Source organism: Megascapheus bottae, chromosome 10, assembly GCF_031878675.1.
Source record: "Megascapheus bottae isolate mThoBot1 chromosome 10, mThoBot2.hap1, whole genome shotgun sequence".
Lineage (NCBI taxonomy): Eukaryota > Metazoa > Chordata > Mammalia > Rodentia > Geomyidae > Megascapheus > Megascapheus bottae.
This window is the reverse complement of record NC_143518.1, coordinates 8,209,746-8,280,718: the sequence shown is the minus strand read 5'-3', so window position 1 is coordinate 8,280,718 and position 70,973 is coordinate 8,209,746. Positions and strand designations below refer to the sequence as shown.

The following is a 70,973-nucleotide window of genomic DNA, read 5'->3' as shown; positions in this document are numbered from 1 at the left end:
TGGTCCCCGGCCGGGGCGAGCCTCCGGCTTCATGGCCACCCCTGCAACTGGCAGGGCCTCACCTCGATCTTCAGCCCTGGCTGCTCTGCTGCTCCTGCTCTTTCTAGATACTTCCAGCGGGGCTGTGGCCACGGTCCCTGGACACCTTAAGAGCCTCAAGCATTCCTTGAGCAGAAACGTGGGTAGGCCCAGCCCCGGAGTGCGGGCAGCGGGCCCCTCTCCCTGGAAGGAGCCAGGGTCTCCCTGGAGACTCTGAGTCCCTTCCCTCCCGGCCCTGGGCCCTTCCACACTTACTCTTCTGCCCTGGTCCCTGGGGCTGCGTGCAGGGCTGGGACTGCTACCCCATGCCCGGTCCCTCTCCTTCAGCCTGTGGCCATCAGGATGTGCAGGGCAAGATCTTAGGCGGAAGGGATGCCACCAGGAAGTGGCCATGGCAGGTCAGCGTGCATTATGCCGGCCTACACATCTGCGGGGGCTCCATCCTCAATGAGTACTGGGTGCTGTCAGCTGCACACTGCTTTGACAGGTGAGAGGGTGGTGGTGGGGGATGAGAGGCCTAAGGAGGGGGGAAAAGTCGGCACAGCATGTACACAGCGGCTTGCACTGTTGTGTCCTCTTTGGTAGTCCTGTTCCCATGCACCCAGCCCTGTGCATTGTTGTTGGCTTGTGAAATTCTCCTGTCTGACTACTCCAGGCTGGCACTCAGGGGCCAGCCTAGCTTCATTCAGTTGGAGCGGGGTGCACAATCCAGTATCCACATTCAGGACCCGTCACCATAAGCGTGACCCTGTCTACAAAAGAGGCTTTCTTCTCGTCTGAGAGCTGATCTCTACTTGCAAGGCCCTGCCCCACACGTGAAGCTCCATCTGCCTTGGCTGATCCTCCAACAGCATGGTCCTCAGGCTAGAGTGGCCTTCCACCCACACAAGCCCCTTCACTCAATGGGGTGAGTCTTGGCCATCTGCCCTCAGTAGGAGGTGCAGCTGGGCCTTCTGCATGGATAGCTGGCTCCCACAGCTGAGGGACAGAGGCTTCTGGTGATTCCTGGAGTCTCTGTGGGCCCATGCCAAGACTTCATTGAGAACAGTTCAGTCAGACAGCCAGACAGGGCCCCACTGAACTGCAGGTAGAGACTGGTCTTTTCAGTCCTGATCCTCACCCCTCTTCAGACTCATCTGTAGGCACAGGGTGCAAGGGGATACAGGTAGTGGGCTTTTGTTCTGACCCACAGGGACAAGAACATCCAAAGCTATGACATGTATGTGGGCATGATGAACCTCATGGTGGCCAACAAGTATACAATGTGGTACGAGGTGAACCAGCTGATCGTGCACCCCTCCTATGCAAAGCAGCACCCTGTTGGAGGAGATGTGGCACTGGTGCAATTGAAGACCCCCATTGAGTTCTCTGACTCCGTGTACCCCATCTGCCTGGCGCCTACCAATATGAACCTTAGTGCTGTTTCTTGCTGGGCCACTGGATGGGGATTGGTCTCAGAAGAAGGTAAGAACAAAACACAAGATCTCATAGTAGACTGGAATAGTGGTCACTAGACTGACGAGTAAGTAGGAGACTATGCTAAGCAGAAAGATGCAAACTGTAAGCAAAGAACCCACTGGAAAGACTAGATATAAATGCCTAGTACAAGGCACAAAAATTTCGTTCGTGGGTTAGAAGACTGAGCTTAGCTGGAAAGCATCTGAATTTAAAGACTGGGCAGTAGAAATTATCCATAGTGTAACAGAGAAAATGAATGTGTGAGTAGCTCAGTACTTCTCAGAGAAGTGTGTAGTGCTTTGGCTGTGCTCTTGTATGTGGGAAGGGCTCCTGCTGGGTGTGGGAGGGGCTCGTTGTGTTTGGGTGGAGCTTTTCCTGCAAATGGGCAGATTTTTCTCTTGTGTTGGCCAAAAGCTCAACTATATTTCTACCTTGTGGCTTCAGGAACTAGGACCTCACCTGCTGCTGGCAGGAAGAATTCCTCATCTGAGCAGCTCATTCCTCTCCTCACAGGCAAAACTTTAAATGAGCTGCAGGAGATCAAGTTGCCTCTGATCTCCCAGACTCTGTGCAAGCTGCTCTATGGAACATCAAACATCATGCCAGACATGATCTGTGCTGGAGACATCGTCAAAGCTAAGACTGTGTGTGAGGTATAGATCCCCACTCTAGCTGCGGGAGGCTGGTCTAGGAAAGGGATGCCAGACCCTGGCTAGATGCAGATTAACAGTGAATGATTGCAACATACCTGCAGTGATTCTTACCTCTGCAGCTTTGGGCCCTGCTGCGGCTGAAGGCAGAGACTGGGAGAGAGGGAGAGCTGTGAGCAACCATCTCTGTTTTTTAAGGACACAAGCTGACTCCCAGATTGCAGATAATTCTCTTCCTTTGCAGGGTGACTCTGGAGGCCCTCTGGTATGTGAATTCAACGATATCTGGATTCAGATTGGAATTGTGAGCTGGGGCCGTGGGTGTGCCCTACCCATGTTCCCCGGAGTATATGCTCGGGTCTCCTATTTCTCAGATTGGATACGTCACAACGTAGAAACCATACCCATTCCAAATCATCCAGTCCCTGATCTCTGTTCATCTCTGGGGGCTACCTTTAGTGTCTTTGTGACCATGCTGATTGCATGGCTGTCAGTGTTGTGAGGGCAGAGACCCTCATCCCGAGCTTCCTTGTGGCTTCTTCGAGCCCTGTTTCTGTCAAGGAAATGACCATGCTACAGGGCCTCATATACATCCTGCCAGTCTCTCTAGAGCTAAGAGAGACCCAGACATTAGGTTAGTGAGGGTATGACAGAAGAAGAAAAGAGGAGAGAGGAGGAAAGGAGCAGGAACCACCTAGGAAAGCAGAAGGGATGTGGAGGGAAAGACATATGTTTAGACTGAATACAGTTGAGATTTTATGAGTATTAAATATTTATGAAGCAAGCATATCAAAGTTTCTGAACTAGTCCTTGTACCCCAGAGTCACTACAGGTTCATGTGAAGGTAAGTGCCCACAGACAGAAGGAGGACCTTATATCTGCCAAAAAACAGGTGCCTACAGATCAGATCTAGAAACTGGCAATTACACATCACCTGTGGGAATCTGTGAATAAGCCTAAGTGAGGCAAGAGGAAAAAGGCTTCTATCATTTAAATATTTAGCCTACCACTGTAACAGTTTCAAAGACACCTGAACAGCCAGTTTGAAAAGGCACAACATACTGGTACTTGTGGCTCACATCTGTAATCCTAACTATTCAGAAGGCTGAGTTTATGTCAAATTACAACCAACAAGAAAGCCCAAGAAGAGATAAATATGAAGGGCAATGAGGTAGTGGTGGGAACCAATCCAGCAGATAGGAAATATGCCATACAAGCCAGACACCAGTGATCCTATAATCATCACACCTATAATCCTAGCTCCTCAGAAGGCTGAGATCTGAGGATCAGGGTTTGAAGCCAGCCTGCACAGGAAAGACTGTAAGAGTATTATCTCCAGTTAACCATGAGGGAAAAGCCAGAAATGGAGTTGTGGCTCATGTGGTAAAACACTTTTCTTGAACAGAAAAGTTATGGGACAGAGCCTAGGCTGTGTGTTCAAGTTCTAGGGCCAGTACAGGGAAAGGAAGGAAAAAAAGAAGAAAAGAAGGAAGGAAGAAAGGAAGAAAGATGTTCTATTTAGACTCTGCAATCATAGCATACCACAAAGACTTGACAATTCATAAAATTTAATAAATAATGAATAAAGTCCACATCAGAATCAGCCCCAGTACTTGTGGAAAATCATTGTTTGAAGTAATTTATATCTTCAAAAGTACCCAAGTTTTCAGAAATTCACTGTAGCATGGCCAAACTGAGTTGATCCTAGAAAATATATACTACTGAGCAAATAGTCTTTATTCTAACCATTTAAGAATTCTTTCAGTATTTCAAAAAATTTAACAAATTCCATAAAATATCCACATTTACTACTTACAAAGTGGCTATAATTCTGAGTGGAGGAGAGAACACAGGATGGCTAGCTTGTTCTCTTTGGTCTTATATTCTGGAATAAAATTGCAGTGAAATTCTACTTTGTCATCTTTGGGCTGTGTTTGCATCATTACAATTTGAAAAACATCTAACACATGTGAGCATTTTAATTTCATTTTCTGGCCTATCTTCTAATATCTTTATCAATGTTTGGGACCCTAAAATCTTTGTGAATCTTTTTTTTTGCCAATCCTGGGGCTTAAACTCAGAGCCTGGGCATTGTCCTTGAGCTTTTTCAAGGCTAGTGCTCTACCACTTGAGCTACAGCACTACTTCCAGCTTTTTCTGTGTATGTGGCACCAAGGAATGAAACCCAGGGTTTCATGTATGCTAGGTAAGCACTCTACCACTAGGCCATCCTCCTGGACTTTGTGAATCTTAATATGGGAAGTCTGTCTTCCTAAATGGCATCTGAGGCCACTGTGGGTCAGCCATGCTGTGCTGGCCAACACCTGAGGACCCCTACTCCATGCCACAGGGAGGAAGAGACACAGACTAATACAAGCCATGGCTTAGTTCTCATAGGTCAAAATAAAAGCCACCTGCCACCAGGAACATGGCTGTAATGCATCTTGTGAAGTGGTAAGCACCCTACCTTTCTATCTCTGTTTAGATATCATTATACAAATTAGAATTTCCCTCAATCCTTGTATGTACCAGGCAGGAATCTCCAAGGGTTGCAAAGGCTTTGGAAGATATAAGTAAGCATTCTTTGACATTCTTTGACAACATCTCTGTGTTGTCTTGATTACATCATTGGTTCATGAACCCACACACTTGCACCCAACTGCCTGGAATGGTAAGTGTTCTGGAAACAAAGCTCCCCATACCACATACATAGGTCCAATAAGTCTGTGACCTCATACAGAACAATAGAATGGCCATAGAACATGCATTGTGTAGAGCTATATGTTCAGAAATCCTTTGATAGCTCATTAAAATACCTTTTATTTGTTGTTTTTAAAGATTTTTTGTGCTTATTTTAAATGTATTTATTTATTGTGTTGGTTCTGGGGCTGGAACTCAGGACCTCATGCACTTGCCTGGCCTTTTCATTGAAGGCTGGCACTCTGCCACTTGATCCACACCACCACTTCTAGTTTTTCACTGCTTAATTGAAGATTAATAGTCTTATACTTTTCTGCCTGGACTGGCTTTGAACTGTGATCCTCAGATCTTAGTTACCTGGGTAACTAGGATTACAGGCATGAACCACCAATATAGGACCCTTATTTTTAATTAGTTTTTTCTGGTTGTGGGGCTTGAACTCTAGGCCTGGGCGCTGTCTCTGAGCTCTTCAGCTCAAGGATAGCACTCTACCAATTGAGCCACAGTGCCACTTCTACTTTTCTAGTGGTTAATTGGAGATAGTCTCACAGACTTTGGTGCCTGGGCTGGCTTTGAACCTCAGACCTCAACCTCCTTAGTAGCTATGATTACAGGCTGAGCCACCAGCTCCCAGCTTTAAATTTTTTTTTGTTTTTGATTTGGCCAGTCCTGGGGCTTGAACTCAAGGCCTAGACACAGTCAATGAGTTTTTTCAAGGTTGGCACTCTACTTCTTGAACCGCAGCCCCATTTCTGTGTATGTGGTACCAAGGAATCGAACCCAGGGCTTCATGCATTCTAGGCAAGCACTCTACCACCTGGCCCACTTTTTAAAAATTTTAATGAACAAAAACTTTACACAGATACACAGGTATACATTGTGTAATATTTTGAGCAGGTTGAGCATTTATCTCTTCCCTGTCATCACCAGCAGCAACCACACCTCTCCCTCCTCCTTCCTTGGCTTGTTGTGTTTGTGTGTGAAGACTTTAGGAAACCCTAAGTCTATTCCCTGCATTTGTGGCTTTTCTCATTTTATAGCTCCAAAACCAAGTCTTCTGGTGACACAAAGAAGCTGTTTGGTGGTAGCCTGACTTTTCCTGCCACTAGGGGGCATTCCTCTGGCATTCAGGAAACAACTTCCCTAAAGACCCCAGTGCATTTGAGCGAGCTTCTCTGTGGATTCCTATGCCATCCAGAGAAAGGCTGTGTGAGCAGGGACCTGCCTGTGTGAGGCAAAGTTGTGATGCCTCGCTTAAGGTGTTAAGACTTGAGGTGCAAAGGTAAATTAAAACCAAAGGTTGTCCACTTGGCACAACAGACAGTGGGTTGGTTTCATAAGCTGAAGACTAAAGATTCTCTAGCATTTCATTGGCTTTGAGCACTACAGAGTCCCAGGTACAGAAGCCTCCAGCTAGAACAGATGTCAGAAGACCTGGCCCATAATGGTCCTCTTCTTTGCTGTTCAGGCTGGGAATGCTATATGCTGCCTGCAGAGGGACCTGAGCCTGTCCTTCTGGAACCTGTGTCTGCTCTTGAGCAGAGGTCAGAGGTGTTACATCCCACACCAGGCTACGCAGCATTTATTTGGCTTCTAGTCAGCTTCTGTTGGACATGTGTTCAGGATATTGCTTAGATTATGATGCCTGATAAGATCAGAAGCCAGAAGGACCCATCCCTCCCCAATAGACAGCAGCCACCTCTATTTCCAGGGAATCCTGCAAGAGCTGAATCTATGAGTGGACTACATTTTCGCCCATCTTGGAGGAGGGCATGCTCTCCTGAGGCTCCAGCAGGCAGGTATTCATGCCAGTGTCCCTTACTGTACAGAATCAGTGGATTCTGTATTGCCTCCCAAGAAAGACCCCAGTGGGCCAGGTTCTATTCCCCTTGCCTCTACTTCCTAAGTGCCAGATTTACAAGTGTATGCTACCACTCATCAACATGTATATGTATGTACCAACTCATGCACATATGCACATATAGAAACACACATACACTTACACACAGATGCATACATACTGGCTATCTAATACATATATCCTCCTAGAATGGGTTCCTCTCAAGTCTACTGGGGACATTAACCCTGAGTTCCCAGTGCTAACTCCTCAATGCCAGTCCTCTACCCTTCTCTATGTTCCCCTCCCCTCTTGCCATCCATCTGGTATTCCAGGGCCCACCGTCCCAGAGTTCTACCTCCTCCCTCACATTATCTTATGGCATTACTAAACTATAAGTGTATACCACTGCTTGCAGCCACCGAGCCTCCCTGTGGCTGGGACGACTGCTTGCTAGGAGACTCTACCACTAGGGAAAACTGGCCAGACACATGGTTTTATATTGTTTGACCTAGTGGTAGAGCGCTTGCCTAGCATGCACAAAGACCCACATACATAGAAAAAAAGCCAGGAATGGTGCTGTGGCTCAAGCGGTAGAGTTCTAGCCTTGAGAAAGTCCAAGGACAGTGCTCAGGCCCAGAGCCCAAGCCAGGGGACTGGCAAAGAAAAAAAAAGATTTCTAAAGCATCTACACACACACACACACACACACACACACACACACACACACACACACACACATGCCCCTCTTGAGCAACTTCAAAAGCCACAGGCTAGCCAGGCACAGTGGCTCTCTCCTGTAATCCTAGCTATTCAGGAGGCTGAGATCTGAGGATCAAGGTTTAAAGCCAGCCCCGGCACAAAAGGACCTGAGACTCTTATCTCCAATTAACCTCTAGAAAATGGGAAGTGGGGCTCAGCTCAAGGGTAGAGTGGTAGCCTTGAGCTGAAGAGCTCAGAGACAATGCCCAGGCCCAGGTATTCAGGAGGCAGAATTAGGAAGATCTCAGTCCAAGGGTGGTCTAGGCAGATAACCCTATCCAAAAAAACAAAAAGCAAAGGATCAAAGAGGCATGGTTTGAGTGGGTAGAATGCTTGCCTTGTAGGTACAAGGTCCTGAGTTCAATCTCTGGTACTGCAAAAGAAAAAAAAGTTATGAAGTACAAAATCCGCATACGAAAGTCAGCTACATTTGTATGCACTCATGTAATAGACATGAATAATGAAGGAAATGAGAAACACAGGACAAATACTATGGCAGGGCAATGACAAGTGCTCAGAGTCCAGGACCACATTTCTGGCCCATTATTTGCTAGAGTGTGTGTATATATATATATATATATATATATATATATATATATATATATATATATATATTCCTGTGGGCATGGACAGAAGGCAAACACAAAATTCACCCTTGTACTCTGATGGACTACAGCATGCCTGTGTCCTTTCTTGAATAATGAGGTGGCCAGGTGAATCAGTGGGGAGTCAAGGTTGCCAGGAATTTAGCAGTCCTGAGGCTATGTCTACAGAATTCCTTTCAGAACTATATAGATACCGGAGTAGAAAACAGTCTAATTTCCCCGCTATTGTCTGAGAATCCAGGCTCAGCTAACAAGCCTAAGCCTAGCTAAGGCACAAACTGCTGAAGATCCTGTCATGACGACACTGCATACTTTGGTGCTCAGTGAGCTCTAGGGTTGAAAAACGGTCCCTTGTCACTTTGGGGGGCCCAGAGCAAAGCATGTGCTAGAGGTAAATGAATAAAGAAAAGAAGTCCTCTCATCACTCACTGTGGCCTTGATATCCCTTCTAACTGGTCCAGCCTATAAGGAAAGAGCTCCTTGCCGGGCAGGGTCAGTTCCTAGCCCACAGTAGGGAGGTCTTGCTGGTCAGTTAGCCCTCAGGAGCTCGTCCGTAAAGAAGGGTGACAGCTGAGGAACTGGAGACAAGAAGAGAAATGCTTGAGGCAGGTGAAGAGCATAAGGAGGGCTCTTCTCCCCAGGACTGCATGGGAAGCCCAGGACCCAAAAAGCCTAGTCCTCATCCTGGCTCTTCCCAATGTGACAAGAGCTGCCTCAGCTTCCCACCTTTCTCCACTGGTCCAGGTCTCAGCGTTGGCACCCTGTAGAGCTCTTGTAGACCCCTGTAGACTCCTCAGCTTCAGGAGCTCAGGCTAGGACAAACCAGCACCCCATCCACGAGATATCAGGCGAGCATCTCAACTCCTAGCTCCCTTCGGTAGCTTAATGGGAAAAACAGAGCTGCCTGGTGAAAAGTGATGCTTTAATACTGTAGCTAGGGCCTGATCCAAGAGCCACCACATAGTGTTCCTTCCCATGCACATCCGTAATGGATCCTTGAGAGGTCAGGGTGGCCATACCACAGCTAAAACACAGGAGGCATGGCCACTCTCCAATACAAGAAGGCCAGAGGACACAGGGTGGAACCTGTCAATCCTGAACATGCACTGACACCCACTCCCCGCCCCTGTGGTGGTCAGTCCAGGCAATTACTGCCAAGGACACATGGGGCCCAGGAGCCAAAGGGTGGAAGTAGGAAGGTAGAGTTACCATCACCTGTGTGTGCGTGTGTGTGTGTGTGTGTGTGTGTGTGTGTGTGTATCTGTCCTGGGACTTGAACTCAGGACTTAGGTACTGGCCCTGAGATATTTATGTTTGCTTATTTTTCTCTCAAGATCTACTCTCTATCCCTGTGCCACAGCTGTCTGTCCAGCTTTTTGGTGGTTAATTGGATAGTCTCAGAGAATTTCTCGCCTGGACTGGCTTTAGAGCTCTGCCTCCTGAGTAGCTAGAATGTCAGACATCAGCCACCTGGCTCATTTTCACAGGAGGGACAGCAGGACGTGCCCCAACCACTGAGGAGATCACGGTGATGCAGATCTGAGGGTGTCAGAGGCCAAAGGAAGAGCTCCTATGACAGGAAAAGGGGGTCAGGCAGCATTGGGGTATCCTAAAACAGAAGTTCCAAGCAAAGGCTTCAGTCCAGGACTCGAACCCACAAGCTCAGCCACAGTCTGATGAATCCTGAGACCCCCAGGACTCTGCTCCTGCTTCTGCCTTTCACAGGGTTCCAGTGCCCCCAAGACTCCTCCCACCTCAGGCCTCTCCTCCCCAGCCCTCTTCCGTGACTAAGACCTCCACTTTTTAGATTGTCCCTCTCCATGTCTTTCATCCCAGATATACCCTCCCCAAGCCTTTCTCCTTGTCAGTCATCTCCCCACCCAGCAACTGCTCCCCTATCAGATCTCCCTTTCTTAGGCCTCCCCTCCCCAGGCCTCCCCACTCAGGCCTCTACCCCAGGACTGAGCCTGCCCCTCCTCCTTGGGCTGTCGAGCCAGCCAAGCTTCTCAGCTTCTAAGTGGGGCTCTTGGTCCTTTATGAGTCTCCCACCCCATAAAAGAGATCACCGCTGAGCTGTCCAGAGCCTCTGGAAGCAGCTGGCCCAGCCAAGCTATGCAGGCCCTGCAGGGGAAGGGGGTGGAAAAGGGCTGCCTGAGATGGTGGAAATGATTTTGGTCACTCGAGGGCAACAGCAGCCCTGACTCTGAGGAATGTTCTTGGCCCCATGGCTTGTCCCCGCTGGCCTCAGAGCTTGGAGTTTTCCTCTGTGGGAGTCAGGTGGGGAGGCAGGGGATGAGGCAGCTGGACAGGTCCCAAAGGGGACCAGGACTCTTCCAGGACATCCAGAGGGACTGGGAAGGAGTTGGTTTACAACAAATACCTCCTGATTAATAAAAAGTTTGATGGAAATTTCATATGTTGACTGGGGTCCTAAACATTTTCCAGGAACATCTGGCAGAGGCCAGAACTGCCTGTTTATGTTCACAATGAGAACATTTTTTCCAACAAGGTCCACAGCGATTGTCTCCTTCAGAAGCAAATGTGAGGGACAGACACACTTGGGGTGAGGGCTGTGAGTTGCTGCCCACCCACTTGGGCCAGCCCCTCAGTTGGTAGTGATGAAATCCTTCCACAGAAGGTATAGCAAGCCAGAAGCCTAAACCTCACCACAGGGGTGCAGGGTGGGGGTAGGGGAGCCTCAGTCCAGATTTGTCACCCAACCGCCTTTGCAAGGGTCCCAGTTCCTTATATTCACTGAGGGACTCCCTGGATTCTGTCAGACCCACAAATGTACAGCCTTAAGCTGGGCTTTATGGAGGGGAAGAAGGCACCAGAGTCCCAAATCTTGTCCCCATGGGGACATTGCTGTTGAGGGGTTCTGGGAGGGGAAGAGAACGCCATGGTGCTAAGCCCAGGAAAGACAGAGCAGTGTACAGCCAAGGTCTGTCTGGGGTGGCGATGGGGTGGAAGGATGTGTGTGCAGCCAGAGCACGGTCGTTTTCTGGGTCAACACTACAGTTAACCAGGGATGTTAAGTAGGGGCTGTGGCAAAATTAAACCCCACCTGGAACCACAATAAGAGACAAGGCTTTTCTTGCCTCTCCCCAAACCACTCCGTGATCTCAGGTCCCAACTTCTCGAGTAGCCAGTGGACAGTGATGTAATAAAGAACCGAGTGCTGGGATGCATCTGGCTCCAGTTCCAGCCCTAAGCCGCTGCTATCATGGGGGTCTGGGTTTGGAGGTGGCAGTGACGCTGCAGCAGTGCCAGCTGGGGCTCAGCCTGCCCTGCGGCCGCCGCACCAGTCCACCGTGTGTGGTCCTTGTGGGAGACTCTCATATATTTTTCTTTCTTTTTCCTTCTTCCTTTTTAATAAAATGTGTCAGAGTGGAAGGCAGACACCATCTCCATCCCCTGTCTTTATTAAAAATGTGTGTGTCCATGCAGGTATACATGTGTGCACATACGTATAAACATGTGTGCACGTGTGTGTGCATGCCAGGTTGTGTGTGTGCATGCTTGTGCACACATGTTGCGTGGCAGGGGGGATCTTCCTCCACCTCTTATCCCCTGTCCTGAGCAAGGTGGAGGGGGCAGCTCAGACTGACAGCTCTCTTCCAAAAGGGGCCTTGGATACTCAGGTGGAGCTTCAAGCTTAGGACCCCTAACCAAGCAAGCTGCCTGGGCTTCAGCCTCTGCCTCCTGTGCCTGGGAATCTGCAGGCACAAAGAGGGTGCCTGAATCCAGAAGGCCTCAATGATGAGTACTGTCTTTCCTTCCCCGAGAACCCCGTACTGTGGTACTGTGGAAGAAGCCCTTGTTCGTGGATGCCCAGGATTGAGGAGCAAACACTCAGCATGTTTGATTACAGCTCATGTGCTTTAGTTAGTTTTCTCCCAGAGCTTACCTCTGCTGCCCACCACACATGTAGCTGCAAGCAGCTCCTTCCTAGACCTTCCCAGAAGGGCCCAGGAGACCTGTCTCACACATACTCCAATTCCAGGTGGTATCTGGACTACACAGATGCCCTCACCATTGTCTCAGGCTCCAGCTATCCATGGCCTACATAGCCCATAACCCAGAAACCTTGAGCCCATATATAGATATACTGGAGGAGGGGGCTTATCAGCGGGAGAGTCTAAGGCTTGCTATCTCTCCCACCATAGTTAGGAGAAGCCTGAATTATCAGGTGCCACTCTGCAGCTTGCTGCTACTTCCTTTAAGAGCTTCCTATCAGTGCCACCAGTGGTCTTCATCTCACTTGGACACAGATAGTGCTATCAGCTAGCCTTGTGTGACCCTTACCTGTGAGGCCAGCACCCAAGAGCCTGATAGTGCTGCTCCTGGGCACGCATCCATGCAAAAGCCCCATGGCCTGAGACCCCTCCTGCCTCTACTTCTCCACTTCTGCCTTATTTTCTCTTTCCAAGACAGCCCTGATGTGTTTGCTGCACTCTGGAGAGGCAGAGCCACTGACCCTCAGCCTGTTTGTGGCCCAGCCCATCTAACGGCCAAGATTGGCTCTGTACACATGAGAAAATGGAGGCCTGGAGAGCCAGAGAGGAGAGCCCTGGCTCAATCAGGGCCCTACGCCTCAAAGGTGGACTAAAAGTGTTCCTGGAGCACTGGGTTGTGCTATCCATCTGATCATCCTGGGAGAAAGACCACAGCCTCTCAGGAGGACCAGAGTTCAGGGTCAGGAGGACAGACAGGACAGGAAAAGTCCTGGCCCACTGAGTACACTGCAAGGCAAATATAAGGCTCCAGAGTCCACCACAGTGTGCCTGATGCACCCCAATCCCAACAAGCATGGGTGCATGTACATGTGCATGTACACACACAAACATATTCGTGTATATACATGAACACATACCTGCACACACATATCTGATCACACAAACCCACTTACACATGAACATATACGTGCCCACACATAAGCACATAACTGCACGCACAGGCTTGTTTATGTATACAAATAAACATACTACACACATATACGCTTATGCACATACATTAGTGTATGCATGCCCGTGCAAGCATATGCCTATACACACAAACACATACCTATACATGAAAGGCTGTTTATGCATACACACACACATATGAGCACATAGTGCAAACACAAGCCCATTTATACACACATGCACATACACAGGCGCATGCTGATACACAGGAATCCAGTAATGCACACATATGCATGCCCCTGCTCACACAGGGCATGCATGAGCACACATAGGCAGGCACACCTCCAGGAACTTTTGGCTTCTAAGACCGAAATGAGCTTTGCCTAGCATCTCTGGCCTAGGCCTTCCCAGGCCTTGCTCCCTTTCCCTAGCTCTCAGGGAAGCTTTGTGGGAGGCAAGGGCAGCTGGACCCCAGACTGGCCTGAAGTTTGGCCCCAGGAGAGCGGCCACTGGGGCCTGTGCACACATGTGAGAGGCGGGGTGACCCCCTGCGTGGCTCACGGGTGGACTCCATGCTTGATTTATGATGGGGCTTCCCTACATGTGTCAAAGACACCGTGTTAAGCACCGGCATAAAAATAATATATAGGTTACCGCAACGTTTTTATGACCTTCCGCCAGCCCTGCCCTGGAATGCTGAATCCAGCAGGTGAAATAACACACGTTTCAGCAGTTGCATTCGCAGACAAGAGCAGGCAGGGAGCCCAGCAGCCAGGAAGGTTTCATCTGGGCTGGAGCCCTTGTGTGAGTTGAGTGGATTGGATGCTGGAACACTCGGGGTCAGGTGGGGAAGCAGATTCCTGGATGGTGCTGGCAGAGCTCCCACAACTTGGGGAGATGACAGAGGGTGTTCACGGGCAAGGCCGCCCTATGCAGCCCTTTCTACTTACAGTACAGCAAAAATCCCACAGACTGGCTAACAGGAGATAGTGCCCTGGGGGTTCAGTCTGGACCTCTCCAGAATCCTGATACAGGGGAACATAGGCCTTGAATGGCTGCAGTGGGGGGGAACAGGAGTAGGGCGGGCCCGGAGAAGTTGTAGATGTTCCCCCTCATAGATGATGACAGTGAGGATGTATCATCCAGTGTTTCTGCGGGACAAACAACCCCCTCACAGCCCGCTCCTCCAGTTCCATGTTCTCTACCTTCTATCTTCTATCTACCTTCCATCTTCCTCTAGTTTCTATCTTCATGTTGGAGACATTTTAGGATTTCTCCTTTTCACAGATGGGCAAACAGGCTGAGGAAGATAGGTGAAATCTTCTGCAACATGGAGTCCCCTGGTGGGCAGGTGTCTTGTGGACCCCTATATCTCAATAAGAAGCCCCAGCCTGAGGGGTTCTAGGAGACAGGTGTGTGGGCTGTATCAGGGAGCACGTGAGGAGGTCACCTCAAGCTGTCACACCTGTGTGGACAAAAACCAAGGTCTGCTGCAGCTGGGGAGTTGGTGTGCAGGTATAGGAAGGGGTAGCTACAGCCTCCACCACTGGGTCCCAGTGGGACCTGCCAGCTCCCGGCTATGCCTCCCAGTCATAGGCCTCTCTGGGATCCCTCCCCAGTAAGCTTACTATGGAGGTGCAGCGGAGGAGTACTGGTCAACAGCTTATGCCAAAGCAGTGCCTCGCAGTCCTTCCACAGGGCCTTCTGTGTTCTTGCCCGGTCCCTCCGTAAGGACCTCACTGTGAATTTACCCACCCCTAGACACATGGTCAGGCTGGTGCCCACAAGAGTTGGTGGCCACTTTGTGTCCCATGTTGAGAGCCTCAGTGGGAACAGCCTGGCTGGCCCAGTAGTGGCAAAGAGTAAGAAGGGGCCCTGGGGCTGTGAGCAGCAAGGAGTGTGGAGGCACCCCCAGAATGATAAGGTAGGGTGGGGGGTGCATACGGAAGGGACAGGGAGGAGGCTGAAATGGGTCCCTCTCACAGCTGGCCCCATGGCATCTATGGCAGGATCTCACAACAGCCCTGACCAGGACTCCCAACTTCTCCAAGCTCCACTCTTTTCTGCTCCACCTGGCTAATGCTGTATGCACACACTTAATTTCACTGTCTTTCTCCCTTATCTACCTGTCTCTGATTGTTTCTCTTCGTGAATGTATTTTTCTCCTTTGGGTGGGTGTGTGTGTGTGTGTGTGTGTGTGTGTGTGTGTGTGTGTGTGTGTGTGTCACAGTATCTGTTTCCCTACTACGGCTCTCTTTGTCTCCCTTTATCTCTGTCTCCCATCTCTTTGTCCTGTCTATCTCTCTTACTCTCTTTCTGCTTGTTTCTCCTGCCTTTCTTTCTGTGTCTGTGGTTCTCCCTATCTCTCTGTGTGTTTGTGGCTTTCCATCTCCCCTCTTGTCTCTCTTCATGTCTCTCTGTCTCCCAGCTCTGGGACTCCATTGCAAAATATATATATATATATATATATATATATGCGTGTGTGTGTATGTTGTATGTATGTGTGTGTGTGCGTGCGTCCATGTGTGTGTGTGTGGACTAAATGCCTAGAATGCATGGCCTCTAGACATGAGTGTGTGTGTGTGTGTGTGTGTGTGTGTACTAAATGCCTAGAATGCATGGCCTCTAGACATGAGTGGGTTCCCAGCTGGTGTCCTCAGGTATTGCTCTCTACTATCTTTCTGTGGAGACCTCTGAGGGTAGATATGAACTGGGGATCCTGGAGCCACTTTGAAGTTTTAAAAGCCTTGGGCAGCGATCAGCTATGTGAGGCACTGAGAATCCTGGCCTGCCAAGATCTAGTCTGGAGGCTCTGACCTGACAGGAGAGCAAGGAAAGTACAGCCACCCAGATCTCACCCGCCTGGGCCCAGCAAGGGGATTGGGAAGGAATTCAGAGAATTCGTGGGAGGGAGAAGGAAAGTGGGGCAGGAGGGGTGTGTGTAGAGGGGGGCCAGGGGGCGCAGATGCTGCCTAAGGGGGCCCAAGTGCTTATTTTCTCTATTTTTCAGGCTCTCTGAAGTCTACAAGAGAACCATTACATTTAGGATCAGCAAAAATGAACTTCTAATCGGTAATGGTGAATGGTTGGTGAAGCTGCACCCTACAACCTGCAATGTTGTGGATGCCCCCTCTCTCAGCCTCTTTGGATGGCCCCAGGCTGTGTCCACTGCCCTCTGTTCATCATAGCCCTGGCCAGCACTCAGGGAAGCACCCCTGACAGTCCACAGAGAAACAGGGGGAGGCATTCCAAAGAAGAGTGAGGTTCAGGTATCACATGGTCCTTGGGACCCAGGAAGGCTCAGGAGATGACCAAAGATAAATCTTTTTTTTTGTTTTTTTTCTGGTCATGGGATTTGAACTCTGGGCCTGGGTGCTGTCCTTGAGCGCTTCAGCTCAAGGCTACTGTCTTACCACTTTCGGTTTTCTAGTGGTTAATTGGAGAGTCTCATGGACTTTGGGGCTCAGGTTGGCTTTGAACCTTGATCCTCAGCTCTCAGCATCCTGAGTAGCTAGGATTACAGGAGTGAGCCACCAAGTCCAGCTCCAAGGATAAATCTTTGGGACCAGGGAGGGTGGTAGTGAGTTGGGCTAGGTCTAGGCAAGGTCTGAGGAACCAGAAGGAGCTTGCCAGACAACACCCTGCGGCTGCATTTGGGGCCTAGGAAAGACAGAGGTATGCAACAGGCTCAGCCACAATGTCTGAGGTAGCAGCACTTGCAGCAATCATGGGTCATCTAGGGTTCCAGGAGCAAGAGGGTGGGGCTTAGGAGGGACAGGGCAGGGCAGGCTGAGGGTGAAGTATCTTTGGGGGTTGCAGGGCCTGCACTCCACCTGCACTCACCTTCCCTGAGGAGCCCCAGCCAGCTCTAACCTTGGACTTGACCTCACAGGATGGAGGAACCAAGTGTGAGGCCTTCCCTGGGAGGACAAAGAAAGCTGCACCCACAGGTTTCACCTGCTTCACTCCCACCAACTTTAGATACAGCCCTTCTCGGTCCTGAACCAAGACAGCTAGAAGGGAAGCAGATGGCTTCCACTCTACCACCCCACAGATCCCTGTGGGGAGCTTAGGCTTAGGGTGAAGCCTGCCTACGTAAGCTAATTCTATCCGTGCTAGAGCATGTAATCCTCTGCTACACAGAAAAAACTTCTAGAAGAAGCAAGGTACCGGGGCTGTGCAGTCAGAGAAGTCAGAGAGAACACTCAGAAAAGATGAGCAAAACTTCCTTGGAGTCGGTGCAAGAAAGTGAGAACCAGAGGCTCTGTCAAGCATGCGGGCCCCGCTGTGGCCTCCCCTCCTGCTCCGACAGCCACAAACCCACCCAGATCTCCAATTTGCTTTTCCCACCTCTCCTCATGGCTCTCCTGTGCAGCTCATCTCCAAACTAATGAAGCGTCCCCAAAGAAACACCACTTAAGGGCTGGTGGCACGCAAGAACTCCCCGGGTGTTTTCCCCTCCTGTCAAAGTACCCACGTTCTCCAGAATGGGGCTGCTGGCCTTTCTTCCCTTATTCCTCCTAGCCAACCTGTTCTCAACTCTGAGTTCAACATGGAGACAGGACAAAGCTGGAGGAACAGGAAGAAGAGATGGCCTTATCTTCTGCAGGGTCTCAGACATTCTTTGCCAGAATCTTCAGACATTAAACATGCACCATGGAGACGTTGCCTAGGAAATTTCTCAGACGGTATCAGACTTTTCCACAGGAGAGAGGGAGTAAGCAGCAGGCGGTGGCAGCAGCGCTGGAAGGCAGGCCATCCTGAGAGCACAGGGTTGTTTGCACAAACAACACAGGTGCTGCCTCCAACCAAAATGCATGATGTCTACAAGGCTATCTCCATCCACCATAAGATGTGACTCACATCTTATGCTTCAGTACTTGATGCAAGGGTTTGCTCCACAAATCCTCACAAGCCCTTACTGTCGTTTGGGACACATACAGACATGTGCCTAGCCTGCCCACTCATACCCACTCCTATCCCACTCCTTCCTCCTCATGTCCCTGGGGGAAATATCAGTCTTCCTGCTTAAGGGAAGCACTGTGGACTTGAGCCATCTGCAAGGCCTTGCCTACCAAAGTCTTTGTTAACATGTGGATTCTGCCTCCCCTGGTGTATAAGGGGGTTGAACTCCGTACCAAGGGTGATGTGCAGTTCACATCCAGGGCCATACCCTGGTTGTTACTGGCTCAGGGTTGGGCCTAGGGCCCTCGTGTACTAGTCAGACTTTACCTCATGATCAGTTCCTCTTGGTCCAAAGCAGGCTGCTGGATCGCATATCTGTATCCTATGCCAAAATCAGAGAACGAGGACAGCGGCCAAAACAGGCCATCTGGCCTCCCTTCTCTTGCCATGTTTCCAGGCAAGGTGAAAGTTTTGCCAACATCTCCATGCTCATGGAGACTCCACCATGTATCTAGATGGACCTCCTTCTGTCTCTATACACTGCCCTCCCCCCCCCACCCCGCAGCACAAGCTTCTCCAAAGACACCTGTCTCCAGATGTCCTCCTCTGGGCTGTGTGAAGGTGGTTTGGGGTAGAAGCCACTCTGTTCACTCTGCTGTTGCAAAGCTGCTTTTATCCAGGGCCAGGAATGTGAACTGGGCAGGCAGGCCACATCTGTCCCTCCCAGAGCACTGCAAGGGTGAGCAAGATCGGGTACCCTGGATGGGAAAGACCAATTGCCCCTGGAAAGCCGGCAAGTCTAGAGCAACAGCCATGAGAATCAGCCTACGAGGTGTGTACCGCACGTCTACTCTTGAAGATCATGGCAGGCCTAGCCAGCAAGACACAACGTCACCCTGAGCCAGAGAGCCAGGACACAGTCTAAGAAAATCAGACAAAACTTAGTAACCCCTCCACAGGGGTTATTGGTTCTGAGGTGTCCTCATACATCCCCTCATTACCCCATCCCTCTCTGGTGTCCTTGTATATCAAGGTGACCCTACACGGGTCTAGAGATCTGGCCAGGACAGCTTGGAAGGCCCTGGGCTTTATTGAGCCCTTGGTAATGAGGGTAAGATAACACCAGGTCTTTGCCTAGACCCTAGCTCCCTCTATTTCCTTCCTTGGTCTCCAGAAGTGAGAATCCAGAAGCCAGGTCAGCTGCAGAACTCCCACTGGTCAGGGCTTAGTTATGGAGCTCTCTCTTCATGCATGCCTCTTCTTCTTCTTCCACATTGCTGACCAAATTCAGATCCCGTAGGATCAGGGCTGGGCTGGCCAGGGCAGCAGGACCTTGACTTTCTTTACTGTAGGACCTGGAGCAGGAGGTCAGAATCCAGGCCAGAGTCCCAGCCCTCCTGGCAGAAACTCACCCAGCCATTCTGCCTACTTCTCCTGCATCCCTGGCTACCTTCCCTTGCCAAGCCCCCACTCATTGAGGGCCTGGTGCTGCCCCAGGCCCGCCTAGCCCTCCTGGCCAGCTCCCCGGACCCCATGCCAGAAAAGCATGATTTCATCTTGCTAGAATCCAGCAGCTCACCGTATTTACATAAATATTCTCCCCGCCCCTGCCCCCAGAACTGGAGAATGGCGTGAGGCCTGTGAGTGAGGCTGCTGGGCCTCCCTCTGCTGGCTCCAGGCTCCCCCCACATCTTGGCAGCTGGCCCTGACCACTGTCTCTCTCCAGCCACAAAAGGGCAAATGAGAAGCTTCTCCTCCATGTCCAAGTCCCAGCTGGAGGCACCCTGGGCACTCCTCTGTCAGTCTACTCTGACCCCTGAGGGCACTCTGCAGAGAATTAACATGTTTTCTTCCCCTCAGTCCCCACAGGAGATCCCACAAGGCTGCTGGGAGGAGAGATGCTGTAGTCTTGGGACTTGACAGGCAGCTGAGAAGGCTGGGAGGTCCAGGCAGGGACACTGTGGACCAAAGGATAGTCCTGTTGTGACCATAGCAAAGGGAGCATGAGGGGCTTTCTGTTTCTGGTTCTGGCTCTATCTCTCTCTGTCAGCCTTTTCTGTCTCAGTCTCTGTCTTTCTCTTAGTCTCTGTCTCCTTATCTTTCTCCATCTCCATCTCATCTTTCAATGTGTTTTTCTCTGTGTGTCTTCCTTTCTGTGTCTTTCCTCTTCCTCCTCCTCCTCCTTCTTCTTCCTGCTATTATTATTATTATTATTATTATTATTATTATTATATTGTCGGTTGTGGGGTTTGAACTCTAGGCCTAGGCACTGTCCCTGAACTCAAGGCTAGTGCTCTACCACTTGAACCACAGAGCCACTTGAAGTTTTCTGGTGGTTAATTGGAAATAAGAGTCTAACAGATTTTATAGGATTACAAGCATGAGCCTCTGGTGCCTAGCTCTCTTTGTGTCTTTCTGTATGCCTGTTTTTCTCATTCTAAGTCCTCCCAGCCTTACCCACCTTTGTCTCTAGGTCATCCTGGAGTGCTGAGGTTCGAAAGCAAGATAGACAAAGAGAAAATGAGATATGGTAAGCTTACAGCAAATCAAAAGGGATGTTAATCCATCTACTCTTAAGATTAAGGGAACAAAGTCATTTTTGGGGAAATGAAGCAGGGTAGACAAGGGGAAAATGAGGTATGATCAGCTTACAGCAAATACAGAAAATATTCATTCATCTGCTTCCCTTAAGATTAAGGAACCAAAGTTACTTAGGGGAAAATGAAACAGGATAGCTTGAGGAAACTGAGACCTGGTGAAGGCAACTTAGAAATATGGTATTTAGAAACATAGAAGTGCTATAATGGCTTCAAGGAGAAACAACAGGATGCATTCCTTCTTGAGGAGTGCATTTCTCACCCCAAGAATTAATGTATGCCTTCTTGAGAAAAATGCTCCCCCCAAACTTAAGCAGCCTTCTAACAGAAAATGTAGACAACAGGGTGCCTTCCTTATCTCAAGGATAAGGATCTGTTTCTTGGCAGGGTGCATTCTTACCTGGAGGAAATTTCCCAAACATCCAGAAAATCAGAAAGTAACACCAGAAGTGATTAGAGCAAAGATGAAACACCTATCTTTGCATAACTTAGAAGCCAGACCCCCTGCCTTACCACATTAATACCCCTAACAGCTGGGGAGTTGTATGTGTGTGGCTGCCCTTCTGTTTGTCTCCTTGTTTGCTTGCCTGCTTGTTTACTTACTTAATAAAGTTCTGCCAAGTTCTCTTACCATTCAGTGACTTGTCCAGAAATTCTTATTCTGCAATCGAAGTCAAGGACTCTAAGTGAAGAGTCCCTGCTTTTAAGGAAGAACTTCACTAACCCTCACCTGCTTCTGATGACAGGTCCAGTGGACTGGAAAGTGTCTGGTAAGACCATGAGGAGGGAGGCTGGCCAGGCTGGGGGTCAGAAAGAGGCCAAAAAAGGCTGAGTATGTGGCTCAGAAATAGAGCACTTGCTTAACAGGCCCAAGGCCTTAGATTCCACTCCAGCACCGTGAAACACAACAAAATGGGGGAGGTGTATTTTCTGGGTAACAAATGTAGTACAGAAGTGGGCAGGGGTTTTTATGCTGGCTCTGCAATGAGACTTCAGGTTTTTCTGCCCATATGTCAAGGAAGTGAGTTTCATTCTTAAGAAGGACTCTCTTTATGTTAGGGTCATGTCCTAACGAGGGGTCCAGAGACAGCTGCTGCCAGATTGCTCCTACCCATGCAATTTGAGAGAAGCCCCTATTCCAGTGGCCCAAGGCAGGTGAAGCACAGGTAGTAGGGTGGGCGGGGGACAGAGTCCTGAAAAGAAGCCACTTAAGCAGGGATCTGTGAGACATACCTTGAGAGGGGGTTTCAGCTAATCTAGACCCAGATGAGGGCAAGAAGGCACCTTTTCTGTGCCCCACATATCCAAGCTGAGATTCTGGGTATGACAGGCAGAGGGGATCAGGAAAGGGATACAGGTTGAAGTGGGGGCTCCATTATCTACTCCCACAACCTTGAATGATCACAGGCTAGAGGCCCAGACCTTATCTGGGAGAAGTAGATTGGAAACCTGGCTCAGACCTGAAGTCCTCAAAATCAGACATCGCTTTGCCAGGCTGGTCCCAAAGCCTAAAGATCTGGCTTCTCCTTTCTTTCTTTCACAGGGATTGAGACCTTTGCCTAGCCTACTAGGATCTATGTCCTTGGACCTGTGCCTCAGGCCTGTCCCTTCCATTTGGTGGGGTGTCCAGGTGGCAATCGGAGCCACGTTAATATCCCACGTCATGTAGATTCTTGAGGAACTCAATAAAGAATCAAACCCCTCTGAGGTTGGGAGACAGTGGCAGGGATGGCTCAGGTAGCCAGCCTTAGTTGGGGTCAGTGATGAGTGCTTTGGACAGAGCATCTCTAAGCCCAAAAGGGCTGCTCATGATGCAACCGTCCTGCTTTGGTGGGCCCGGAGAGAAAGCCCAGAGCTAGTCCTTCCCTGGGTCACCAGTGGGAGGCCAGGGCTGATGGGAGTCAGTCCCTCCCAGCAGTCATATAACCCAGCTCCAGAAAAGAGGCCTGCCAAAGGCTAGTCACTGCTGCCCACAAGGCCTTGCCAGAACCAGCCCAGGCATCCTAGAAGCACCTGTATCCTGGGCTCTCAGAGCAAACCTCTACCATCTACCTGGCTATTTCTGGGACTTTTTGGAGAACCCAGCCTCTCCCATGCTCTGTGGCTGCTCATCTCATCCCCACTGTCTTCTCAGGGCCTCTGGACTCTCTCCTGAGCACTGGTCCCTTCTGGAGGGGTTCAGCCACATCATGTCAGCCTTGTTCCTCCAAAAGTACCCACAAAACTTGCCTACAGACAGCTTTCCTTCCTCTTCTGGAAGGAGCTTCCCTTCCATTGTAGAGATAAGATCCACCTATCTTCTTTCTTCATTTGACATAGGAGCATGCATTGAGTGTCGTTGCATGCCATGAGCAAAAGCAACTAGGCTGCCAAGGCAGGGAGCCTCACCTCACCATTTCCCAGCACAGCCAGTCATGTGTCACAGACTTGGCAGTAATCAGTCCCCGTCCGTGGCTGGGGAGCTGGGGAGGCCTGGGAAGCTCCCCCACTCCGTGGCCACATGGCCCTGGTGCCATAACAAAAACCTTTACAACCCCCTGTACTGTCCTAGATTTCACGCATTCATCCTCCATATGTGAACCCCCACTGAGCTTTTGGCATGGAAAATATCCCCAGGGTACCATAAATGTCACCAGAGTGGACACTATCAATGACAGTTACCAACATTCAGAGCTGGCCACCTTTCCCTGGGCCCTTATATCAAGATCCAGGTAAGGGTGCAGGAAGTTCATCACTCCCTTCTGCTTGCTATGTGACCTTTACAATACTCTAACCCTCTCTGGGCACTGAGATGCCTGGTGGATGTCGTTCCCCCTTCTTTTGAGATCCCTGGAGAGGTCTCAGCCACCACAGTCAGACCCAGCCCTCACTGAAGGCAGGTTCCTTAGATCTTTGGATTGATAGACTCAAAGGCTCAAAAGGACCTGGGCTTCACATGAATAAGTTACTATCGTGTAATAGATTCTACCCATGCCCTAGACCAGTGTCCTTCCCCACAATGGAGCAAGTGTGGCCCTTCCACTGTCTGCCCCTGCCCTTCGTGGTACAGCAGGGGGTGGCAGAGCTGACAGGAAGGAAGGAGAGGGCATTGTTACTTTTGCATAGCTGTGACCAAATACCAAGTCACAGCTATGCAGAGGTAACAAGAGAAGGAAGGGTAGAAGGATTGATCCTGGCTCATGGTTCTGAGGGTTCTGTTCATAGTCCCTTGCTTTGTGTGCTTGGATAAAACATGGCAGCAGGAGCAGGTAGCAGAGTTGCTCCTTTGTCACAGTGAAGAGGCTCAGGAAAAGCTGGGAAGTAGGGAAAGACCAGAGACCAGATATCACCTTTAAATATCTTCCCACCCCCAGTGACTCATTTCTTCTACCTAGACCCTGCCTCCTAATGTTTCCAAAAACCTCCCAAAACAGTTCTATGAGCTCAGGACCAAGAGTTCAACTCATGCCAGGCACAGAGGCTCCTGCCTGTAAACCTAGCTACTCAGGAGGCTGAGATCTGAGGATCAGGGTTTGAAGTCAGCCCCAGCAGGAATGTTCTTGACATTCATATATTTAATTAACCACCAAAAAGCTGGATGTGGAGCTGTGGCTCAAGTGGTAGTGCTTTAGCCTTGAGCGAAAAAGCTCAAGGACAGTACTCTGCCCCTGAGTTCAAGCCTCAGGATCAGGAGAGAGAGAGACAGACAGACAGACAGACAGACAGACAGACAGAGAGGAGCCTGTGGGACATTTGGGGTTATAATTTCACATACCAGAGAAGTTTCCCACCCTGTGCTAGGTATTATAGACATGGATTCCCACAGTTGAGGATCCTGATGGAAGCATTTTTTTTAGCAACACCCCCAACCCCGTGGACCCTCACAGGCCTCAACTGCCTCATGAGAGCCAGCACCCTTGGCCTGGTCTCAGCAATGCCTTTCTCTCTGCAAGCAACTGTTGGCATGTACCCAGCTTCCCTGTGCCATGTGGGCCTCCATGCCTGGGTACCACAATAGGCCGCACTCCAGCCAGGTGAGAGAGCTATTGCTGAAGCATCTCACCTGACAGGTAGGCACCCACACAGATAGGCAGGTATGATTTGGAATGTCCCTGGGCTTTGTTCCAGATGTGGCCAAAACCTGGCTCCTGTCTCAATCCTGTCAATGCACTGTAACAGAGACATCGTTGATCATACTGGCTACACTGGGGTCTTAGCCACTTTAAGTAGACAGATGTATAATATGAGGCCAGCCACAGCTAGTGGATGTGCTGATAACAGATTCTGTGCCCCCTTCTCCTCAGTTCTCAACTTGGGGTACAAGAGATGCCTCTAGGAGGTGGGATCATTCCAAAGAAGGACTCTGCCAGTGGCAGAAGAGAGATATCCAGCTGCCTGTGTTGCCTCCTGTCTCTCCTCCTCCAAAGGCAGCCAGCAGCTCCTCAGATCCATCATGCCATGAAGTAGATGTGTCCCTGTCGGCGTCTCCAGGACCATTCACATGACACCAGTTTCTCTCTGCCACCAGCCCTCCATAACCACTGTTACAGTTCCTCCAGGGGCCCTGTTACTCCCTGGACTCCTCTACTTCCGTAATCCTATCAGAGCTTACCTGTGTGTCTGCACAGCTGGGCAAAACCTGACATTGAGTCAGCAGACCCAGGACTCACCATGATAGGCCCTTGTTGCCAGCCAGCACCCTTCCCATACTCCAAACCCCAGCCATGTTCTTCCAACACTTGACCTCTCTCCCCCTTTCCCTCTCTACCTCTCCCCTCTTTCTTCCTTCCTCCACCCCCCATCTCTCTTCATTTCCTCTTCACTGGAAATTCTATCTTTGCCCCAAGATGGATGCTCTGCCTCCTGTTCTCTTTTCTGCTCATTAAATTATAATCCGATGAGGACACACTTTTTCCTGCTTGCTCCTTACTAGGTGAGTTTGCACAAACAGTGGGTAATGTTGTTTTATGTTCTGCCATGATTTGGGCATGGTTTGCCCCTAACAGTTTATCCATTGGGAGATTAGTCCTGAGTGTGGTAGAACCTTAAAGAGAAAGCCCTAGAAGGAAGTAGTTAGTTGGAGACAGTTATTATTAAAGAGTGGGTTTGGCTCCTCCCTCTCTCTAGCTCTGTGTCTCACCACAGCCCTCTTTACAAGTTCCCACTGTGATGATATTGGGTCCTCATCAGAGCTGAGCCAATACCGGAACCTAGCCCTGAGCCTCTAGAACTGGGAGCTACATAATGTTATTTCCTTTATAAAGTACCCAGACTCAAGTGTCTATTGCAGTATCCAAGTATTGCAGGTATGGTGGCAGTGCTGGCAGGTAGGACAGCACAAGCAGCAGCAATCTGAGCTCAAGGACAGACTGGGATACATACTGAGGCCTGTCAGAAGGCAGGCAGACAGGCAGACAGGGAGGGAGAGAGAGAGAGAGGAAAGGAGGGAGAAGATAAACCCAGTGTAGTCACATCTTGTCACGTTTTAGAAGGACATTGGTATCCAACAAAACCAAAACTAGATGGCAGTTAGAGCAGTAAAATCAGATATTATTCAGGGTGATTGCATCAGGGAGAGGACATGGTTTAAAAGGGGATGCTAGAGCTGGGAGTTTGGACTAGTGGTAGAGTGCTTGCCTAGCATGCAGAAAGACCTGGGTTCAATTCCTCAGTACCACATACATAGAAAAGTCAGAAGTGTTGCTGTAGCTGGGAAAGCGCTAGCCTTGAGGAAAGCCCAAGGACAGTGCTCAGGTCCTGGGTTCATGCCCCAGGACTGGAAAAAAAAAAAGGGAAAAAAAAGAAAAGAGGATGCTTTATTCCTTTTTATGCAGCCTGAGCTGTGGGAATCCATAGCCAAGGGGTAGAGTGAGGTCAGTGGCCAGATAATAACCAAGAAGAGACAGCAAGGGCAAGGGGAACTCTGGCTAAATTCTCATAACAGGATTTCTGCTGAAGGCAGGCCAGCTGACCAGACATCACCTGGCAGGGAGGATGAGGAACTCTGTTATATATTGAGTGATTAGACACTGATGATGGGGTTGATGTAGCAAAGTTCTCCTAAAGCTGGAAAATGTAGACACACAGGAGGGCCCATAAATTAGGTCTGGCTAAAAAGAGCTCAAAGGATCCTAGGTAGAATTTGCTCAAGGAGAGAATTTGTCACCAGCCATAGGGAAGTTTATGCCTGAACCAGTGTGTGTGAGGCAGGCTCTGGGACATGGATCCACTGTCCTCAGCTGCTGACTGTGCTGAGGCCTACATGGTTCTAAGGGGACAGGGCTGAGGCCCTCTAGGTGCTCTTCTCTGCTCCAGGGACCTTGATCCTACCCCAGGATCAGAACAACAGCCAGAACAGCTTACACTTGCTGGTACACCCTGTCCCTCAGTGCAGCTCACGCTGCCTGGGCCGGCACCTGCATGTTCTGAACAGCCTCACTGCGAGCCCAGTGTAGACACAGCCTCTTGTGCAGTGACATTGGGTTCCTTCATGGTCAGGGTTTGGACACCTCTTCTCTTCATAGCATGGTGGGGCTACAACTGAGGTTGGTGGGTTTTGATACTGATGACTTGTATCAGGATACGTGTATGGACAGTGGTACTCACCTACATTTTTTCCTCCACAAAATCGTCTTTCAGTTGAGCACAGACATCCTGCATTTCAGCATCTGCAGTAGCCAGTGTGTAGGAGACACTGAGCTCCTGTGGAACGATGACTCTTTACAGATCTCGGGACTGAGTCCTTTGTTCACCCCCTGCCCTCTCCCATCTTCTTCCCTTGAGGCCCAGGCTTCTGCCACACACATCGTGCTCCTGTCCCTCCATTAAGACAGGAACCTTTCTGGCCGAAAACTAGCCACTGTCCTCAGAAGGCTGTGGCTTTCCTGTATTTTACTTCCCTGAGCCCACTTGTCAGGTTACATGATTATGAAAATAAAAAAGGAAGAAAGCAAGAAAGCAAGAAAGAAAAAGACTGGATATTAATGTCTTTCCATAATCCTAGCTACTCAGGAGGCTGTGACCGGAGGGGGGTGGGCAGTTTGAAGCCAGCTTGGACATTAAATCCAGCAAGACTTCATCTCCAATTACCCAGAAAAATGCTGTTCTGAAAGCATGGTTCAAAGGGTAGTATACCCGTTGAGCAAGCAAGGCCAAGATCCTGAATTCAAACTCTGGTAACACACACACACACACACACACACACACACACACACACACACACACACACACACACACACACACCAGACAAGGAGAGAAGTAACCAGAATTGATCTATGTCACTGAGTTTTAAGAATCACAATTGCCAGGTGCCAGGGGCTTATGACTGTAATCCTAGCTATTCAGGAGGCTGAGATCTGAGGATCATGGTTCAAAGCCAGCACAGGCACAAAAGTCCGAGAGACTCTTATCTCCAATTAACCACCAGAAAACCAGAAGTGGCACTGTGGCTCAACATGGTAGACCCCTAGCCTGGAACTGAAGACTTCAGGGACAGCACTCAGGCCCAGAATTCAAGCCCCATGACTAACAGCAACAACAAAAATAATCAACACAATTAAATATGTGCACTGATAGTAAAACATAATCCTGGATTCTTTACTCCCGGATTGCATCATGTTGATCAGAAGCACATTTAAATCTAGATGTGCCTCCCTGGCTTTCTGCAGGACCTGGGATCAACATACAGGGAGATACATTATAAGGGATTTCTTTAAATTTTTGGTACCAGGGATGGAATGCAGGGCCTTGGGCATGCTAAACCCATTGTCTCCCACTCAGTCACATACTCTATCCCCATATTTATGTTTAAATTACAGTGCTATCTTAGTTAGAAGGCCAAAAGAGGATTAGTCAAATTGGAGAGAATATGGGGATGCAAACACTCAGCAAGAATGGCACTGGTGAGCATCCCTATCCCCAAGGTACAAACCCCCAAATTCCCCACACTTCAAGAGTTTATAAACATCTGCACAGCACTCAGAAAGTCTCAGATATTGAAGCATCTCAGGGTTTAGGACTTCGGATTTTCAGGTTGGAAGTGTTAAAACAGTCTATGTAAATATTCAGAAACTCCCAAGAACCTGAATCTAGCAATCCTGACCACAAGCATTTCAGATGAGGAGTAATCTGTAGAATACATTGAATTTGGGGATGGGATGGGGAGATGTCCTTAGCAATAGTAAAAATCCAAGCGAGGCCCTGGTGGCTCATGCCTGTAATCTTAGTTTACTCAGGAGGTTGAGATCTGAGGGTCATGGTTCAAAGCCAGCAGAGGCAGGAAAGTTCATGAGACTCTTATCTCCAATTTAACTACCAGAAAATTTGGAGTGGCGTTGTGGCTCAAAGTGGTAGAGTGCTAGGGCTGAGCAATGGAGCTCAGGGACAACTCCCATGCCTCAAGTTCAAGTCCCGGGATAGAAAAAAAAAAAAAAAGTAAAAATCCAAACACTGGAGTTCTCTGAACACTGGCACCTGGTCAGAGCAGACCGTGACAGACTTAGAAACACTTCTTTTCATAAGTGTAGTCACCATCCTCAGAGGCACAAGTGGGTCCTAGGGGAGAGGAACATCTTTTAACAAGGTCCTGAAAGGAGTTGGGGGACGCCAAAATCCAGCTGAAGCAAACACCATGAAGGACTGAATGGGGATGGATGTGTATGTGACACCTACGTGTGAACCTGTCTTGTTACCAAAGGAAGAACATCATTTGGGAAACCGGTATTCAGTGTCATCAACTTGTCTCCAACCAACTAACCAACAAGCAGCAGAGAGTCGTGTATTTGGAGATGAGTCTTGACTCCTCACCAGGAGCTCAGGGCTCACTGGAGAGCAGCAACTCTTTTTCTGCAGGTGCAACATTGTTTTAGAAAATTACAAGTTTTAGAGGGTACAGAGGACTCTCGGCTGAGCCTCTGCTCCCCTGAGTCATTTCCCTAACCAAGCCATGCCCAGCCTGCTCATACCCCAGGGACTGGCAGAGCTGTTCCACCTTTCTGACACTGCTACATACAGAGTGTCCCTCCACATCCCATCTTCTCCCTTCTGTCCTCTCTCCCCCACCTCTTCCCTTTCCCTCTCTCCCAACAAGTCCTCTCCTCTTCCTGTCTCCTTCTCTTCCTCTCCTTTCCACATTGTGCCTTTCTCCTCCCACTTCTCTCTTCTCCCTTTTCTTCTCCTTTCCCTTTCTTCTCCCCACCCCTTCCCCATGCCCCATTCTTCCCTGCTCCAGGAGGGAGGTCCCAGCTCCGCTGCCTGCCCCTCTCACAACCAAACAAGAGCCTGTACTGCACCCCACAGCTCCCAGCCGTTTCCATGGGATGCAGGCCCAACACAAACAGCCCAGGACCCCCCACCTTCAGCCTGGCCTTGGGAGCTGGGTTGGGTGGGCAGATGAGGTCATTGCCACAGGCCCCCCACCATGCCTGCTTGAGGACGGAGTGTTTGTTTGGTCTTGTTTCCCTGGTAACCTGCTAGACCCCTTCTCCACTCCTGTCCACCGACATTCCAGAAAAACTGCCTGCCAGGACCACTGCCTCTCTCCAACCCCACACCTGGCTACACCGGAGGCCACCCCAACCCAGAATCTATCCCAGGCTACCAGGAAGAGGCTGTGACTGTTGACCCTGCTTCTAGAGGTGCGATCTGGAAAACAGAGGCAAGATCCGTCCCAGCCTAGGACTCATCTCCAGCCCAAGGGTCCAGCTGCTCCTTCCAGAGTGTCCCTGAAGTAGTTCTGGCCCAGGGTAGCTGCCCCTCAGTTCCACTCTTCCCCCTGGGGTCCACCCCAGAGCAGTGCCTTGCCTGGAAGGCAGAAAGGAGCACCCACAAGAGCACAGAGCCCTGGAGCCCCCCTGGTGGGGAATGGTGGCACTCAGCCCAGTAACCAGGTGCAAAGGAGGCCAGGGACCGGCAGGGCTGCACTAGGCAGGCAGTGAAATAGAGGTAAGAGTGGGATCTGTAAGACAGGAAAAAGCATGGCAGTGCCCCCAGAGGGGTGTGGGGGTCAGGGGTACATGCACCCTGAGCACAGGCCACCCCTCCTCCAGCCCTTTGAAGGCAAGGTGTGTGGTTTCTGGCCATGGAAAGCTGGAATGGCAAGGGCTCTGAGGTGGGGTCGGGTCAGCTGAGTCCACAGTGCCGGCTGGCCGGGAGGGAAGCCGAGAGGAGCATGGAACAGAGTGCGTGCAGACAGGCGAGACTTCCAGGGTGGGGCTGGCCCATGGGGGCTGCCGGCTTGCAACCACTAGCCAGCCTGAAATGGCCCGGAACTGCCCTGTCCACAACTGCCTGCCCTCAGCAACTCTGAATGCAGCTCCTGCAGGGAGCACCTGCCCAGTGTGGCCTGGACCAGACTCTTAAGGACAGTGCCGAGATCTCCTAGCATCCCACAACAACACAGTCAGAGCAACCAAGGACCTGCTGTAACATGTGCTGTGGAAAGCGGGGGAGGGGGCCTCACTGTCCACTTCCTCCTCTCCCCCTCCCTTTCCCTTCTCTCCTCCCTCCTCTTTCCTTACCTGTCCCTCTTTCTCCTCCTTTGCTTCTCCCTACATCTTCTACCACTCCTCCCTCCTCCCTCTTCCTCTTTCTTACTCCCTCCACCTCCTTTCCCTGTACCCATTTCTCTCTCTTTTCCTCTTGTTCCCCCTTTTCTTCTTCCTTCCTCCTAATTTCCCTCTGTCCCTTCCTTTCTCTCCTCCCCTCCTCCCTCATTCTCTTCCCTCTGCCCCTCCTCCTCTCCACCTTCATGCTAGTCTCTGAAGTCAGCCTTGAAGGCCAGGCAGGATCCAACCCAATACCTTCCTGCTACTCTGCACACTCAGACCTTTCTGAGACATTACCTAACTGAGCTTTCTTACCTAATCCCCCAGCCATCTTCTGCGCTTACCCCACAGGAGGGGAGCCAGATGCCTGGCCAGCCCCAACTCCATGGAACAGCCTGGGCTGGCCTCTGGCCACCTGTGTGTCCTGGGCTTGAGTTCCCACCTGTGAAGGGTCCCTGAAGCCATTCAGCCAAAGCCATATTGAGCCTGACAGCTGTGCCCACTCTCATTGCCCCTGCCAGCAATCCAGGATGGACACGCCATCCTCTAGGAATTGCCTAGCAGCCTCTTCTTTACCCAAGGAGGTGGGGAAGCAACTCACAGCTGATAAAGCACCAGTACCCATCTGGCAGATGACATAGGTCTTTCTCTCCTGCAGGGGGTGAAGGTGGAAACAATGAGAACTGGTCAGCGGAGAAGACCAGATAGAGGGAAGAACTGACCCCCATCGCTGGGTCACTGTGTAAACAAAGGGGCAGGCAGGAAGCAGTTGAACTCCAGCCAGCACCCTGCCCCCACCACCTGCACATGCACACAAATATGTCATGTACACATACAGTCAAGTGTGTCACACTCATGTACACAGGTGTAAGACACAAGCTTCACACACATAGGTCACATACATGCACAGACACAGATGCACAGACACACCCCTATGAACATATACATCCACACCTGTGAATACACCCCAACCACACAGACACCTATATAAATATATATATATATATACACACACATATATATATACACATATATATATATACATATGTGTATGTGTGTGCTCACATCAATGTATCATGTACACAGAACAAGTGTCCAGAGAGGTCTCCTCAATGAGGAGCTATGTGCCCAGGCAGAGTAGGCTGGGCAGTGCACAGTGGCTGGGTCTGCTGTTCCAACTGGCTCAGGCATCTACATTGGCTTCAGCTACTTTGGCTGCCCTCATCTGGGAAGAATGGCTCCATTCATGACTCCTACTATCCACATTCTGCCCACCAGTGGCAGAACCGTGGATAGTCCTGAATATCCAGCTGAAGTAGCAGTGGTCAGAGGCTACAGAAGGAGCCCGATTAGGCAAACAACCCCACACTCCTCAGTAGGAAGCCCCTCCTCCTGGCTCTTATTAGAGGGCTAGACCCTGTGGTGGGGCACAGAACAAACATAGGTCAGCAGAAGGCAAAGAAGAGACATTAGAGGCATGGGAGGAACCAGCAGGATAGGTCACATTGGTTAGAAGGCATCATAGGGTAGTTCAATAACATGGAGGGGAATGAGAGATGAGGGCCTGAAGGCTGGGGACCATCTTGAGAGAGCTGGGAATAGGCATGGTGTGGAAAGGCCCTGGGCACAAGGGAAGAGTTACCTTGAACTGTAGGAAGAGGTGGGATTGGGGAATTGTTCTGAAGGACATAGGACAGATAAGAAATCTTCTAAGTACCTTAAGTCCCACCTAGCCTGGACACAGGATGTGTAGAGAAACCAGGGGCCTGGAGCAACCAGAGGCTGAGAGTACTAGTCTCTCAGGAATTAGCAATTAATCCTCTACCCAGAGCCCTTTCCTTTGCCTCAGGTCTTCCTGTATCTTATTTCCCCAGTCTTTCTCCTTCATCCAAAACTTTCCTTCCTCCTCAGGTGCTGCTATTCCACTCCACCCCTCTTCCTTTTTTCTATTTCCCCTTCTCCCTGGTCCTCCCCCCCCCAACCTTTCCCTACCTCTGTCATCATCCTCCTGTCCCTCCTCCTCTGCCCTAATCTCTCCACTCCCACTCCAGTCTCCTTAGCTTCTCTGTCTCTTTTCCACCTTCCCTCCTCTTCTGGTCCTCCGGTTCCTCTAATCCTTACCCATCCTGCCACCTCCTCTTCTTCCTCCTCCTCCTCGTCCTCCTCCTCTTTTTTCTCTCCTGGTCCTTCTCCTTACATTCTCCTCTTCCCTCATCTCTTCCCAGGCCCCCCAGAACCCTTGTGAAGGCAGCAAACAGAGGCTGACTATAATTTAAAATACATTTATTTAGTGTTTCCATTTGTTTTGGGTTGTTATACAAAGCTGTTAAATAAATACATTCTCCGCAGTCACTCAGGTACACACCTACTTGCTACACAGATGAGGTAGAGAAATCAATAGGTTCACACAAGACTCCACACAAACACGGCATCCCTCCTGTATCTCATCTGCCTCTGCTCAGACAGCATCAGGCCTCAGAGGCCAGATTCGCCAGGGCAGCTGGAGGGGAGGCGGAGGCCAGACTGCCTGGCCCACGGCACAGACACTGAGGAGAGGGAGAGACCTCCACGGGCTGTGCAGTGCACTTTCCCTCCACTTCGTCCCACAGAAGAGAAGCATGTTAAATAGAGGCTCCGGCACGTGGGAGTTGCTTCTTCATTGAGCAAGACATTCTAATATATATTTATATAGAAACAAACCAGCCAGCAGATATTTTCAGTCTGCCTTGTTTAAAAAAATACTTTTCTGAATATTCAGGACATAGAGATAAGTGTTACTATTTGATTTTTTTAAAAAAAATCCTTCCTTTGACCCAACGCCCTTCCCCAGATCCAACAGTGACTAAGCTCATCTTGTGAGGAGCCCGGGGCCAGGTTTGCCATATGCAGCACCCCAATGGGTGCAGGTATCCATGGAGCATGAGTGGGGAGCATCTCCTCACCTATCAGCCCACTCACCACCTTCCAGCCCGGCCTTGCTTGTGCTGTCACACACTGCCACCTGCACTGGCTTCTGGGGATGGGATACTAATTGGGTTGTCATCTGAACCACAGGAGAATAAACTTTGCTATTTACACTATCCAAGAGGGAGCAGGGATCCACATCCACATAAATACATTTTCTATTAAAACAGTCCCCCTTCAGCTTCCTGGACCCCTGGAGCTCTGGGGGACCTGCTCCTTGGTCAGTAGTTCCTACATCCATGCCTGCCTGCTGCCTACCCCACCCCAGCCCACACCACCAGGGCATCCATCAGAACGAGTCCAGGTCCAGAGTCTCAGGGAGCCAAAGAGCCATCAGATGGTGCTCTGAGAAGGGGCATGGCCCAGCTGGATGCTGACCATGCCGGCACAGCATGCACAGCGTGCACACACTCACACTTGCACTCACACATGCACACACGTGGACACACACTCACACCAAACCAGGTCAGTGTAGGCCACCCTTCCCCTGGAAAGACAGTTGCACAGCTAGAAAGACAGCACTCGTGTCTGCCCAGTCCTTGTGTGGCCCCCTCAGGAGAAGGGCCTTCAAGGGGCTGGCCTAGCCTGTCACCATACCCACGCCCAGCCCAAGAGTACGTGCGTCCAACGGCCCTGACACCCGGCCATCTATCCATGAAGTGCAGAGTGGGTTTGGTAGAGAAGAGAGCTTCCAGAAGTCTTAGGGCTGTGGCTAGGCTTGCTTGCTTCATTTCTTTCCCAACATCGCCTTGGTCTAGTGGTTTCAAAGAGCAAGCAGGGAAGCAAGGAGTGTGGAAGGGTAAAAAGAGGCATCTCCCTGGCCAGCTCTGCTCAGCCTGGGGCAAGTCAGAGGGAACGGCTGCGGCCTGGGAGGTAGCAGGGGCGGAGGACATAATAATTACTATATTAAATAATAATAATTTAAAAGTCATTGTTACTCACTCCAAAGAGAAGTGCTCATATGAGAGAGGCAGTGCCTTCCAAGCCTAGGAATCTAGGTGGCTGGGTCCTGGAGACACAGCGGGTTGCACTCTCCTAGTGGTTTGGCTCTCTGAAGACAGTGCTGGTGCAGGGGTGCTGGGCCGGCCCACTCCCCATGGGCAGCCATGGTTATGAAGGTGCACTATCCCTCCGAGCCTCAGAAGGAGCCCGAGGCAGGGAGGAGCAATCAACAGATTGAGGCCCTGACAAGGGCCTCACTTCAGGGACTGAGACAACTTAGAAAGAATTACTGCAATACTCTCGGGTCAGGAAAGGAAGCTCAGTTCCAGGACATAAGCAGAGTGGTTGGGGAGGCCAGACAGGTGCCAGTCATAGACTGGCATGAGCTGGACACACTGTGACACTGGCGAGTCGTTTTTACCCACCTCTGGGCCTGGGAGACGGGACATAGCCAACTCAACCAACTAATTGTCGCATGCCTAGATCCCAGTGTGTTAGGGTAGCCTTCAGCCCTTGTAGGTATAGATCCCTTGTACTGTGTACAACACCTCCATCCCATAAAGCAGGGATGGTTGGACCTCTGGGGCTCAGCCCTCATAAGTGTAGACCCTTTGTACTGCGTGCAATGCCTATATCCCATTCAGGGGGCTGGCCAGACCCACAGAAGAAGAGGGGGTGTCAGCCCTTGAAGATTGTAGACCCCTCACGCTGTGTGCAATGCCTACACCTCTTATGGAGGGTCCTGTAGAGTCTGGGGGCTCAGGTCTTGCAGGTGTAGACCCCTCGCTCTGTATGTAATGACCACACCTCTTGTCCCGTTGCAGAGCCGGCAGGATTTAGGGGCTTGGCCCTTGCAAGTATAGACCCCTCCCTCTCCACATGCTGTGCGCAATGCCTACATCCCATGTAGCAGAGCTGGCAGGTTCTGGGGGTTCAGCCCTTGCAGGTGTAGACCTCTTCTCGCTGTGTGCATTGCCTGCACTCCACGTAGCAGCACCAGCGTACCTGGCACTGGCAGGGCCTCGTCACCACCCGGCTCTGTGTGTTGTGGCCTCGGCCACAGCAAATACTCTCACAGTTCTTCTCTCGGTGGCACCTGCGGCCAGCGGTACCTGGGGAGAATCGGCCTGCCAAGCAGAAGCTGGGGGAGTCGTCCAGGTGCACCAGCTCTGGTGTACGGGGCAGTGGGTCATTACTGCCTGCCCCTGAGGCTCGACCCCGGGGTGGAGAGATGGCACCTGCCTCACCAGTGGCTTCATTGGTGGTGCTGCCCACCTTGAGCGCAGTCTCATACTTATGTTTCAGATGCTTGCCCACTTCATGGAAGGGCGCTAGCTGCCGCCAGCAGGTCCGCACTGTGCATGAGCCAGACACGCCATGACACTTGCAGGTGGTCTCCACTCCAGCCTTGATCACCTGTAGGAGGAAGCAGAGGGCATGAGGAATGTGCCATGTGACCCTGCATACCTGCTGTGAAGATGCCCCTGCAAAGGCTGGAACTACCACCCACCCAGTGCCAGACCCCACAGTACCCTACCCAGACTCAGTCAGACCCAGACCAAGTCATCAATGTCTAACACACATGAAGCCTCAGGTCCTGGCTCCTTCCCAAAGACCAGGCCTCCAGGGAGATTCTCTGCACCTGTGTAGCCAAGGCGGGGCCCAGTCCCACCAGAGTCTCCCATGTCTGGTCTCAGCACACTGGACAGGCAAAGACAAATGTGACCTCAAGCACTGGTTGGCTTCTTGATGGACCACCTCCCTCCCTAAGTATTAACAGTATAGGCACAGCCCAAGCCAGACTGGGTTAAGATGCTAGTGAAGTGGATCCAGACACTCTGCAGAAGGGCAGAGACTCACACCTCTCAGACAGAGTAACTTCTAGGGAGAAGAATTTAAAAGTGCTACTCCTCGAAGAACTTTCAGGGCCATGAGCATGCCATGCACTCCTTGCCCCCACAGGTAGGAGCAGGCATGCCTGAGCACCAAAAATTGCAGGTATGGCAAATTGTCAGGGAATCTAAATCCTTCCCTTCCCAAGACTTGAGCCCCATCTGCTAACACAGGTCAGCTGTCCTAAGGGATCTCCTGTCTGACCTCCCACTCCTGGGGTCTGTGCAGGCACTGCTTCAAATCCTTGGAGGGATGTGGGGCTGAAGCATGTCAGAAGGCCCCTTTCCAGGTGGGCCAGGAGCCAGCTGCTAAGCTCCCTAGCTAGCTCCCAGGAGGGCCCAGCTGGAGTGGGATTAAGAAATGTAGCCACCCTCCCCACCTTCCTGCCTGCAACTGAAGAGTCCCACTTATTAAAGATGTTTTACAGAGAAACCTCGGACAAATTTAATTAAAATGTGGCTGCCTCAGGCCCAGCAGGCCATTGGAGCACTCTTACATTCTGACTTTTCATTAATACCTCACAAAAGGGCAAGTTAGGGAGGGAGGAGTCAAGCTGGAAAGAAAAGAACTGCCTGGCCTTAGGGATTTAATCTGCCCTTGCTGGCTCACTCTGCCTGCCAGCCCTTGCCTAGGAAGGCAGAGGGAGATAGCAAGGGGACTGGTCAGAAAAGGGGAAATCCAATCTTTAATAAGTGGGGGATTCACAACTCTGACTTCTCAATAAAGAGGAGCTCAGGGCAGGACTGGCTGTAATTACGTGCCTATCATTCCCAGACTGGGGATCCATAGCCCAGGCAAGGTGGGGGGAGGAAATGCTCTCTGCTCTGGACAGAGGCACTGGTTCTGGGCCTCCTGTAACCCATTCTGAGTCTTGAGCCAGTGTTAGTGGTTTGCATTATTCAGGGATGGGATAGGAGATGCTGGGGGCCAGGGTTAGGGAAACGAATACTCCTTCCCAGCCACACGGATCTGGGAGCTTCGTGGCTGAAAAGCCAGGTTCATCCAGGGCTCCGAACTGCAAAAGTGCCTACAGGAGAGCCAAGGAAGTCCTTGACCCTTGTCTATCTTTCTTTCTTTCTTTCTTTCTTCCTTTCTTTCTTTCTGTCTCTTTCTTTCTCCTTCCTTCCTTTTTTTTTGGCCAGTTCTGGGGCTTGAACTCAGGGCCTAAGCACTGTCCTTAGTTAGAGCTCTACCACTTGAGCCACAGCACCACTTCTGGCTTTTTTTCTATGTATGTGATACTGAGGAATTGAATCCGGGTCTTCGTGCATGCTAGGCAAGCACTCTACCAACTAGGCCAAACTCCCAGCCTTGATCCTTAATTTCTTGAGTTGGGAATCTGTCTTCCGAACAGAGTCTTGACAACAGGCAGAGCCACAGAGATAAGACTAGGCAGACCTGACTGAGACTGACAGGTTCTACACACACACACACCCCATTCCACCAGGATCTCCTTCCTGCCTTACTAGTGGCCACCCTCAATGGGTCTTCTGTGACAAGAAGGCAAACTGGTATCCTGGAGTACAGACCACCAAGCTTCGCATTAAACTATCTCATTGAGAAGACCCTCCAGGGGCTTGCATAACCAGGGACAGAAGCATATCAGCCCAGATAGTCTTTCCATGGCTCATTTCCAGGAAGAATGGCAGAGGACCCTGGCTAGCACTGTATGGTAGCCTATTTCCTCCAGGACTCTTTCATTTACATACTCTCCTACCTATGCCCAGTTCCATCCATATACTTCCTGCCTCGCCCAGTCTTTGCCCAGCCCCGCCTACCCAACCTGCATCCCACCCACCCACTCGAGTCCTGCCACCAGGCCCAGCTTGCCTTCACACCCACGAGGTTGTTGTGAAAGTCCACCCGGGCTCGCAGATCCTTGCTTGACCGTCGGCCCAAGAACTCTTTGACGAACTTGCTGCTGTATTTGAGGTTGTCTCCACAGCCACCCCACTGCCAGGCTTCCCTGTTCTCTAGGTCGGGGGCCTCATCGCAGGTGCAGCGTTCCATGCGTCCTGCACTACAAGCTTTGGCGAGCGCGTGTGTCAGGCCAGCGGAAGAAATGGCATAGAGAAAGGCAGTCTCCTTGAAGCCTGAGGTTGAGGGAAAAGGACAAGTCAGCAAGGCCCATGGGCCAGACAGCCTGACAATGCTGCAGCGCACTGCATGCCCTCTGCCTGCTGCAGCCAAAGCACAGCTGTGTTTGGGAATGACAGCTTTCTGTGTCATTTCTAGTGTGGGGGCAGAGTGTGGGTTGCTCATCTATGCAGTCTATCCAGTACCCAGAAGGTAGAAGGTGTGGACTGTGTCTGCAGTATAGGACTGATTGGAAAGGGACAGCCACAGAACCCACTACGGCTGCCAATTATGGCCTGGTGCTGAGAGATGCTATCCAGATCTCCAACCTACTGGCACACTGTTCTTAATCACGAGGCCCTTGGCAAACTCTCCCTTTGACCTCAAGACTCCTAGCACCTGATCCCTCCCCCCGCCCAGCTGGTAAGCACTCCACCACTGAACTACATCCAATTTGTGTGGAGGGGTGGGTGGCTACTACTGGGATTTGAATTCAGGGCTTGCACTCTTGTGTGGCTTTCGTGTGTATATGTGTGTGTGTGCTAGTCCCGGGGCTTGAACTTGGGGCTTGGGGGCCATTAGTGAACTTTAAAGCTATCACTATATCAATTGGGTTTCATTTCTACTTCTGTTTTTTTGTTTGTTTGTTTGTTTTTGGTTGGTTGTGGAGTTAGGACCTCTGGGTCTGGGGGCTTGCCCTGAGCTTTTTCCACTCAAGGCTACTGCTCTATCACTTTGAGCACATAGTGCCCTTCCAGTTTTCTGGTGGTTAATTGGAGATAAGAGTCTCTTGGATTTTTTAGTGCCCAGGTTGGCTTTGAATTGCGATCCTCAGATCTCAGTCTCCTGAGTTGCTAGGATTACAAGCATGAGCCACGGTGTCCAGCTCAATATCTCCAATTTTTAACTAGTCTGTTCAGAAGTTCCCATAAGACCTTACACTTCCAAGTGGACAGAGTTTGCTGGGCTCTTGAACACCTGGCAAGTGACAGGAGAAAGAGTTGGTGCCCTGTCAAAGGCTGCTGGAGCCAGGTAGTGTCTCATGCCTGTAATCCTAGCGACTCAGGAGGCCGAGATCTTAGGATCAAGGTTCAAAGCCAGGCTGGGCACAAAAGGACCTGAGACTCTTATCTCCAATTAACCTCTAGAAAACGGGAAGTGGAGCTTGGCTCAAGGGTAGGGTGGTAGCCTTGAGCTGAAGATCTCAGGGATAGCGCCCAGGCCAAGTTCAACCCCCATGTCCACCCCCCACACACACACACCAAAAAACAGGCTGCTGGAATAGAGAGGTACAGTCAGGAAGAGGGTGTGGCCAGAGTGGGAGGCCAGGAACCGCATCCTCTCTGCCCTTCCTGAGCAGGTGCGCTCCCGGTTCACAGCAATCCAGCCCAGAGAGACATGCATTAGGGATGTACCCAAGCCTGTCCTGGCAGGCCTGGCCCAGTGGCACTCACCTCGCTTGAGCAGGCTAGCGCGGTAACGGCCCTCCAGAGTGCAGTTCCAGCGCTCAAAGCGGAACTGGTACTGGCACTCAAGTGCACTCATGCTCACAGCCTCCACCAGTGTCTCGGCCACACCTGGATCCCGGCGGCACATGCGACGCTGCTTGCGCTCCAGCTTCAGCCGGTCGCAGGCCTTATAGTGTGCCTGGGCAGCTGCTTCTGGCTCCAAGGTCAGCGGGAGGATGGTCAGGGGCTCACTGCCAGTCAGTCTGGAGAGAGACAAGAGTGAGCCCTGGCCCCAGAGGATGGACTGCCAGCAAAGGCAGTTGAGGGGGAGGGGCCAGCTCAGAGCCTCCCAGGGGACACAAGAGCCCCCATACAGGGAGGAACCAGAGAGGGTGGTGGCTCAGGGAACTCAGGCATGGCACAAGGACCCTCACTGGCCCAGCCACACACTGCCGCCCTTGCTCCTAGATGTCTCCTGACTCCTTTGGCCCTCACATCACTGCCCTGAGCATGTCCTCCACATGACTGTCTTTGCTCCTAATCTGTCCCTGATAGTTTCAGGGAGCCCAGCTGACACCAGTCCAGGTGAATCAAGGCTATGTCCCAATGCAGCTCCCCACCAAGAGCACAGCACAACCTAAGGCTCTCTGAGGGGAGAAAGGGCCAGAGATCTCCAGGCTCGGCACTCATTGCTGTTACCAGCTGGTGCTATGATTCTCAGAAGAGGGGCTCCCCTCCCCTTTCCACCCTCCTGCAACCTGTGCCCGTGGGAAGTGTGCAGGGGACAAGGGGAAAGATAGGCCCCAGACAACCTCCCATATCTCCCAACTCTTAATATCAGGCCCAAAGAGCTCTAGTTACAGATCCAAAGTCTCATCTTCTGTACCTTCTCCCAGTCTCAGGCATACCTGACCCCCATCTCCCCACTCCTTAGCCTTTTAGTTTCTTACTGCAGACTCCTAGACATTCCCATCAGGAATTATCAAACACACCCCTTTCCTGGACTGAGGAACACTCCCATTCCAGGCTGGCCCCTCAGGTGCTCCTCTTATATCCCCACTCCCTCTGACACAGACACCAGCATCAATGCCTGCCCTGGGCTCCTACCTGTGGGTACAGCCTTCTGGTCATTCCCCATATCTTGGCTCCATCCCATGACAGACAACCTGAGTTCTGCAAGCTGTGCTATAGTAACCCCAGACAGAGGGACTGAATACCCGGGCCCTAGGCATGCCCACCTTGAGCAAATATTCCTAGGCCTTGAGCCCTGAAGACAGAAAGGCACCAGCATGTGAGCAGGACTCAGAGAGACCCACCAAGAGCACCATCGGAAATAATCTTTCTGGCCCTAATCTCCTCTGTGAATAATGTGGAGTACAGCTTTAGCTGAGCTCCATGCAGGGGGGCTCCAAAGCCATCTGCTGCATGAGCATGGGGTCTGCATGGAAATATGCAGAGGTGAGTGGGCAGGGCCTCAGGGATGCAGAGGCAAGAGGACAGAAACTTGGGGAGGAGTACAGAGGAGAGTTTCAGGGCCATGGATGACAGCTCTTAAGATTAGAGAGGCCTCTTGGGTTAGGAGGATGGTTAGGTAAAGCCAGAAGGCTTGTGCCCCACCAAGGACAAGGCCTTCATCTCAGAAGCTCAGGCAGGGAGTTTCAGGAGCTGAGCAAAAGTTCCCTCCAGGAAACTCAAGGATGACTTTGTGGACATCCAGGCCTTGTGCAGTGACTAAGCTTACCACAGCAGTCTCCAAGTCTCAAAGGCCCTCAGAGACTACAGACCGACTGCCCATCAAGAGCAAGGTACAGGAGGGAGCTGGGGAGCAGAACCTAAAGGCTGCCAAGCACAACAGAAAGCAAGGCGGTACTGCTACTCCCCAAACTCAAGGGCAGTTTACAGTTCGGAGACTTCTGTTTCCCAAGGGAATGCCACTGTGCTCAGAAGACAAAGGCTAGCCTTCCACCTCCACCTCCACGTGCCCTGGCCTGGATTCTCCCCGACACCCCCAGATCTAAGACAGCACCACATGGCCAAGGCCCTTGAGAGGGGACCAGGGATCATTTGCCAAGTACAACTGAGGTTGTGGGCACAAAGAAAGGCATAGGAGATAGGCGGAGAAAGAAGAAAATAAGAGTGGGGGAGGGAAGGGGAGTGGATGAGGCTCCTAAGATCATTTTAGAATGGGATGGCTGCTTTCTCTACAACTGTAGCCAGACATTATAGAAAATTAACACACCATTAAGAAGTCCTAGTTTTTACTAGCCAAGAGGGAAAACAAAAGCCTACAGTTAAAAGGGTGAATGGACAGATGACATCATTGAAGAAACTATTTACAAATTAAATCCCAGACCAAGAACCAACTTCAAGCATGTGGGCAAAGTCATTTGTTTACAGGCTAAACAAATAACCATAGGAATTCATTTTGTTGTTGTTGTTGTTTGACAGTCCTGGGTCTTGAACTCAGGGCCTGGGCACTGTCCCTGAACTTCTTTTGCTCAAGGCTAGCACTTTACCACTTGAGCCACAGTACCACTTTTGGCTTTTTCTACTTATGTGGTACTGAGGAATCCAACCCAGGGCTCCATAAAGGCTAGGCAAGCACTGCACCACTAAGCCACATTCTCAGCTCTGAGAAGTCATTTTTTTAAAGGATCAAGTAGACAGGAGTAAGAAGGAATAAAAAATTCTGGTATACAGTTTACAGCTAACAATAATGTATTGTGTATCTCAAAAAGCTAGGATGATTCTCAACAATTTTACTATGAAGCACTGACAAAACTTTGAGACCAGTATCAGCATTGCATAATATATATGTACACTAAAAACATTTCATAGTTCCCCATTAATATGTACTACTGTTATGTATCCGTTAAAAAAAAACAAAGGATATAAGCACACACATCAAAGGAAGGGGATATAACTGCGTCTAAGAACTTAAAGTATATTCAATGTCACTGCAGGAAACACCCATGAAGAAGCCCAGTCAAGGTGGCACATGCTTGTTATAGCCCTTAGAGGAGGAGACTGGGAGAGCTGCCATTCAAAGCTAGCCAGGCCAAAAGGTTTGTAAGACTCCATCTCAACTAACAAGTTGGGCATGATGTGCACAGCTGTACAGGGAGGTAAAGGTAGGAAGACCCACCCTGGTTCCAAAAAAAAAAATATGAGACCCTATATAATAAATAATGAAAGCAGAAAGGTCTGGGAGAGTGTTCAAGTAGTAGAGTGCCTGTCTGGCAAGCACACGGCCTTGAGTTTAATGGTCCTCCAGTACCACTTATCCACCAGTTAAGTGCAAGGCAAAATACTTGATGAGATCATTGTTGAAGACAGAGAAAGTCAGAACCGGCCATGGCTGTATTTCTAGATTGACAGCTATAACATTTGTAAATCCACCCAACCAATATGGTCTGAATTCCTGTATTAGAATTCAATCTCCCAAGGTGAAGCATTAGGAAGTGGGCCTTTCAGAGGAGCCTGAAGAACGGGATGAGAGCCTCTGTCTCATGCAGACCTCAACCACCTCCATGTGAGCCAGAGCACAGCCATCTCCAGTCTTAGAATCTGGTACACACTGACCTGGGGTTTCCAGCCTCGGCATTTGTGAGTAAAACGTTCCTGTGATTCACCACAGTAGTCTGAGCAGACTAAGACTGCCACTTGTCTCTAGAAATTCCAGCCATAGCCAGGTGTGGCGGTTCACACCTGCAGTCCCAGCATGCAGGAGGCAAGGCAGAACAATCACAAATTCAAGGGAGATGTTTGCTTGGGCTGCATAACAAGTTCAGGGTCAGCCTGGGCTACGAAGTGAGACCCTGCTCCAAGACAAACAGAAGTACAGATGTGGAGATGGTTCTCGTTTGCTCTGATGTGAATACAGTAGAAACTATTCCAGAGTTTAGTTTTTACCTTTTCCTGGGCTGACACCATGCAGTACTGCCTTCCCTTGAATGGGGCATGGCACTGGGGCTCCACACCAGCCCTGCAGTCCTGAGGGAACTGATAGGCACTGTTGCCAGTGTTTTGATGAGGAGGTCACCTAAGCAACTATTCAATACTCTTTAAAACAGTCTGTGAGGATGGTTTGGCCTAACTGTAAATTATGTGAGAGCTCGGAGCATGTGTAAGGTCAGCTACAGGGGAGTGTCCAGTACACTCCTTATTGATATGATGGGTTTATCTGGATATCATCTTGTGCTAAGTTCAAGGGCACCCAAGGTTTGCACCTCAGAACACAGGGGAAGTAAGGGGAAGTTGCTTAGATTTTGGATCCAACTATTTCATAGAAAGGGAGGCAGGCAGCAGCCCTAACCGACTGATGACATGCCCACCCCATGAGCCTGTTGTAGACCACAACAGGCAACCAGGGGCAGGGGTTATCCAAAGTCAGCAAGTAGCACAGGCCACCCACCCATTCTCTCACCTGCCTTGGCCTTGCACACTGGCCTGGGGTAGTCAGTATCTACCCACACAGCCTGTCATCCCTCCCCCCGCCCCGACAACCTGTGGCTTTGTACTTCAGATAGTGAACCAGCAGCCTGGCACCACATGGCACAGGCCCCACCCACAGGACCAGCTGCCTGCCTCACACAGTGCACCTGCTGCCAGGCTCAATGCAGCTGCCACCCTGGCCCCTGGTGGGCGTCTGGCCTGAGACAGCACAGACTGAGCCAGTTCCACAGTTCTGCAGAGCCGCCAAGCTGGGCACCAGTCCCCCAGGTAGAAGGGAGCTCTTCCCAGGACTGAGACTTTTCATTCATTCATTCCCTGCCACCCTTGACTAACCAAACTGTGTGACTTGATTCCATGGCCAGGCCACTCATCTTTCCACATGCCTATTTCTACCTTAGAAGCCCATTCGAAGGGGCCCTTTACCTCATAGCACAGATACAAATCATCTCAAAATGGACTGAAAACTTAACTGTAAATCCTGAAGCTGTGAAACTACTAGAAGCAAGCATGGCAGTGATGCTTCCCAATATCTATTTCTTTATATATTTATATATTATGATTTCTTTTTATATATATAATGATTTCTTTATATATATATAATCACAAATGCATAGGTAATATAAGCAAAAACAGAACATGGGATATGTCAAGCTAAAAAGCTTCTGCAAGGCAAAGGGCACAATCAACACAGCACAGAATAGAAGAAAACCCCTTGTAAAAGAGGGCCATTGCCCCAAAATGATCTCAGTACTGGGAGGGTATTCAGAGGAATTCAATCAGAATGTTGAAGACATAACAGCACTCCCACGTTCACTGTGGCACTAGTCACAATAGCCATGTGCAATCTAAATATCCACCAACTGATAAGCAGATAGACATTAGTGCATAATCACTGTGGAACGCCCTACAACCTTCAAAAAGAGGAAATCCTGTCATTTGTGACAACCTGAATGGGACTGGCCATTAAGATGTTGCATTTAATATCACAAGCCATATACAGAAAGACAAGTACCACATGATCCCACTCCTAGTTGGAAGACTGAAAAAGTTGAACTCTGAAGTAAAGAGAAGATGGTGATTATGAGGGGTTACAGAGATCATGGTCAAAAGATACAAAAGTTCAGTTAAGTCGCGTACCAGTGGTTCATGTTTAGAATCCTAGCTAGTCAAGAGGCTGAGATCCAGAAGACTGCAGACTTCCTTTGTTTTCACATTTCCCCCTTGCAAGCCTTAAAATATTTATCTTGTCTCTCCAGAGCAACAAGAGTCATTAGCATAAGATCTCAGCATTGGTTATGCTTGAGCTCAACCTCCTCACCCACCATTCAGTCCCCGGCTAGAGGACTAATATCATAGCATCAAGCAGGCAAACTAGACATCAGGATCAGGTTAAAGTAGTTCTCCATGGCTCTATGTGCTAAGAATCTTTCACACTCATTGGTGGGAATTGATATTGTCAATGACATCTCTGACATTGAAGACTTCAACTTGATCAGGCCAGCTCTGTCCCTTCCTATCACTGGCATCTCTAAGAATACCCTGTCACTTGTATGTTTTTAGCTTTCTTGTGTTCCTTCTACTGACCTTGGCTGCCTTATAAATGTTCTGTCTGAAGAGTTGGCATCAGGTAAGAGTCATGTCTTCTTCACAGCTTGGAAAAACCCAACGGAAACAATCTAGAGCTGAGCTTTTCTTGGTGGGACAATGTCTGTGCCAACCTAAAATTTCCTCTCTTCTCAATTATTTTGTTGAGTTACAGACCATAAAGTTGGCGTATTCAAAGACTTTTCATGTATTCACGGATACATATATCTATCACTTTTTCATTGCCTCAAAATGAAAACACAACCTTTTATGGCAAACCTCATGCCGCTCAGAGCTCCCATGACCAGTGACCTGCCTTCTGTCTTGGTGGATTGGCCTGTGCTGGGTACATCATGAGTGGAGCTGCACATCAGTTGTCCCAATTTCCCTCAGCACAGTGTCCTCCAGGTTCATCCACCTTGGAACTAAAGTCTAAATTTCCATCCTTTCTAAGGTAAACACACCTGGTAAGGTGGGCCACACTTTGCTCATCCATTCACTAGTGGATGCACTCAAAGATGCTTTCTACTCTCTGCAGTTATGTACTTGTGTGCACAATTTTATGAGGATATATCAATTCCTCTCAGGTACACCTGGGAGTGGAACTGATGGGTCAACGGGAACTGTTATGTTTAAACCTTTGAGAAACTGCCAGCGTTATTAGCCAAAGTAGTGCATCACTTCCTTTAAGCCTTAGGCAACAATTGCCACAAGTCCTCTCATCAGTGAATTACTCGGACATTTCCTGACCATCTTCCGGTAAGCTGCCAGCTCCTCTGCCACTGGCTTTCAGGTCTGTGTTGTCCTCACCATTTCTCTTGTTGTCCTTCATTTCCTTTGCATCTGACTAGAAGTGCTTCTACTTGCTTCTCCTGAAGGATTCTTTTTTTTTTTTTTATAGTCCTGGGGTTTGAACTCAGAGCTTTAACTCACTGGGCTGGTGATCTACCTCTTAAGCCAGCCTCCAGGTTAGATGTTTCCTCAATGTGTTCAGGCCTCACACCTCCTTTAAAAATACGCATTTAAGGGATGGGAGTTGGGCCTACTGGTAGAGTGCTTGCCTAGCATACATTAAGACCTCGGTTCCTCGGTACCACATACATAGAAAAAGGCCAGAATTGGTGCTGTGGCTCAAGTGGTAGAATACTAGCCTTGAGAAAAGACAGTGCCCAGGTTGAGTTCAAGCCACAAGACTGGCAAAAAAAAAATGCATTTAAGCCTTATTTCTAACCTCGGATTGCCATACTGCACCTGAGTCACTGTTCAGCTATCTACTTTAGTGTCTCATTTTACCTTGTTTCTATGTCCACACTCTGATATCCTGATGGACATCTCATCTGGAACACTTCTTATAGAATACACCTAACCGATACCCCAAGCAACCCAGCCTTATCCATGAGCACTGTGGGCCCTCTACATCTAGGTCTGGGTTTACTGTTCCACACCAGACCTGTGGGCTTTCCTTTTCTTTCTGTTCATTTGCAGTCTAACAGGACTGACTCTCTGTCTCTCTGTCTCTCTCTGTCTCTCTGTCTGTCTGTCTGTCTCTCTGTCTGTCTGTCTCTCTCTCTGTCTCTCTGTCTCTCTCTCTCTCTCTCTCTCACACACACACACACACACACACACACACACACACACACACACACAACTTCAACTCCCCACATTACTATGGTAAGAAACTGACATTTACTATGTATGATATTAGTCTGTACCTCTCTTGTCTGTGTCATCTGGTGACAGCCCTTCCTGAGTTATACAGTTATGTTTAGAGGTCCATCCTGGGGCTCAGAAAGACAATGCTTCTCCAGTCAGCACTGTCTTATCTGCACCGTACAAGGCCTTTCCTTGGTATTCTGTTCCCTCCTGCATCTGAGGACCTCACGGAGTCTTTCCCTCCCTTGGTGAGTGTTATCCCTGGCTTCCCATGGACTCTGCTCTCTGGTTGCTCTTATGATGCTGACCTCGGCGTTTTGTCCTTCTAATGTGTTAGATTCCTATACAAATTTATTTCTACTCTTTGCTGAGGAAGACCTTGAGAGCTGAGTCTTCTTCATAGCTTTATTCAGCCCTGTTCAGCTCTCTCCCCAGAGACTTCTAGGACTTTCCCTGGGCTAGATGTTTCCATCCGTCCACCTCTCCACACTGTACTCTGCATAATTTCTTCTGACCCGTCTTCCAGTTTGCTAATTCCCTTCAGCTGTTTCCAATCTACTTTTCTATGAATGCCTATTACTGACATTCTCTCCCTAGTTCTGTTTGGTGTTTCCAAACTTGCTGGGTCAGTTTTTGTGGTTTCTCCTTTACAGATATTCCAAACATATCTGCTTCTGTTGTCATTCTTCCCTCTTTGAATTCTTCTTTCTTTTTTAAAATCAGGCTTCTTTCAATCCCACGAGTGTGGTGCGTCTCTGTGGGTCTCCAGCCATATTTCCACGCATGCCTAGTTATCCCTGCCTGACCATGTGTTAGTTTCTGTATTTGAGAAACTGTTGACAGAAATAATTTAAAACAGAGGATGAAACACTTTAATGGGACAAAAGATACATAGTGGGAAACAAAATATATGATTGCCCAGAATCTCATGAAGGACTCTTATTTGAATGAGGGTATTTGCAAGTATAATGAAAGTAAAGCAACTTAAGGCAGAGCCATCCTGAACAGGGTTAAGGCAGCAAGGGCATCTCACTAAGACAAAGGGAAAAATATAGAGGGACAGAATAGAAGCCCCAAAATAATGGGCTGTAGAGACACAGCCACAGCCTGGTAGCAAGGCTTTCAGGACTGGGCAGGAAAAGGAAGCAGGCAGCTAGCTGTCACATAGATTTCAGACTTGGGAAAGAGCAGTCACACTTCTTAAAGGCAGCCCATTTGGGGTGACATGTCACAGAAGATCCAGGAGGACAACACTCATTTCAGAAAGAATCTTTATGTGAACTGGTGAGCTTCTGTAGACACACCAGTCCTCTGACACAGAGACTCTAATACTAAGGTGAAGCAGGGTGCTGGGATATACAAGTACCTCGGGCCATTAAGCTGGACCAAGGTTAATGCCTATGTGTGGCCAGAACCTTCTCCAAGGCCCTGTCTTTCCCCAGTGGCTCCTGAGACCGTGGGCTTGGGAGCTGGAGTGGGGAGGTCTCTGAATATTCCTGTCTGCACAGACTTTCACGTCCCCTCCATTTCCTCATGTTTGAGATTCTAAATCACACTCACAGTTTCTCATTCAGCATCTATTTTTATTATTTCATCTTGTTAGTTGTTCATCAGTTTTAAAGTTAAATACATATATCCATACTCATATATGTACACACAGATACACATACATGCCTGTCCATCTATGCTGGTGTGGGTGTGTCCAAACACGTACATACCTATGAGCACGTGTATACCTATGAACACATGTGCAAACCAACACACTGAGATTCAGACATACACACTTGCACTTGTGTGCTCACATGGCCAACATAATTTACAAATGCACAAAATACATGCATACATAGCCAAATAACCCATCATAAAGATGCAGAGAGACATATACAGACACTCATGGATGTACACATACAGACGGGTGCACATCTTCAAATATACACTTGCAAGTACACAAATACATGTGCATGTGTAAGTTCAGTTTTAGCTCCAGCAAGAAGACTCACTGAGTTGGAGGACCTTCTTACTGTAAACAGGGTGCCTGTACATGAAATGTCTTCATATATCTTCATCTTGAACAACCTGGTAGGGTGTTACTATGTATACACACAGGATGAATACTGAAGTTCAGAGGCTTATTATATGGCTAGGTCCTTGCAGCCCATGAAGGAAAGCCAGAATAGGACCAGTTCCTCTACTGTAAAAGTGGCTCCTACCCAGCCCATGACTGGTGCTGCCTCAAGGTTGTTTTCTTGAAGAGTCAGGTGTGACCCAAAGGATTCCCATACCCTTCAGCACCCCGGGACTCCCCACACTAGCTCCCATCCATTTCCTGTCAAGATGCAGCTGTGTCAGAAGATGTGAGACCAACTAGAAGGAAGGAAGAAAATTCTAGCCACACAGAGTCAGGGGTGCTGCACAGGTGGCATTGTAAAGCGGTTCCATTCTGCAAAGTCCGACTGATGGCTCTGGTCTCTAGCTCTGGGAAGTAGCACAGGGAAAGATTATAGAACCACCTCCCTGAAAGCTGACCAGTGGGGTCAGCATTGGCCTCAATGAAGCCTGTGCTGACAGACAGGTGCCTAAAAGCCCCAGCCTTAGACTGACTTATAGAGAGGAACTGACAGCTCTATGGTCAGGATAAGGCCTGGGGATCATTCCTGGTTCCTAGGGCCAGACCTTAGGCGCCACTCTGTGGCTGCCTGGTGACCAAGGAACCTCCTCTGAGCTCTAGTAAGGTGATTCTTTCCCTCAGGCAAGGGCTAGAGAGTCACAAGGCCCCAACAATCCAGGTTGGCTCACTCCAGGGCCACCCTACCCAAACTGGCAGTGTGCCCTGTCACCTGAGCCATGAGCTCCTTCTATTCACAGGGCAGGCAGGGACCAGCAACCCCAATGGAGGAATGCCAGGCCCCGAGAGCTGCCTCCCACAGCCCTTCCTCCCTCCAGTAGGTCTTGTCACCCTCAGCCACCCTGCTCGGGAACTAGCTCTCGCTGGGCCAGGGTGGAGGGAGCCAAGGGTGCAGTTCCAGAAGCCGCAGTGCCCTGCAGAGGAAACCTCAGCCCCTCCAGACAGCGTTTAATTTCTGTGTGAAACAAAATCAAAACAAATTCCAGCACTGAGAGACTAGAGCTGAGATTAACCCTCTGTCCTCCCCATGGTCTGAAATTCTACCCTGCTCAAGTCCACCTTTCAACCTGAGCACATCCCTGTGTCTCTGAGGGCTGAAACACCATCCCAGTGAGCAGACATGCCCAGGATGAAGCTAGGGCCACATGCCACAGAAGAAGGCACTGATCACAGGGGCCAGGGGGACTTGGGAGAGTACAATTCAGTCCCCCTCGCTCCCTTGCTCACTGCTCATTCACTGTCCTGGGGGACAGTGGGTCCTGGGGATCAGCTGGACAGAGGAAGACAAACCATAGGCAGCCACTACCTCAAGAACCAAGGCACTGCCTAAAAAGAGAAATATCCCTATCTACCACAGATATGAACTCATTTGTCCCCACAGCAGCCTCTGAGCCCCAAAAGAGTCATTGGACCCAACGAGGAAGGTGGGAGCAGATTCTTGCTAAAGGAGCTGCCTCTGTGCCCAGCCACCTAGGCCCCAGGGTTCACAGAGGGTCGACAGCAGGTAGGACGGTCAAACAGAGCTGTGAGACCCTCAGTAGCCACAAGCATGGTCCCATGCAGCAACCCGGAGTAGGATCCCTTCCCCAGGTGCCACAGCAAGTCTACGACCAGGAGATTGTGACCAGGGGAGTTTTTGCTCCACATTCCCATCTGCCAGAACAGAGCTAGTCCTACATCCTCAGGCTCCAAGAGCTGCTGGCAGCATCTTGTCCTGGGCTAGACCTCCAACCCACTTCCCCTGGCCGCTCCGACCTCAGGTATCGCAAAGAAAAACAAACGCAGCTTGCGGCTTGCCTTTTCCATCGCCTCGTCCGGCTGCTGAGCCCAAGGTGCTGAGCTGCCAGCTGGGAGGCCGGGTTTCCTCCTATGTGTATGCCCAGGCCAACAGGGACCTCGCCAAGAGGGGCCAGGCCTGTGAGTCATGGAGCAGGGGTAACTTGGTGCCACCCAGATTGGCAGGTATGGACACCTGCCGCTGGGCTGGCAGGCTATCCTTCACATAGGGCCATGTGTGCATTCCACCCTTCTCATACACAGACATGCATACAGCCAGGCCCCTCCCTCAGTGGTTATGGATGTAGTACTTCTGGTCCAGTCCACGCATGCGAAGGTAGGCAGTCTAGCAGTGCAGGAATCGGGGTGGGATAATACTCACTCCCAGTGGGTATGGACACAGACAGAGCGGTGGGTCACACTAGTCTGTGAGATGAATGAGTATCATGGACCCCCTACAAACTGGCAGAAGACTCCCACAGGTTTTAAGCTGGTGGAGCCTTCAGCAGGGGGTACACAGTACAGAGCTTAGAGAAGACACAATAGGAGACTCTCTTCTTCTCCAAGGTTGTACTAGTTGGGACACATTGACTTGGACAATTGTCATAAGGCTTCCCAGAAGAGGCAGCAACCCAGGTAGAGCCTGTAAGTAAGGCCTGGACAGGTAGCATGGTCCACTTTACTCTGACACCATTTTTTGATTCCTAGCCAGGAAGACACCCCCAAGTAACCCATCTCGTGTGTTTTGAAGGGCCTGGCTTTGCCCAGTCACCAGAGAGCTCATGCCAGGAGCCACACTACTGCCCTCAGACAACCATGCCTCCTCCTAACCCTGCAGCAGCCTGCTGGGCACCACAGGGCACCCCCCCACATACACACATACCAGCACAATACACAAAGGCAGCCAGGTGCCTGGCAGGCTGAGATTAAGAGGGCGAGTGCCGGAGGACTGTCAACAGGTGTCATTTTTCCTCAGCCAGCAAGGAGGGGCCTTTCGGTGCCCCTCCACCCTTCCCTTATCAACTCATCACTCTCCCCGGGGTTCGGGCCTCCTCAGGAAAAATCTGTACTTGTGTATTCTTTCCTAGAGTAAAAATTACCCACATGCCTCATTTATGGTGGTAAAATCCTGGGACCTAGCAATGGAGGACAGACACAAGCGGTAGTCTCCCTGCTCCCTGACCTTGGGCCACCTAAATGCTGCATAGCATCCACCGGGCTCTGCCCAGTGTGGGCACCCAAGCCACAGCAGCAAGAGGCAGAGCGTGTGATGAGGACAGAAATGAGATTAGGCCAGCTGTCTCCCCGTCCAGACAGCCGCCGGCTGTGGATAGGACATCTGCTCACACAGCTGAGGGGGGCCAGGTGGTGGCTGCTTCCGCCTCACCTCAAATCCCACCATATAGCTGCTGGACAGTACACCCCATCCCCTCCAGGGAGCCCAAGGGAGCTTATGAACTCCAGCCCAGGAGTCTGGTCTTGGTCTGTGTGGGGAGCTAGGGCAGAGTCCTTCCCCCTGTCATGTCAGGGGGTGCAGAGACATGCTCAGGCTCTGCTGAAGATGCTTCTGGTATAGAGCGGAGAGGGGAGACTAGTTCTCCCCATCTGCCTCTCACATCTGCATACATGGCCCCATACAATGAGAGGTCAGGTGCCACAGTCACTCTGCTGATCACCAGTGTTTTCCTGGGCGTCATGAAAGCATGCTGGCCCACCTGCATCCCTCCAAAGCCAGCAAGCCCTCCTCCTCTGGCCCATCTCTAGTCTTCCCATACCTACTGCCTGTGTCTCACCTATAAGGCCAATTGCAAGAAGCCTGACTGCCACCTCTTCTGCCTTAGATGAACCCCACCATAGGCCCTGTTCACTAATCCTCCAAGTACCATGACCCATAGCCTGCCCGGGGTTTCTGGAGCTGGGGGTTTCCATGGAGAACAGCTGCTCACAACTATACCAGTCACAATTAACTTAGGCCTAAAAGTTCAGTCTGTGATTCCTCAACTCTGGTCCACTCAACTCAGGAAGGATCCTGACCCCCAGCTAAACCCTTTTCCAGCCTGGACTATCCCCAGAACATGTTCTATACAGCCTAGTGGTCCACTATACTCCACCTACTCTTTCTAGTCTTCTCTGATCCCAGCAAGGACAAGCTAATTATTCTTGTCAGACATGGCCACATAGATCAACCACCAGGCCCCAGGATTACACACAGGGTCAAGGGATAGGCTAGCCCCTACCCTGTTAACCTAAGCAGTCTGAGCGCCCACAAAGGCTCTCATAGACAAGAACCTCCCCCCCCACACACATACACACGCACACATGTCAGAAGCCTGGCACGTGACAGCCACCTGAGGATGTCACCTCTGTGTGTTTAGAAATAAGAGTATATCTGTACACAGAATAAAACATAAAGTTCTCTATCCAGGGACAGATCTAGACTATTTAAAGTGTCCTTGCAATTCAATAACAAAAAAGAATAGAACTAAAAATATGGCAAAGAAACTGAATATATGCTTCTCTAAAGATATACAAATGGCCAGGCTCATGCCTGTAATCCTTGCTACTCAGGAGTCTGAGATCTGAGGATCATGGTTCAAAGCCAGCCCAGCAGGTGGGACTCTTATCTCCAATTAACCACCAGATAACCAGAAGTGGGGCTGTGAATCAAAGTGGTAGACAGCTACCCTTGAGCTGAAGAGCTCAGGGGCAGCTCCCAGGCCCAGAGTTCAAACTCCACAACTAAAAATAAATATATAAAAATGACCAAAAAAACCCACAAAATGATGCTCAACATCATCAATCATCAGGTAAGTGTAAGTCAAACCACAATGAGATACTACTTCATCCCCACTAGGATTAATAGAATTAAAACTAGAAAGTGCTAGTGACAATAAAGAGAAACTAGAACACTGCACATTTTTGGTGGAAATATAAAATGGTATGGCTACTTGGGAAAAAAGAGTTTGTGAGCCCCTCAAAAGGTTAAACATGGAATGACCTAGCAATTCCATTTCCATGGGTATGCACACCCAATGAACTGAAAGTATATATTCATACCGGGGGTGGAGGGGACTTATTCACCAAAATGTTCATAGCAACGTTTGAAGAGAAAACAAACAAACAAACAGTAGAAACAGCCTATCAATTGAACTTTTTTTAAACTTCTAGTATACTCATCCAATTGAGTTCAATCCAATCGTAAAATGGAGTGAAACACTGCTTCGTAGTACAGCATGGATAAAGCTCAAAAATATGACTCTAAGTGAAAGAAGCCAGACACAAAAGGCCACATAGTATATGATTCCATTTATATGAAATGTCCAGAGTAGGAAAGTCCACAGAGACAGAAAGATTAGTGGTTGCCAGGGGCTGGAGGAAGGGGAATGGGGAGTGAATGCTTAGTGGGTATGAGGTTTCTGGGCTGAGGAAAATATTCTGGAATTAGATAGTGGTGATGGCTGTACAGTCTGTGAATACACCAAAAACCACTGGGTTGAGGGAATTTCACAGAACGTTAAATTGTATGCAGGAACAAAAAGAGGGCCTCTGTAGGTGGGAGTATGATCAAGTCCCAAACAACCCACAGTGGTCCAAAGTACCCAGAGCTTGCTATTCAGATCTGGTTGAGTAACCTGCAAGCATTTTCTGAATGATGTGAATGCACATGGCCAAAACAGAAAAATGAAAAACAACCATCTCAGAGTTTACAACATGCCTTCCTGGTCTTTTATATATTTATTTAATTTATTTATTTATTTTAAGTTGAAAAGTTGGAAGCCCCAGCTTTCCCAAGGAGCTCTGCTAGGTCTGGCTCACTTCTGCCGAGGATTCCTGAGAAAAGGGTGGCAAGGTGCCCAGGTCCCACCAAGAGCAGTCCCTCAACTCTCAGCTGGGTCTAAAGCCTCCCTTCTAAATGCCAAAATGACCCAGTGGCAAAATAACCCAGACACTTGTTCCAGACTTTTGCTGCTCCACCCTCTTCAGCTCCATCCTCTCACCTTCAGACTCCAAGGGAGGGGTAAGAGATGAAGAAGCCAGTCTGAAGCCCATGCTTGGCAGGGGAGGGCCTGGGTCTGTATCCCCCTAGCCCTCATGTGACCTCCAGCTAGCCCCTTCATGCTCCTATCAGGTCTGCCAGCCAGGCACCAGGAACACAGGCAGCCTGGGGAGAACCAGATGGGAATGCCACCTGCCGATCAAACCAGGATGCAGAGCTGGGCCAAGGGAAGAATAGAGAGGAGCCCCTTCCCCATGGCTGGCAGCCAGCCTGGAGGGGTCCAGTGGCAGGGTGGCCAGAGGCCTCTAGAAGGGAAGGGCGGCCAAAACGGGCAGGGTTGGGTTGCAGCTCAGGGAGGGGGCAGGGAGGGCTTCTGCTGCCACGTGACCCTCCCCGGGGCCAGCCTCTCCTCTCTGGGTTCTTGGGCTGTAACTGGAGCCGCGTTCCTGCCTGGGAGCCTCCGTGCCAGGCAGAGCTTTGGAGAGGGGGAAGGGAGAGGAGAGCCCTAGATTCCAGCTCCTTCTCCTAGTTCCCTCTCCATTTGGGCTGGGGAGGGCTGTCCCAGCATACCCCATAGGAACAGCAGACTCCTTGCCCAGTCTCCACCTCCAACTCTGGCCCCGACTGCCCTTTCTGGATTTGAGGGCTTATGTCCTCTCTTGGCTAAGCCAAGAGCAGAACTTCTAGACACAGAAAAACCCAGGGGTGTGTTTCCTCCTCCACCCCACCTTCCATCATACCCAGGAATCAACTCCAGGGTGACAAAATCACCTATTCCGCCCTCCAAGCTTTCGTATCTCAGCCCGATTCAGAAAGTGCCCATTCTGAATCTTGCTGCCTTGTGCAGTGCTCCCTGCAGAGGTGACAGTCCCTAGGGTGCCATGCCTCACAAGCAGTGACAAGGAGAGTTGCACTAACAGGGAGCTGGCCCTTGACTTCTTGGAGGTGTACTGGGGGGCTAGGGGAGCTCACAGGGGGACCACAGCAGCACTGAAACCCTGATTACTAGCAACAGAACCAACAGGCCAGGGTATGGAAGCATGCACACACACACACACACACACACACACACACACACACACACACACATACACACACAATCTAAAATACTAAGCTCCAAGACTTTCTCAGATACAAAGCACTGAGACAGCCCTTCATTTCCCCTAGAATCTGAGTTTGGGGACCAAATCCAAGGTGGAGCAAAGCAGCCACCTAGACAAGCCTGGGTGTGACAGAAGCCTGATGAGCAGAGCCTCTTAGTTGGGATGGGTGAGAGGAAGGCACAGCTGGCTGATGAGGAGGCTGTGACTCACGGTGGACCTGTAGCCAGACGGCCATCCTCTGGCCCTCCCTCCTGCGCACGGGTGAGGCTCAGGGCTGCACAGATGGCATGCAGGGGTGTGCCAGCCCCAGGCCCTGCGGCCCAACACATAGTCAGAGCCAAGAAAGGGCCAAAGTGGGGGTCCCCCAGGAATGGAGACACGAAACTGACCTTGGAAGGCAACCCAAGAGAATGAACAGAAAAGAAAGGAGAAAGAAAAACACAAAGGGAAAGTTTCCCATGAAAATATTTTATTTTCTTTGAGAACAGGATACACCTGCAGGGCTCCTCCGTCCAGCCAGCCTCTCCCTGCCCTGGCTGGTGCCAGATTCCTGGGCCAACGGAGCCCTCTGCCGGCCAGGCCGCTGAGCGCTGGACGCCTGGGCCAGGGGCAAGGGAACAGGTGACAGGGAGCGGCCCAGGGCACCCTGGACTGGGGCTGGGACCCAAGGGGCCGGCCAGAGATCCTGGAGGCGGCTCCCGGGAGGGAAGGAAGGAAGGCATATAAAGCTGGGGACTACCGTGCTCGGTGCCACCCTGGATCTCAAGAGTGCTCAAAGCATGGTGAGGGTCCCTCTTAAAGGTCGCTAGGGTGTGGGCATCTCCGTGGGGGGATGGGGAGTGAGTGGAAAAGGAGAGAAGGAAAGGACGTCGAGAGACGCCCTGACAATACCGAAAACTGCTGGCGGAGAGAGCCACCCCGCAGGGCAGCGCAGGCACTGCCCTGGTCAGTTCTCCCAGACGCGCTCCCAAGGGCCAGGGCCCGGGGCCCCCACCGGGCGCCACAAGCAAAGCGCAAAACAAAACCACCACGAAATGTTTTTCTCTAACTCGGAGCCCCCTCTAACTCCCCGCCCCTTTGGGTCTCAATGGAAGGAACATCTGGATTTTGTACTTATTTTTTGTTGTTGTTGTTAAATTAACTTCTCCAAAGAGCAAGGGGGTTGGGTGGGCAGGGGCCCGGGAAACTCCAGTCCTTTTTTTTTTTTTTTTTGGCAGAAACACGACGGCCTGCGGCAGGGGCGACGACAACGACGTCTCAGAGGTCACGAAGAACCGCAGCCCCCCGCGAGCCCGTCGGACATGCAGGTCCCCCTGCCCTCCGCGCGTAGCGGGGACACCGACCCGCGGACCGAGCGCCGCGCGCGCCCCACACAAACAGCGCCAGGCAACCCCGCGACCCCGCCGAGCGCCGACCGAGCAACTGGCGGGCGCTGCTGCCCGGGGAACTCCGGACGCCCGCGCCCCCACCCCGGGCCGGTCCCACCGCCCGTGCCCGCCCGCCGAGGGCACCTACCCGAAGTAGGCAGCTGAAGGGCGCAGCGCAGCGAGCAGCAGCGTCAACCCGAAGGCCGCGGCCAGCCAGCGCGCCAGCAGGGACCCATCCAGCATCTTGCCGCGCCGCGGCGGCTGACCATCGCGCTCCCGGCTCCGCGCAGGGCGCGCCGCGGACGCCGCCCTCTTATAGCGCCCGCAGCAGCGGCCGCGCGCCGACCAGCTGGGCCCGGCCCGCCCCGCGCCCGGGAGGAGGGGTCACGCCGGCGCCGGGGGCGGGCCGAAACCCGAGCCGTGCGCCCCGCCCGCCCGCTCGCCGCCGCGCCGCTCGGGGCCCGCCGCTCCCGGGGCGGGTCTGGGGTGCGCCCGCCGGTGGAGAGGGGGCGGGAGGGAAACAGCCGTGGGACCTCGAATGGGTGGGCTGGACGGCCATGAGGACCCGTGGAAGTTGGGAGTCCAAAGGCCCCGGCGGGGGACAGAAGCTGATTCGAGGTATCTCGGGTCGGGGCAGGACCGCCGAGGGCGGGGCAGGAGCCTCGGGGAGAATTTGGGGCGGGGTATTGGCAGCCCCGGGCTGGAGTGCTGGGGGGGGGGGGGGGGGCTGGGACCGGGAAAGGCGGAGCCCGGCGCGGTGGCTGGGGGAACTTGGGCGGCTGTGTCGACTGTGCTGGCGGGGTGTTGGCGGGGGTGGGGGGGTAAGGAGGGAGGGGTGGCTGGGGGTGGGGGCGGAGGGGGACGTTGGCTGCCATGTGAGATCGCGGGGGCGCGAGTCCAGGACGCGCGGGGGTGTCACCATAGGGACGTCTGCTGTTTGTTAAGAACTGGGGCGCTGAGGCAGCTGCCTGGGAAGCTCGGTGAGAAGCGGAAACAGAAACGGGACCCCTCAAGAAAGGAAACTAAAGAGATGCTTTCCCATGATGGGCACGGAGGCCCTTTTTGGCCCGAGAAGGGGTAATTCTGGTTCTTTGGAGACTTGTCTCCCAATCCTTAAATTGAAAGAATCACTGTCAGTGCTATTAACCGACTCTTTCCAGAACCCAGGTTCGTGCCATTCGTTGAGAATGAGAATGAAGGAGATCCCTTGAAGATGCCTGCCTCTTTGTGGCTGGAGGCACAGAGCTGCCCTGACTTTAATCAGCTTCTAGAGATGGTATCAGAAAAGTCAAACCTGAATTAAAACAGAGGGACAAGTTACCATACCGATCAGAGCCCCTAGGCTGAAGAACTGGCTATGGCACTTCAAGCATGAAAATGCCCACAGGATACCAGCCTTCCATGCTGGGCAGCTCTGTCAGGCTTATTTCAGCAGCCAGCCTTCTTAGAGCTCTGGACCACAAAACAGCAAGAGGGCTGCAAGGCAGGAGTTTGTCTTGAAGAAGAGTTTGTCTGGGCTCCTAGAAGGCAGGTGATCCTACCAGCCAGTGCCTCCTCAACTTGTGGGGCCTGGTTGTGGTACAGAGACTTCTGAGTCTGAGGGCTTCAATATGTGAGGAAAATTGAGCTGTGAAAATCCCTTGGTCTGCCACCTGACACAGGAAGGGTGCTCCCAGGCAAGGCAAAAGAGGAAATAGAGCAGCACTTGCATTAGTTCCCACAGCCATCCCAGCCAGGCTGGTCACTCTTTCCATGGTATGTGGACCACCCTAGTGAATAGACTCTGTCCTGCCAAAAGAGTTCACCCGTGGGTGTGTGGCTGGATGAGGAATGAGGCAGGGAAGAGACAGGGTCTGGGAAACTCACTTTCTTTTAGAGCCTTGGTTTCCCCATTTGAGATCCATCTAGCTCCAGGGATTGGTGGCTATTTGTGAGTTGTAACATCATATTCTAGCTCATGATCCGCCTTCCTATTGGGTGTGACCAGCCTCCTGTCATTCCCCATTTCTGAGATCCCCTCTGATGTCCTTTCCTTCTCACACCTTGGTTAGCCACTTCATGGGATTTCTGCAGCAAAAGGAACACTTCTGGAGCCTTGGCATGGCCCCAAAGACTTCCACCTGGCAGCTTGGCTTCAGTTCCCAGAGGTAGTAAAGGGGCAACTGGAGGAAGCAGGGAATGGAAGACCCAGAGCAATGACATGTTTAAAGATTCATTGCAAGAAAGATGATGTGTAAGATTATAAATGTGTGTCCCAAGGCTCTGCCGGCAATACAGAGCTCCCATCCAGAGTGGAACTCTATCACATCAGCCACCCAGGAAGTCATAAGGAAAGAGGAAGCCAGCTAGCTAGCTGAAGAACAGAGTGTTCTTGGTCCTAGTCCCCTCAGGCCTCATTTGGTATGAGGAAACACTAGTTATGATGGCCTACAGTCCATGGACTCAGGAAAGGTTTTTACTTTCTTTTCATGGGAGTATGTCATGTCATAACAATAGGGGGTGCAGCCTATCCCTTAGTGACCCCACCAAATCCCTACTTGAAGCCCTGCCCCAATTCTACTCAGCAGCCTATCAGGAATCCTGATGAGTGAGTGTATGTGAGTAGCAGGGCCCAGGCCCTGTACCTGGGAAGATGGCAGCTGAGGATGGTAATGTAATCAGTTGTCCCTACTCTGAATCTCAAGAGTCAACTCCCTCTGCCTCAAGTCTTCAGCTCATGTCTGTCCTTGCCCCACTGTGGCCTGAATTCTGCCTCCCCAATAGAAGTGGGTGATCATCCTTAAAAACATGGAGAGGTCAAATGTTGGTGGCCCATAACTATAATCCTAGCTACTCAGGAGGCTGAGATCTGATGATCACAGTTCAAAGACAGCTTGGACAGGAAGGTCCATGAGACTATTATTATTACTATTATTATTACTACATTTTGTTGGTTATGGGACTTGATCTCAGGGCCTGGGCACTGTCTCTGAAGTTTTTTGCTCAAAGTTCACACTCCACCACTTTGAGCCACAGCACCACTTCTGATTTTCTGGTGCTTAATTGGTGGTAAGAGTGTGATAGATTTTCCTGCCCAGGCTGTCATTGAACCACAACCCTTAGATCTCAGCCTCCTGAGTAGCTAGGATTAAGGCATGAGCCACCAGCACCAGCCTGACTGTGAAACTTATCTCCAATAAACTACAAAAAAAAAAAAAAAGAGCCAGAAATGTAACTGAAGTAGTAAGTCACTTAAGCACAAAAGCTCAAGGACAGTGCCCAGGCCATGAGTTCAAGCCTCAAGACTGGCATGCATGCACGTGAGTGCACACAACCACACTGGCACACCCACAGCATGAAGAGGCCAAAGTGACTCTTCCTCTCCCATAAGCCCTCAAATTACCTGTGAGCCTGAACTTCATATGGGATCAAGGTCCCTATACTCTCACTGAAACAAAGTCCCATCCAACCTTTCCTGCTGCACTTATCTGTGGGAGCATATTCACCTTTTAGCCCCTGCACACCTTTCCAGACTGCCACTGTCAGCTCATTGCTAGGTATCAGCACGTACCTCTGTACCTGTTTCCTGTGCCTTGGATGAAACTAGATACAGAAGAGACAAAAGCTGAGGGAAGGTAAGAAAATACTGTTTTTTGTGTGTTGTTTTTTTTTGGTTTTTGGTTTTTGGTTTTTTTTTTTTTGCCAGTCCTGGCGTGAGCTCAGGGCCTGAGCACTGTCCTTGGGCTTTCTCAAAGCTAGAGCTCTACCTCTTGAGCTTCAGCACCACTTCCAGCTTTTTTTCTATGTATGTGGTACCCTAGTCTTTGTGCATGGTAGGCAAGCACTCTACCCCTAGACTAAACTCCTTGCCCCGAAAATGCTGGACAATGCAGTGCCCACAGAAGCCACCAAGCAAGTGGAAGGTGGACTATCTTAGAAGAGCTCTTAACAAACATTGGCTAGGCCACCTTTCTGGATGGCAAGGTGAATATAGACGTTTGGTAGAACTCAAGGGCAAACAGCAGGCCAGGAAGATGAACTTCTGTCTCTTTTCCTCTGCCTTTTCTCAGCTAAGCCCCAACTCAAATAACCTGACCTTGCAAGTAGCATACAGAGGCTACTTCTAGAACAGACCAACTGGGCCAGGAATGTGGCTTAGTAGTAGTCTAGCATGAATGAAGCCCTGAGTTCCACACAGAAAAAGCCAAAAGTAGCGCTGTGGCTCAGTTGGCAGAGGGCTAGCCTTGAGCAAAAAGCAGCTCAGGGACATTGTCCAAGCCCTGAGTTTAAGCCTCGGGACTGGAAAAACAAAATGTAACAGACCAACTTCATTCTCATTTAGTATACTGTGCTCTGACCAATGGCCAAGCAGTCATCTTGTTTCTGTGGGTCTTCCCTGTCTAGAAGGCTTGTCATTCCCTACTGCAGCCTGTCTCAGCCTGTGAATAAAGGGATGGGGGAGGGGAGGTCACAGTTAAGGAGCCTTATACCAGGTTAACCATTCATTTGGAAAGGTTTTTGTGAACGCTGGGCTCTGGCTTTGAATTGGCATTAATTCCCAGAGATTTGAAGTGTCTGTGTGGCCCTCCTGTGAGAGTGCAGGTCTCCCTGATGAGTCTGAATGCCCTCCCCCATCCATCTTATAGCCATTTTCCCACAATGGGAGTAGACATGCTCAGTGGAAGACAGAAACCCCTCAGGGAAGTAGTACCTGTTCTGCTCACCCAGTGTTCGTAGATCAGGAACAAGCAGTGCTTCCCAAGGGACAAGACAGGCACAGCCAAAAAGCAACATCAGGTCAGGGGCAGGGGCGGTGCAGGGGTGGGGGAAGTGATGGAGTGTACATATGCTGAAATGAATCCCATTCCAAGAAGGAAAAACAAAAACAAACATCCTGTGTGAGTGCCCCATATCTAAGTGTTTGAAAACATCCAGTTCTGTGTGGCTGGAGTTCATCTAAACAGCTCCAGGGGATTGAGGGTGCTGATGTGTATGGGGGTACAGGGAGGGCTATGGGAGCCTTTGTAGATCAGGACATTGTGTGAGTCCCTGAGACTCCAGACCTGCCAGAATCAGTCTCTCTCCCAGCTCAGATCCATTCCACTGTCTCTTTCAGACCCCTGACTGGATTCTGAATGCTACAGGGGGATGTGGGGGGCTCTGGGCTTTACTACCTCAGCTAGAACCCTTCTGTATTATGGCTGTCTCTATCATACACCACTACTAGGTTGGATTCACTCCACATCTGACAAGGGCTCAGATCCTAAGGACCCTCAGAGAGGAAACACATTGCTTGCAGTGTACCCTGGGGTTCTTCTTGTTGCCCCCACCCCAGTGCCTGACAAAGACCTTGCTATGCGCATGATCAGGATATCAGTGTTGGCTCCTACCCTTCCTCTGCCAGTCCAATGAGATGATCCTCTCCGGCTCCTGCCACACAGTCAGATGCAGAAATAGAGACAGAATCAGAGAGTGCATGAGGAATAAATGAGAGGGAGGGGATGAGAAAGAGAAAAAAGAATGGACAAAAATCCAAAGGAAAAATATTTACCTATTATTATACAATTTTCCCAGAAATCAAGTTTACTAGTTATACAAATTTGAAATTGCAAAAGGTATATGTATACACACACACACACACATATATATATATATATATATATATAAAGTTTCTTGTAAATACTTCAGCTCAAATAAATCCTTTGCAAATAAAGAAAAAACATGTCCAAAGGAAAGGGGCAGCATTGTTCAAAAAGAAATGTACTCATTACTTGACTTATGTAATTATAACCCCTCTGTACATCACCATTAAAAAATAAAAACCCGAGATGGAATGAGAAGAGGGAGGTAGAGAAGTAGTCTGCACTGGGCGGGAGATTCAAGCAGTACAATACCAATGGAGCAAGCAAGCAAGATAGCCAGAATTCCAACCACAGGAGAGAAAGAATGAAGAGGAAGAGCATGCATGAGACAACAAGAATATAAGAAACTGAATGAACGAATAAGTGAGACAGGGAAAATGACAGTAAGCCAGGGGATGTAGGCGTCAGAAAGAAAACCTACAGGGGAACATCTCCCTCCAGCTGATAACCACTCATTTCCATCCCTTGTTGGCATTAGCTTCCCAGTACATAGGGCATGTGTATTCAACTGAGGTCTAGGAGTCTCAGCATCCCTGCTTGGAAAGCCAGGTGGCCACAGAGAGGGAGCATCTGGGGGAGCGGGGGGTAGTGGGTGCTGGCTGTTGCCTTTGGAAGAAGGAATCTATCTGTTGGTCTGGGAAGAGTGGAATAGGAGGTTATCAGGAAAATTGCCTAATTGGGAAGACTGTGCAGGAAGTTTCCTTGAGGGAGAAGGCAGAAACCGTGCATGAGTCATTTCAATGGAACTGGACAAAAAGTGTAAGGAAAAGTGAACCCACCCAGACTGCCAACTGTGGGCAGAATGAGCTCATGAGCTGTGACAGGGGTGTGAAGAGAAAAGGCAAAGAAGAATCAAAGCTCAATACAACCCAGCCTAGGAATCTGAGTCCAGTGAACCCAACACCACAGAGCTCCAGTTCCTATGTGGCTAAGCTGCCCCCTGCAGGTCAGTGAGAGAAGGGATCAGCATCTCAGACCAACCCCCCCAAGCCAGAATCTTGTCCGGCAAGCATACATCAGATGGCCAACACTCAGCTCCAGACTTGGCCTGGGACAGATGCACATCAACATGTCCTCTGTCAGATGTGCATCAGAGATACTGATAGAAATAATGATAGAAATGAGACCCCTTGAACTCTTCCTGTTTTTCTCCAATGGTAACATCTTATAAAACTACAGAAGAATATGTATCACAGATATAATCTGGTGTCTTGCTATATGCACTCACTTGTGTATGCAGTTTTATCCCTTCGAAGTGTTGTATCATGTCCAAACACCATTATCAAGATAATAAACATTTTCTTCACCCAAGGAGTCTCTATGCTGTCTTAAGGCCCAGCCCTTGAACCCAGTAATCTCTCCTATTTCATTATTTCTAGGATATGGTATTAATGGAATCATATACTATGTAAACTTTAGGGGGGTCATCTTTTTTACTCAGACAATTGCCTTGCAATCTACCCAAATTGTGGTGTTTTTAATAGTTCCTTACTTTTCATTGCTTCATGTTATAATTGTCCTGTGTCTGCAGGAGGCCTAGTTACACACACACACACACACACACACACACGTTCATATAACCAACACATACTCCCATCTAAATCATCTCTAGATTGCCATATAACTTGTATGTAAATGATTGTTGCAGCCTAGTGTGGGAAATAATGACAGGAAAAAAGTATACGTTTGGTTGGCTTTTTTTTTTAATGTCTGTAGCATTAAGGTTTGAACTTAGGACTTTGGCCTTGATAGGCAGGTACTATACTGCTGACCTACATCCCAGCTATTTTCCACACTGACTAGTTTTGTTTTGTTTTTGCCAGTCCTGGGGCTTGAACTCAAGGCCTGAGCACTGTCCTTGGACTTTTATCAAAGCTAGAGCCCTATCACTTGAGCCACAGCACCACTTCCGGTGTGTGGTACTGAGGAATCAAAACTAGGTTTTCATGTGTGCTAGGCAAGCACTCTATCACTAGACCTCCACACTGACTAGTTTTGACCTAGAGTTTCACTTCCTGTCCCGGCACATGCTGTACTTTGATCCTCCTATTTTAGTTTTTCTACCATAGCTAGGATGACAGGCATATATCACCATATCCAATTTCTTTTACTGAGATGAAGTCTTAGATTTTTCTGTCTCAGCTGGCCTAGAATCTTGACCTTTTCTGACTTCACCCACCCAAATAACTAGGATGACAAGTACATACCATCATATCCAGTTATTGATTGAAATGGATCTTGTAAATTTTTCTATCCAGGCTGCTCCAAAACTTTTGATCCTCTGAATTTCATTTTAGCAAGTAGACCCACCAGAGCCCAGCTTATAATAACTTTTTCCTAAAGTTTTGATGCATGTTTAGTTCAGTCCAAGAATCAGAACCCACAGATGGCATTAGCCAACTAGTCTTTGTCCTCATCTTAATAAGCAGACCTTTTCCTGAGGAAGGATTGGCTCTCAGGCATAGAGTCCCTGGCATTTGACAAGTCCATCCTTCAAGGCCTATGGGGCTGAGGGACCATGAAAACACCCTTCACTTTCCTGAGCCCCAACTTCCAAATTACACTGATTTGTGGAGCTAACACTATATGCACCATGGCTTCCTTTTATAGACTCCAGGAAATGTGAGTTCCGGGAAGATTTTGCTTGAGTCATGAGTAGAGAAGTATTGTGCATCTCTGGAACCCACTGTTTTAGCATTCCATCATGATAAAGACACCTGGTGCAATTAACCTGCAAAAAGGAGGTTATTTTTTTTTCTTATGGGTTAATGCTTAGTAACCTCTTTTTTAAAAAGTGGGCGAAAGGAGGGTTACCATGGTCTGGAATATACAAGCTATGATCCCTTGACTTTGTGCATCTGGCAAGAATAGCACATCATACTGGGACCACTGGGGGAGCAGGAATAAGAACATCATGAACCAGGAAGCAGAAGCAAGACAGGAAAGGCTGGAATCCAACAGTCACCCCTCCAAAGCTATAGCCTCAATAACTTACATCCTACAAGGTACTGCCTCCTAAAGTTTCCATCACCTAGTAGTACACCCGTAGGGCCATGATTTGGACATGCCTTGGGGTGGGGATGGGGATGGGGGGGGTGGCTACCCACGTTCAAGCCATAGCACTGGGTAGACAGTCCAGTGCAGGTGAGGTCCACCTAGTGGTGGACAAGAGCAGTTGCTGGACTCTGCAAATGCTGCCAGAACTCTTGCTCTTGCTTGCCAGGGGTATATTGAAAGCAGGACAAAGCACAACTGCCCCTTAATGGTAGAAGCTAAGAGACATAAAAGATTATCCTCATGCCAGCTTACCTTGCTGACTCCAGTTCCACCTCAAGAGAACCGTAGGTCCACTCTCCACTTAATGCCTGTGCTATGGATTAGGAGTGTCCTTGGAAATTCATGTGTCAGAAACTTAATCACTTGTTATATATGCATGGTATATGGAGGTGAGATATTAAGCCATGATGGATGAATTCATGGGCTATGGTTATGAAAGTAAGCTCTCTCTGGCAACTGTTCATCTCCATGTGATACCTCTGCTATGTGATGTGGCAAGAACCAGATGTCAGTGTCATGTACTTCGCAATCTCCAAAACATGATCCAAATAAACTTCTTCTTTGTCAAGTACCTTGTCTGTAATATTCAATTTTAACATAAAATGAACTAGATGCTTCCAAATTTAACAGCTTCTTGATAGATAGTATAGCTGACTCACAAAATGATGTGAAGTCAAATCTGTCATCAATTCATACACACATACTTCTGAGTAGTTTCTATCTCCAGTCAAACCCTGACTGATATTCTGAGAAGTGACAATGAAGATGTCTTCAGAAGTGAATTTGGACTGCACCAGGCGAAGCTGCTCTTGGATTGCTTGGTGCATGAATGGTTCTGCTACTAACACCACTACCCCACAGCAGAGCTGGCAGAATAAACTAGAGGAGCCTGGGAGTCTAAGAGAGCAGTCATTCCAAGAAGACTTCTTTCCCAGACCCACCAGACAGTCCTTTTGTGCTACCCTCTAAAGTACTTTCAGCCTTCAGCCCAGTTTAAGGAAAGAAAGGAGGCAGGGTTGCTATGCAGGAAGCATGTAGAAGTAGAATGTAGGAGTTACTAGAAACTGGGGGCAAGGTAAGAGCGGGGTTGTGCTTCAGGTGTGTATATACTATAGGCAGGAGGAATAGGTCCCAGCACTCTACTGCACAGTGGGATGGCAAGAGTTAACCAAAACTATTGTGTATTCCAAAATGGCTAGAAGAGAGCACTTGAAGTGTTCTCAATACAAAAATTAATGCATATTTCAGGAGACAAGTACTGCTAAGTACCCTGTTTTGATCAGTACACTTTGTCTACATGTTAAAACTTCATGGTGTGCCTCATAAATATGTACAATTACTATGATGATTTAAAACTGAAAAGCTCAGCAGAGATGTGCTAATTGAAAACAGTTTTGAAGAGTACCAATCAATGGTTTCAGAAAAAAAAAATCCTTAGCTTAAACCATAAGCAATTGTCATACATTTAAAGACAGCATTGCTGGGTGAAAATGACTTTTGTGAACATAAAAAGAGTGTTTTGGTACTAGCAAAAGTAAAATGATGCAATTTTTAGGCCATCTGGCCATATACCTGAAACATTTTAATTTCAGTTTTGACTCAGACTCTAAATATCTGAGCTAGAAAAGTAGCAGAGATGCACAAACATTCTGATCAAGGCCTATGATCAAAGCATTATTTATAATAATAAAAAGTTACAGACATTATAAATGTCCCCGCAAAGGACATCTGCTTTCAAATAATGGCTCCAAGAAAATGTAACTGTTGAAAGACACCAGAAAATGTCTGGTTAAAGATGGTGGACAGCTCCACATGTTACTTTTTTCTTCCTCCAAGAGGTCTCTGAAATGATAACAAATGATCTGAAAGATAAAAAGCCCTTAGAGGCAAAAATACCAGAAAAGGCCCATGAGAGATGAAAGGAAGGAAGGAAGGAAGGAAGGAAGGAAGGAAGGAAGGAAGGAGGAAAGGAGGGAAGGAGGGAAGGAAGGAAGGAGGGGAGGAAGGAAGAGAAAGAGAGAAAGAAAGGAGGAAGGGAGAGAGGGAAGGAAGGAAGAAGGGGTGGGCAGAAGAGGCGGGAGAATATTGAAGGAGGTGACACTGATCAATATACATTGTATTGATAAACTGCTTTGTTATATGACACCTTCTTTATATACCTACTTAAAGATACTAAATTTTTTTTTGCCAGTCCTGGGCTTGAGCTCAGGGCCTGAGCACTGTCCTTGGACTTTCTCAAGGCTAGAGCTCTACCACTTGAGCCTCAGCACCACTTCAAGCTTTTTTCTATGTATGTGGTACCGAGGAATCGAACATGCTGGGCAAGCACTCTACCACTAGGCCAAACTCCCGGCCCTAAATTAAATATTTTTAAATAATATGTTTTTAAAGCCAGGCTCTGAATCATACCTATAATCCTAGCTACTCAAGAGGCTGAGATCCAGAGGATCATAGTTCAAATCCAAAATGACCTTAAGATTTAATCCCCAAAATAACAAAAAGCAGGGCTGGGAGCCTGGCTCAAATGGTAGAGCACTAATTGAGCAAGAAAGCCAAACAACTGCAAGGCCCTGAGTTCAAACTTTACCATCACAAAAAATGGGGATGCTTCTCAATCCATGACTGGGTTACCTCTCAATAAGCTCATTATAAACTGAAAATCTCATTTGGGCTCAAGTGGCAGAGTTTCCAGCTTCTAACCCTAGAAGCAGAGAAGAAAATGCATTGAGTACCCCAATGACACCACCATAAAGCTGAGAATAAATTAAAAATGGTTAAATTAAATTGGGGTTTGTCTTAGTAATGAATCTGGGACAGAAAAAAATACCCAATATGGTTGAAAGTAGCTGTTCCTGGCATAGGATTCAGGTGGAAAATTCAAGAGAAAATGGTTACTGACTGGACAAAACAAATGCCTTTCTGAATCTTCTAAATTCAATGCACTATTGTGTGAAATATAAGGATATTGTTCTCTGGGGCTTGAGAGAGGGAGAACTATCGGCAGCTTGTGCTAGGGGAAGCCTGTGGCCTCAATCTCCTTTAGTAAAATAAGTAAGCAGAAATGCCTACTTACAAAGATGGAGGTGATGATGCTGAGAAAGCTGATGCCTCATGAGTCCAAATTATTATATCCTCTTGGAGCTAAAGAATGACATGTGCAGAAGGAAAGAGGCAGTGGGCCTGAACTCGACTCCCTTTGTTTGGTAATAGATGGTCCACAAGGCTGAAGATAGAAATATGGGGTATGAACATCTCATTTTTCTTAACCAGGAAAGAGGACAGCCAATGGATAAGTGGATTACCCAAAGGTTTTCTCTCTTTACCTGTCTACCTACTCTCTATTCCCTAGAACCATTTTTCTACATGAATAATCCATATATAAGCCTTTGCCTCAGGCTTTGGGTATCTCCTCATATACCTGGAGTTCAGGATTTTAAAGATGTTGCAGTTCTGGCCAATGTAAGGCACCATAGTTGAAGCTGAGGGGAACCATGGTGGAAGTGAGAAAATCTAGCACTGAAGGAGTTCAAGATTTATGAGCTTAGCACCAAATCAGACCTTGGCTGAACAGATGTTTTGAAAATTCCATTCTTGACCTCTATGAGATTTTTTGCCTCCTTAATTTTTCTCTGTTTAAGACAGAGTCTTACTGTGTAACCCTAGCTGGCCTCTGAAACTCAATTTAACAGTAACTGCCCTCTAACTCACAATCCTACCTCAGTCTCTCAGTGCTGGGATTACAAGCATTCATCACAACAGATGGCTTTTTTCTTTTTCTTTCTCCTCCCTCTCCTCCTCCTCCTCCTCTCATCCTCCTCCTCCTCCTCCTTCTCTTCCTCCTCCTCCTCCTTCTCCCGAGGCTTAGACTCAGGGTCTGGGCACTCTCTGTCTTTTGCTCAAGGCAAGCACTCTATATCATTTGAGCCATAGCT

At 49.7% G+C, this 70,973-nt stretch overlaps 2 protein-coding genes across 2 annotated transcripts; one reads left to right on the top strand and one right to left on the bottom strand.

Annotated features, from left to right (window-relative positions):
* Positions 1-31: 31 nt before the first annotated feature.
* Prss38 (serine protease 38) lies at positions 32-3,867 on the top strand. The gene is made up of 5 exons (XM_090339711.1): positions 32-182; positions 367-526; positions 1,232-1,503; positions 2,011-2,150; positions 2,392-3,867. Exons 1-5 carry the CDS (start codon positions 32-34, stop codon positions 2,647-2,649), a joined length of 981 nt encoding a protein of 326 aa, XP_090195837.1. The 3' UTR covers positions 2,650-3,867.
* A 29,146-nt stretch (positions 3,868-33,013) lies between these two features.
* Positions 33,014-58,623, bottom strand: Wnt9a (Wnt family member 9A). The gene is made up of 4 exons (XM_090340153.1): positions 58,512-58,623; positions 40,310-40,566; positions 38,610-38,872; positions 33,014-36,302 (listed from the first exon to the last, which is right to left on the bottom strand). The coding sequence occupies exons 1-4, from the start codon at positions 58,604-58,606 to the stop codon at positions 35,820-35,822; spliced, it is 1,098 nt and encodes a 365-aa protein (XP_090196279.1). The 5' UTR covers positions 58,607-58,623; the 3' UTR covers positions 33,014-35,819.
* Between the last annotated feature and the right edge of the window lie 12,350 nt (positions 58,624-70,973).

Bases quoted from the DNA above. Each gene is read 5' to 3' on its own strand.
- Prss38 (XM_090339711.1), top strand. From the start codon at position 32: ATGGCCACCCCTGCAACTGGCAGGGCCTCACCTCGATCTTCAGCCCTG. The intron at 183-366 runs GTAGGCCCAGCC...CCTCTCCTTCAG, and splicing joins TTCCTTGAGCAGAAACGTGG to CCTGTGGCCATCAGGATGTG. The intron at 527-1,231 runs GTGAGAGGGTGG...TCTGACCCACAG, and splicing joins GCTGCACACTGCTTTGACAG to GGACAAGAACATCCAAAGCT.
- Wnt9a (XM_090340153.1), bottom strand. From the start codon at position 58,606: ATGCTGGATGGGTCCCTGCTGGCGCGCTGGCTGGCCGCGGCCTTCGGG. The intron at 40,567-58,511 runs GTAGGTGCCCTC...GTCTCTCTCCAG, and splicing joins CCTTCAGCTGCCTACTTCGG to ACTGACTGGCAGTGAGCCCC. The intron at 38,873-40,309 runs GTGAGTGCCACT...CCTCAACCTCAG, and splicing joins CGCTAGCCTGCTCAAGCGAG to GCTTCAAGGAGACTGCCTTT.